We start from the raw sequence: 70073 nt of genomic DNA, 5'->3' as shown, positions 1-70073 counted from the left end.
AGTCTCTAAGCAAGAGTCATTGTGATCCTTGAGGAAACTAACATCGGGTCAAGCGAACCGTTCCTAAGTACCGTTGTACTCCCGGAACAAGTGCGTGTTGAGCCTTTTCTTGAAGGTGGAGAGACAGTCAGTGTCTCTGATGGAGGTGGGGAGTTGATTCCACCACTGGGGGGCCAGACAGGAGAAGAGCTTGTGTTGGGACCAGGCGGTCTTGAGCGGTGGGACCACCAGGCGGTTACACACCCCCGCGTGTCGTCCAGGGTCAACGTGAGCGCAACCCCCTTGGCCCAAGCCCCGCTCGGTGGAGCATGTGGGGCAGTATACATGCGAACAGGCTCTGCAGACAGCGGCTGGCGGCTGGCAGCGGCAGCGTTGTCATCGTCATCGTCAGCCTCTTCGGGTTGCCATTGAGGAGGCGGATCGCGACAGCTGGCCATCTGGAGACCTCTCACAACCGCCACCGCCGTGTGGGGGACACGTTGTCTTCTTTCGATCAACGGAGTCACGAGTGCCATGCCAAGCTGCTCGAGGAAAAACCTCCTCTTGTTGTGCTTGCGAGGCATCCAGTTGGGGTTGACCTCTCTCCATATCACAAAGGTGTTGTAGGTGGAGACGTCAATCATGTTGTCGAAGATGACGAGGGGCCAGCGGGCAGTCTTCCTTTTACAGCTGTAGTAAGTGACGACCTTATCTAGATTGTCCACACCTCCTTTATTGCAGTTGTAGTCTAGGACGATGGTCGGTTTCCCGTCGTCTCTGTCACTGATTTCGGCGTCTGTGTGGCGTGTGCTCGTAAGTAAAACTTTCTTGCTTTTCTTGGCGATGTAGGAAACTAGAGTGGTGGTGGGAGTGAAGGCGAACTGCGACGACAGCACCTGTCGCCTCCTTGTCGCTAGCAGCTCAGACGGGAGCTCGGACCTGTTCTTTCGGACCGTGCCAACCATGGTCATGTTTCTCGTCGTCATGAGGTTGCGTCCGAGTTCGTAAAAGGTGAATAAGTTGTCACACGTGACATTGTGATCCTTCAGGCCCTCTGTCATATCGAACACGATGCGCACCCCCTGGTTCTTCTCTGGGGCTCCGTCGATCGACTTCCCGGTGTACACTTGCATCTTCCAAGTGTAGCTTGATTTTGCATCGCACGTGACCCACGACTTGATCCCATACTTTGCCGGTTTGCTTGGCATGTACTGCTTGAAAGGACACCGTCCTCTGAACGTGACCAGTTGTTCATCCACGGTCACTTCACGCCCTGGGTCGTAGAGGCGAGGTAATCCCTCTACCCACATATCCCAGACCTCTCTTATCGCCGCCAACTTGTCCGTCGTGCGTCTCGCTGCTCGTGTCCCACGGTCGTCAAATCGTATCGTTGACGAGTAAGTGTAAAAGAGTTTGAGCTGCATCGTAGCGCGGAAAATCACTCTGACGCTTTGTACATCCGATAGACTAGTTGCTGCTTCGCCTCGGGACTTGTACACCCCTGCCAGGATTAGCAGCACTATGTAGGCACGTAGGTCAGTGGCATCCATGGCCTTCCACTTTTCTCTGCGTTTCAGATAGCCTTCCCGATTTGTCTCGTCCAAGATCACTCATTCGATTTGTGGCGTGACAAAGTTTAAAATAGTGGAAACCATGTCATGAGCATGGGTAACGGCATAAGCTGCGGGTCCAGGGGGCCTCTCTGTGTTTTTACGTTGCGGCGGCATCCTCTGAGTCCCATACGGTACCAAAGACCATTGGATTTTGCCGTTTTTCGACAAGAAAGTATCTGGGACTTGGTCCTCATGAGAATCATTGTTGGCTTTGTCTTCTTCGGGTACCGACAGGTCGCGGCGGTCTGCGTTGCGCTCTTCTCCGCCTTCCTCTTCTTCTGACACATTCTCTGCGTTGCGCTCTTCCTCGCCTTCTTCTTCTGACACATTCTCTGCATTGCGCTCTTCCCCGTCTTCTTCTTCTGACACATCCTCGGCCTCCTCTTCAGAGTCACCCTGCTCGACATTTGCAAACATCTGCTGTAGAACTTGCAGCGCAGTGAAATCCTCAGCCATAGCTGCGCGACTCTAGACAATGACTGCTGGCCTGACCCTAACCCACTGAATGCGCTCAGTGACCAAGCGCTCAGTATCCCACCTCCTCTGAAACGTCCAAGCCCTCAGTGTCCAAGCGCTCAGTATCCCACCTACTCTGAGACGTCCAAGCACTCGGTGTCCAAGTGCTCAGTATCCCACCTCCTCTGAAACGTCCAAGCGCTCAGTGTCCAAGTAGACAACGCAGATACAGCGAGAGACTGGCGTAATATACAACGCAGACAACATGGCGCTCATTTGTCCAACTTAGTTGCAGGGGGGATGGGCGCTCATTTCCTCCAACAGAGACGATGGGGGGAAGGGCGCTCATTTCGTCCAACCAAGTTGCAGGGGGGAAGGGCGCTCATTTCGTCCAACCTAGTTGCAGGGAGGGGGAAGGGCGCTCATTTCCTCTGACAGAGACGATGGGGGGGAAGGGCGCTCATTTCGTCCAACCTAGTTGCAGGGAGGGGAAGGGCGCTCATTTCCTCCGACAGAGACGATGGGGGGAAAGGTGCTCATTTGTCCAACTTAGTTACAGGGAGGGGGAAGGGCGCTCATTTCCTCCAACAGAGACGATGGGGGGAAGGGCGCTCATTTGTCCGACCGAGATGAGGAAGTCTATTCTTCCAACCGGGATGAGGAAGTGCATTTCCTCCAACAGAGACGACGGGGGGAAGGGCGCTTATTTGTCCGACCGAGATGAGGAAGTCTATTTTTCCAACCGGGATGAGGAAGTGCATTTCTCCAACAGAGACGATGGGGGGAAGGGCGCTCATTTGTCGGACCGAGATGAGGAAGTGTATTTCTCTAACCGAGACGAGGAAGTGTAGTCCTCCTACCAAGACTTGTATGGGCTCTAGGGGTGAATGAGAGAGATATTAAACTCCACTGAAGGGAGAAGTGTACTCAGCTCTGCTCAGCAGAGGAGACAGAGACCCAGGCTCCGCTCAATCATGTCCTACTATGAGGTATGCGGCAAGGTCTTATTCAGCTTTGTTGTTTTATTTACGTATCTATGACTTGTAGGTGTACATTGAAGGTCATTTTACAACTGCTCCCCAATGGAAGGTCCCACAGTCACAATGTGGCAGGTCTGTCTAGTTCTTTGGGGTCTTTGAAATCTATCTTTAGTTAAAGGATATTTATAGAAAGGATAAAGGATCATTATAGTCTGGAAATTTGGTCTCAGCAAATAGAAAGATGATTGTGCAACTTTAAAAATATATGTTTGGTCAAGAATCTTTTCAGTTTTGAACAGTCATCATGTCATCCTTTTTAACCAAGGCAAGTTATGGTCGCTTGTGAAACTGCTTATTCTCTCTCACTTCATCTACTAGTGTCTTTCTATGTATCTCATGACTTTTGCCATCTCTCTCACCATCCTATCTGTCTCTCTCTCTCTCTATGTCTCTCCCACCCTACAGCATATTGTGTTTGACTATGACATAAACTACACTGGTTCTGGCGACTTGGGGGTGGCCCTGGAGGATCCGTGTGACCTGGATCAAGTTATAACCCCTGACCTCCAGAGAGTGTTCCTCCCTGTGGTCTACGGCTTCATCTTTGTCCTGGGCATCACTGGGAACGGCCTGGTGGTGATGGTGCTTGGCTGACAGCTCAGGTGAGAATAAAGATGGATGATGAAGACGATGACAAAGATGATATTAGTTTAGTTCATTAGTAAGTTTAGTTAGTTACTTTGTACATTTTAATCTTTAAAAAAAAATTAAGATCCGTACATTCGTTTATTGTATGCACCTTCCTGTCACAGTAAATTCCTTGTTTGTGTGAACACATTACATGGCGGATAAAACACATTCTGATTCTGATGTAGAAGATGACACACAGAGGGTTTTATCTGATTGTCCCCAGGTCAAAATTGAGTCTGACAGACCGCTACCGGCTGCACCTCTCTGCTGCCGATCTTCTCTTCGTACTGATGCTCCTGTTCTGGGCAGCGGATGCCGCAATGACGGACTGGCGTTTCGGATTAGGCACCTGTGTGGCCGTGCACGTCATCTACACGGTGAACCTGTATGGGAGTGTGCTCATCCTGGCCTTCATCAGTCTGAACCGCTACCTAGCCGTGGTCAAAGCAACAGACACACACACCTCACGCACGAGACAGCTACTGGCATGGAGACTGGTGTTTGTAGGTGAGCTAGGCCTCTAGCCTCATCCCTTATCTCTCTCTCTCACGACGTGCCCATGCCTCAGATGTACAGAGGTACATCTTCACTTGTATTCTCCATCTCCTGATCTAACCACCAAATCTCCTCTTTGTCTCCCTCACCCCCTCTCCATTTACATGTATGCATTTAGCAGACGCTTTTATCCAAAGCGACTTCCAAGAGAGAGCTTTACAAAAGAGCATAGGTCACTGATCATAACAACGAGATAGCCCCAAATATTGCGAGCAGCCAAAACATGAAGCATACATTGTGTAAAACCAAATAAGTGCCAAAGGGAAAAACCATAAGAGCATGCAGTTAAACAAGTTACAATTGAACAACATGAAACTCCCCACAAGAGTGCAAGAGTGTACCTGTAGAAAAAACAATCAACAGTAAAATATTTCACAGGGAGTACTAGAATTTGAAACCGTTACAACTAACCAACAAGAGCAACAAGTCTCTCAATACGAGTCATTGTGACCCTGGAGGAAACTAACATCAGGTCCAGCCAAGCATTCCTAAGTGCCGTTGTACTCCCGGAACAATTGCGTCTTGAGCCTTTTCTTGAAGGTGGGGAGACAGTCACTGTCCCTGATGGAGGTGGGGAGTTGATTCTACCATTGGGGGGCCAGACAGGAGAAGAGCTTGTGTTGGGACCGGGCGCTCTTGAGTGGTGGGACCACCAGACGGTTGTCAAAAGAAGACTGGAGGTGGCAGGGGGGGGGGGGTTTAAGGCTGGAGGAGAGACTTGATGTAGTCGGGTGCAGTCCCGTTCACCGCTCGGAAAGGTCAGTACCAGAGTCTTGAATCTGATACGGGCCGTGATGGGAAGCCAGTGGAGGGAGATAAGGAGCAGGGTAACATGGGAGCGTCTGGGTAGATTGAAGACCAGACGGGCCGCCGCGTTCTGAATCCTCTGGAGAGGGCAGGTTGCGCATGCTGGGAGACCGGCGAGCAGCGAGTTGCAGTAGTCCAACTTTGAGAGGACAAGTGCTTGGACTAGCAGCTGGGTGGAATGCTCAGATAGGTATCTCCTGATCTTCCGGATGTTGTAGAGGGTGAATCTACACGACCGGGAGACCGCAGCAATGTGGGCTGTGAGGGAGAGCTTGTCATCCATGGTCACCCCGAGGTTCCTGGCAGAGGATGAATGGGTCACCGTCGCCGATCCCAGGGTGATTGAGAGATCGTGGGAGATGGAGGGTTTGGCCGGGATGATGAGGAGTTCTGTTTTGGCGAGATTCAGCTGGAGGTGGTGCTCGGTCATCCAGGCGGCAATGTCTGTGAGGCAGGCCTCGATCCTAGCTGAGATCCCCGGATCAGTCGGGGGGAACGACAGGTACAGCTGCATGTCGTCAGCGTAGCAGTGGTAGGAGAAGCCATGGGAGGTGATGATTGGTCCAAGTGAGGTGGTGTAGAGGGAGAAGAGGAGGGGTCCAAGGACGGATCCCTGTGGGACACCAGTGGAGAGCTGGCGGGGGCCTGACACTTTGCCTCCCCAGGAGACCTGGTCGGATCTTCCCGACAGGTAGGATGAGATCCACTGAAGTACAGTGCCAGTGATGCCCATCTCAGAAAGCCTGGCCAGCAGGATTTGATGGTTAACCGTATCAAACGCTTCAGAAAGGTCCAGCAGAATGATGACAGATGACCTCGAAGCCACTCTGGCAGACTGGAGGGTAGTGGTGACTGACAGGAGGGCATTTTCTGTGGAGTGGCCAGTCTTTGACAGTTGGTTAGATACAGCGCGTTCAATTGTTTTAGAAAAGAAGGGTAGTAGTGATACCGGTCTGTAGTTCTGGAGGACAGCTTTTCCAGGAGTCTGGTCGCCTGCGGCTCTCTTGGCAGTGTCAGACATAGTGTTTGCCAGAACTTGGGAAGCAGGAGATGGGGTGATTGTGTGCCAGCGCTTATACCCAGCTGACAACGCTCCTCTCTGGGTGTCAGTGTTCCACCTGCAGCTGGTGTTGGTGGGCTTGGTGGTACCGGGGCTAGTTTTGCTGGTGTGTTACTGTGTCATCGTGTCCAGGCTGACCCGCAGTGGGCCTCTGCAGGGGCAGAGACAGAAGCCCAGAGCTGTCAGGACCACTGTGCTATTGGTCCTCTGCTTCTTCCTGTTTTGGCTCCCGTATGATGCTGGCATCACTGTGGATGCCCTCATGTGCCTAGAGGTCCTTCCCAGGGGCTGCAGTCTGGAGGTGGTGCTGGGTGTGTGGCTGGCGGTGGCTGAACCAATGGCATTTGCCCACTGCTGTCTAAACCTGCTGCTGTATGCCTTCCTGGGGGCGGACTTCAAGAGGTCCGCCAGACGGGAAGACTCAACACGGTCGCGTCGTCTCCAGTCTGAAGATTCCACCTCCTAGATGCCCAGGAACCTCTACTACCACAGAGTCTGAGTCATTTAGTCTACACTCCAGCTAACAGAATATGGGTGTGGATGTAGGTGTGGGTTGGATGAGGATGCAAATGCTTTGTCCTATATATGAGAAGAAGGTAGTCTGCTGATCCATGACTTTGTCCCTTGTCTGAAAGATAAACTTTTCTGGAAATAGGGTTTGTGGGTCACTGATGTTGTTGTTTTTAAGCTTGTTTATATACAATAAAATTTCGAATTAAATGTTCTCACTTTTTGTGTTACTCTTCCTGTCTCTCAGAGTTGTCAGTGTGTGTGTGTTAGTTTCAATTATTTTGGAGGTGTTTAAGTTTTTCCCTTCTCGTGATATTTTCAGGCATTTAGCCTAATTTAGCCCCCTTTGAAGATTATTCTACGACGTTACCGGCAGTAGAAGATGGAATCGCGATTCAAACAGTACCATCTACTAACTGAAAATATGCCCCCAAAAACGTAAATAAGCTTGACATTTATTTAGTGGAAAATCGCTCATTCGTAAAAAAGCTCACTGGTAGCGATCATTGTCAGTAACAACGCAAAATGCAATATAGCCCTGTGTGGAGAAGCTGTCCCGGTAAATTGTACTACTACGGTACAGTACTAGACTACTGCTGTGTTCGTCTAATTGCCCATTATTTTAATAACCAAATAAGTCACTTATATTTGCTTTTGCTTGTGAAAGGCAACACATTACACTTTCTTTCATCGCAAGAAAGTTGGAATAGGAGCTTGTATTTGTGTGGTTGTATCAGTTATTCGCTAGCACACAGGTTTTCAGGGATACTTTATGGGAACACAGTGGAAGCTCCTGTGATTCTAGAGGTTACCCCTTACCTTGAATATGCGTGTCAAAATGAAAGCTGGTGGAAAGTTGGCGTCCGTCACAGGGTTCTCACAGGGACAAGTTATTCCTTAGGCTAGGCTACTTCTCAGCGTTAGAAATACAAGGTGTTGTGAAATGGACAAATTGTATATGGACAAAGCCAACTTCAATCCATAATTGCATTCACTCTTTATTTCCATAGCTATTGTGGTCTCAAACTAGCATAACTACATATTCTACACATACATATAGAATTATAAATCAATTGGAGCCCTGCCTTCAACAGAGAACTGTGAGATGTTGTGTTTAGAAATATATTAGGATCATTAGCTTCCCTGCATAAGAACAGGTACTGACAGGAGACGCGACGAGAACGCTGATCCATATGCCCCCCCAAAAAACTATTAACATTAAAGTTGATTTTAAAAGATTAAACTGATTAAAGATTAAACTGTTGAAATGCAGAACATATTTAACAAAAACATTAAACAGAACTGGGTAAAATAGCCAAAGATAGCAAACATATATACAAAGTGCTAGATCTCACTGAGGAAGCACTTGGGGCAGTACCAGTCCCCTGCTGGCACACTTACAATCCCCAAACAAGTGAGGTGGAACCAGAGCTCACAAAGTTCGCACTGAACCCACTCGTAGATGGCATCCTCCTCACCTGCCTCCTCACCTGAGGGAGGGGATAGGCTACGGCAGACAGCGCAGTGTCCGCCAAGCTCCTCCACTACTGCCATCTGCCTCTCCTTCTCTGCCCTCTTCCTCTCCTTTTCCTCCCTCTTCCTCTGGGCCTCCTCCCTCTTCCTCTGGGCCTCCTCCTTCTTCCTCTGCGCCATCTCCCTTTTCCTCAGCACTTCTGCCTGTCTCCCAAGCCAAGCTTCCTCCTTCTCCTCTTCCTCCTGTCAGACCAGCAGCTCATTGTACTCGTCACTGGTGACGACCCGAGCACCAAGTGGTGGCCTCCTCCTCACCACTGGTAGCCGCTGGTCTTGACGGTTGGCCATCACTGGGGGCATTAAAATGTCTCCCCACTTGGCTGAGACCAGACCTGCTCGCACCAAAGGATTGGATTGGGCAGGTCCATGGCAGGTGCAGGTTCGGCAGAAAGGGGTTGCTGCAGGGGGGGCAAGGCCGTTGGAGGGGGCTGGGCCGGGGGCTGGGCCGGTGGTGGTCGCTGTGGTGGGGGCTGGGCCAGGGGCTGGGCCGGTGGTGGTCGCCGTGGACGTGGCTGGGCCGGTGGTGGTCGCCGTGGAGGGGGCTGGGCCGGTGGTGGTCGCCGTGGAGGGGGCTGGGCCGGTGGTGGTCGCCGTGGAGGGGGCTGGGCCGGGGGCTGGGCCGGTGGTGGTCGCCGTGGAAGGGGCTGGGCCGGGGGCTGGGCCGGTGGTGGTCGCCGTGGACGGGGCTGGGCCGGTGGTGGTCACCTGCTGCCGGTAGATGTGCCTCTTGCCCTTAGGCGTCAGCACCCGCTCCCTGGACTTGGGTTTGTCCCCAAACCCCGTCTCATCGGCATTAAAAACCAAGTGCGGTTTCATATGGAAGCCGTGTTGGTGGAAGATTGGCTCGTAGATATCAAAAAAGCCATCGATGGCTTCTTCCGTGGCCGCAAATACCCTGGCCCTGTCGATGTGGCTGGGGATCCTGGTAGACAGCTCCGGGTGGCGAGCCCGGAACCGTGACCACCAGTTGTCACTCAGGCCCCGCTCCAGATTGACCAGAGATGCCCTCCCTGAGGCTTTCACCATCTCCAGCGCATACACCTTTATGGTGGCCCGGCTCAATGGCCACCCATGGTCTGCCTTCCACAGGGAGTATCTGATGAGCTCCTCTTCCTCATCCGGAGTGATGGCCAGGTTGGTGTGGGGCCCATGGGTGTACTTACCAGTCACCCAATCCTGGAGGGTTGTGGCAGGCATGCCACCTTCCTTGGCCACTTCCCTCACACTCCTCCCCCCCCTCACCTCTGCCACCCTTACCTCCATCTCCTGAGGGGTGTAGGTCCTCCTCCTCTTGGACTCTTTTGATGTCATAGCTGTAGAAATAGACAAAGAAAACGACAATCCTTTATTCAGGCCTATAACACATTGTGAACACACGTGTGGATGGTGGTGGAGAACACCAGGGGACCAGACCTAGTGCTTCACATGTCCTGACAAGGGACACAGACAGGAGAGCAATCTGAGAATGATAACTAAGCGTTATCGTTTGTGGCATAATAGATGAAGCTCGAGTTCTTCTAGATATTGTTTTTTCTGGTGCGCCACAGTTAGGCTACAATACAGTATATTGATGATCATATATATTGATCATGCTAAGTCTACTAATAAAGGCAAAAGACACCACAGGGATTTGAACCCGTCCTGACAAAGCAGGAGTGCCACCACTGGAGTCAAAGGGAGCGCCACACAGTATTAGACCCTACTGTACCTGTTTTCTATTTCATAATATATTAAATAAGGTTGACTACAGCATCAGTAATAACTGTTCAGTAATTGTATTTTAAGTAAGAGAAATATCACGTCCTAACAGTAGTGTTCAGTCTAATGATTTTAGGTTGCGGCTGCACAAGACGCAACATGACAGTTAAGGTTTCCTGAGGTAATAATAAAAAAAAAGGTCTTATTGGGTAGTTTTGATAATGATTGTAAAGGAATACATTGGCATTAAATAAAATAAGATCAGTTTGACGTAATTCAATACATAATAATACATTTATATTGGTTTCACTCAAAAAGACGCGTCATGACAGTCAATTTTCCTGCGGTGATTCTAGCATTAAACCATCGCGTAATCAAGACTGTAACAAGTCATTTTAAAACTACAAATTGTATGAAATGATACGTCAAAACATACTTTAAGATGTTTTTGTTTAATTTAGACATTTGTAAGTTGATAAAACAAGGCTTAGAGAGCAGTTTCCCTTACGGAGATATGGCTCCGCCTAGCTAGCTGCTATGCAAATTCCTCTCCCGGCACCATTTTTAAAGCCCATGATTCAACGGCAGGGGGAGCTTCGCTACTTACTGTGCTCTTGTTGACAGCAGAAGTCCAACTGATGTCAATTTGATTTGGCTGGAAGCGGGAGAAAATTAACTTTGTAACAGTATCGATTACATATTTTGCCAGGAAGTATTTTTTATTGGCTGGCGTGTTTTATGTGACGTGTACGGAACACCGTGAGTAAAAGTTGTGTACGGAATACCGTGAGTCTACAGTACTGCTGTGTTCGTCTTGGTAGCGATTGCATTGGTTGAATTCGATGTAACGTTTCGTTGTACGGTTTAGGCTTAAATTAATTATTTTCATGAACAGATTGACAAGTTTAGGCTGTGGCAATGAAGTTCAGGTTAGTAGTTAGATAGACTTGATTTAAGTAAGGGGAGTGCCGAACATGTTCTGTCGCCGTTTGACTTTCTAAACAGCTGTGTAGATGTTTTTGTAGTGTCTCGCGTAGGCTACAGCGTTGCAGTGAGCTACACTGGTTTGAAACCACAGATAATGATAATTTCACCCACAAATCGTTTACTTGTAATCTAATGTCATAATAAATCCTACAACGAAAATGTATTTGTGAGGAATGTTTATTTTAACGATTGAAAACAGATGCATCATAGACCACTGTAGTATGTGTTGCCCGGGCAACAGAGGCTAATGTTTCAGTGAAATAGTAGACTACCGTTTCCGAAAGTAGATGTGGGCCTACTTCCTTAATAATATCAGCTAATATTGTACATTACATTTCGCAATTGGGTTTCACATCACAAAGTAAAATGAGTAAATAGTTATCACCCTGGCCTCTTTGCTTGTGGCGTTTCTGCAGCTGCCTTGCAGTAAAGCTATAGTTAGCCTAGCTATCCATAGATATATATAAACACGATGTCTTACGGCGGAGTCTAGAACGTCCGCACGTGGCGGCCATCTTGCGACAGTCAACTCGCTCACCCATAACATTGTGTTGAATCTACATGTACTTTTTCAATGACCTTAACTTGCTCAATTTTCAACCGATTTTGAAACGGTTTGGTTTGTTATCAACGTCAGAGATGTCGTTATGCCACTGCATACTTCTATTATTATTATTTTTTATAACATAATTATTCATAAGTTAAAATGAAGGATTCAAATATTTGTGTCTATTCCAATAAGTAATGATGGTATTCTATGACACAAATCTGTGTTCTAGAAAGAGTGGTCTGGAGTCGCAGAGGTCCGATAATATCAGCTTTAATGCAGCAGTTGGAAATCAACAAGTACAGAGCTCTGGGGCTGTCTACGTTTCCCTACCCGCAACAGAGTTTGGGCTGGTTCACGAAGTCCAACTGGCTATCTTTCCCTCCCCAGCATATAATATACAGTGCAATTAAAACAGAAAGATGAAAAGAGGGTTGAGCTTGTTCTCTCGTGCATCAGGGAGTTGTTCTTGCCTCCTCGTCCCACCTGCTCGGGTGCCATCTCCACCCAGATTCAAGGTTGTTTCTGAAAATGAAAAGATAGAGACACAAAGAACAGCCTGCTTCCCACACTCAGTGTGAGACCCAATGTTTAAGCCTGAGCACACTTCTAAGTTTCATAACTTTAATAAGCACAATGCATAACTTTAATAAGCACAATACATAACTTTAAGACATGCCTCCTTCATAAATCCTGTTGTTATATTCACTCGTGCACAGTGCCCGTGATGCATTCAGTGATTAAAATGCCACACATATTAATAACTGGGATCATAGTTAGTGCCGTGCCTGATATGCAGCTGGTGATTACAGTTGTAGAATATGTGTTGTAATGTATTATACATTCTTTAATCCCTCTTTTGATCTCTGAAAACACCAGAGATCAATCAACATAGCCCGGACCAACCACCGCCTCCTCGTCCTGGTCAGCCAGCCCCAGCAACGGCATTTGGAACCCCTTCGTCGGGTTCTCCACAGCCGAGACAATGATCCTGTTACACAGGGACCTGATACATGGGATACAACAACACCCACACAGAGCAAACATGCACAACATACCAAATATGGAGAGAAAGACAGAGACAATCATAGTCTTCCAACAACCAAAAGTGTTATTTAGCCAATCGTTGAGGGGATTCTGAATTCCCGAATTGTCGTGCATTTCTTTAGATAATGTACGCAAGCCTTCTAAGGCCCTAGTCACCGATCCATCCGGGGCAGTATTATTGGGGATAAATGTACAACAGGCTTCACCAAACATCGCGCAGACCCCCCCTTTCTCAGCTAATAGCATGTCTAGTGCCAAACGGTTTTGAACAGCCATAAGTGAGGTGGCAGAGAGTTGCTCTGCCAGTCCTTCTACCGCATCCCTAGTCAGATTCGCCAGTCGCAAGACATTGTAGTTGACATAATTAATACGGTCTACATTTTTGTTTGGGGTGATGGGAAACAGAGCACTCAACAAAGGTATGTTTTCGAAACCTGCGGCGATTTGGTCAGCCAATTTAAATTCGTCGGGAACCCCCCGGGGAATTCCAATAGTCTATGTAGGTAAGGCCATGGTTAGATCGAAATTGGTGCTCCTGCGCTGCCTAGCGGACACTGTATTACTTTGTTTATGACCTAGGAAGAAAACCGGTGTTGCCAGGCGAACAAGTGCACATCGACCCCACCATCCTATTGGTAGCCTGGGCAACAGAGAACCTCCCCCACAGGACCAATATAAATCCGCGCGTGCCCAGGACAGGGTGTATTTAATGATGTTCACGGTATAAGTTTTGTTACAACTGTCTCTAGGGATTGTCCCCACCGCCCGAGTGGCACTAGCAGACCTGTTACGGGAGAAGCAAATCAGTAGGTGAGGCCCCGGCCTAAGTGGTGGAGGACGGGTGTAATTAGATATGGGTGGGAAGATCTTACTGAGCTGACTACAATTGTGAGACTATCCCGGACAGTAGTTCTATCATGCATCTAAACCCTGGTTTGTCTGTTTGTGGTAAGAGGGGTGCCGGTTCACTGTATAAGATGGGGCGCCCAACTGAACAAGCCACAGAGTCGGCCATGTGGTTTTCTTTTGCCGTTGCCGTCAACCACCCCAGCCACAGGTTCTGCCCCACTCCTCCGGTAGCCAACATGATAACGTCCGAGGTACTAAGTTGGGAGTAGTCGACAGAGTGGATACCAGTCATTTGATGTAAGATTGGTTTAGTAGTGGAGTTGTCCGGTCGAGTAACGGGATCAAGTATATTAATTTTAATCATGCCCATGGTGTCCCCCCCAGGTTGTTCTACCCCTAAGATCAAGTACACAGTGTCCTTCCCCTCACTCGTGCCCCCTAAGCCGTATGGGCCTTTAGGGAGATGTTTAAGAGTTAACTGCACTGGGTTGGACTCCGTCGTGCCCCCTCCCCCCAAACGACTGAATGTGACGTTTTCCCAATATTTGTCCGCATCCGGGGTCCAGTGGGGACCCGTATATTTAACCACAAAAGCCCACGCCGGGCACCACTGTTCATGGATGAGTCGCCCCTGGGCGCAACGGGTATGGACATATGGTTGTGAGCATAGGTAAAGGTCATACCCCCTCCATCAACTGTTCTGACCGTTACACTTGATGACGCGGCAGAGGTCAAAGGTGAATGCGGTGGCACTCCCCCTGGTGTAGTTCAATTCGATGCCCTGATAGGCGGTCATGCATACCTCTGGTGGATTGTTCTGTCTTGCCCGTCTCTCCAACTGTTGTGGTAAATACAAAAAATAATACACTTGCAAGCCTATGACTAAGCTAAGCAATCCCAGCCAGGCTAACCCTGTAACACACTTCATGTTGATATTGATAAAACACACTCTTAAGCAAAATAGCGAAAACTGTCTTAGTCCAGTACAACTCTAGTGTGATCAAGCAGTATTACTCTTGACCTCGTCGTAACCCTCTTTTCCGGACTCTCACATTCGTAGCAAATAGCAAACAGTTCACTGGCCCCCTTGGCCCTTCTCCACCAACTCCTGCAACGTACGACTGGGTTCTGGAGCAGCAGAACACATGCTCCAGTGGTACCACGTACTCCCTTTCCCCAGCACCCTTAGGGCGTGCGAGGTTCTCTCGATGACCTTGAACGGTCCTGTCCACCGAGGTTCTGTCCACTTTCTCTTAATGGCTTTCAACCACACCCAGTCAGCAGTGAAGGCCTTGACTGGGTCCTGTGCTGTCCCCCGTTTCTCCTGTACCTGTTTGGAGAAGGATGATACCAGAGCAGACAGCTGATCATAGTATGGTTGATGCGCCAACTCACCCTCCGCCTCCAGTAGGTCCATCCCAGCTCCCGGTCCCGGAAACTGTCGCCCCGTCAGAAGTTCATATGGGGTGAATCCTGTAGAGGTGTTCACTGAACTCCTGATGGCTACTAGGGCAATAGGGAGAGCATCTACCCAATTCATGTTAGTTGTTGCACAGATTTTGGCCAACTTGCATTTCAGATTTCGATTCATGCGTTCAACCTTTCCCTGTGACTGGGGGTGATACACTGCCCCAAACGCGTGCACCAACCCTAGACTTTGTTCTACCAATTGGAGATATTTGTTTTTGAAGTGTGACCCATTGTCTGACCTGATTCGTTTAGAAATTTACATACAGATTTTGCATCCTCATGTTTTGTGAGGACAGCCTCAGGCCATCCTGTGTACCCATCCACCGCTACGAGAAGGTAGCGATGACCACGTACTGAGTTTATCATGTCGGTGTAATCAATGACTATTTCCTGACCTGGGGTTTTTGGTAGTGGAAACATTCCTTGATGTGGTTTCAGAGTTGGTCTTACATTATACTCCTGACACACCCGACATTCAGCCACATAGTTAGCCACCATAGCTGGTAGATGAGGGTGCCACCAATGTGTAAGACGCACCATCATCTCTTTATATCCTGCGTGTTCTAATCCATGACTCTGTTTAAATATGCCCTGTCGCATACCTGCCGGCAGAGCTGGGCACCCGTCCGGGCCCCTCCATAGAAGGGTCTGACCTTCCACCGCCCCTGTCACCGGACAGGGGGCTTTTTGTGCTCCTCTTTGTCTCCACACCTCTTTTTCCTGTGGGGAGGCGGCCTCTTGAGCCTCGATTACCTGTGTCATCAAATCCGGTTTCATCTCCTGTGAAACCATTATATACATAGGGAGATAACCAGCAGCTTTCTTGGCCGCTTCGTCTGCTGCTTCATTCCCCAGGGCCACCTTAGTTTTAGACCCGTCATGTCCTTTACATTTCATTAAAGCGACTTGAGCTGGTTTTAGGGCGGCTTTGGCCAATTGTCTCATTTGTTTTCCATGTCTAATGGGTGTACCACATTGTCAAGAACCCCGCCCGCAGCCACTGACTCAGTTCCACATGGAGTGCGCCCACTACATATGCTGAGTCGGAGAAGATATTTACAGTTTTGCCCTCGGCTCCTTCGAGAGCCTTAATCATGGCTGTTAGTTCAGCCAGCTGTGCTGACTCCTTACCTACCACCCGTCCTGATTCGACTTCTTCAAACCCTTCTCCTGTCTGTCTGACTACTGCCCATGCAGCTTTTAACCCTTCCTCAGGATGTCTGTAACAACACAGATCTGTGAACAGTACCTCTTCTGCTTCTGCCAATGGTGTTGCACTTATATCCGGTCGGACCTTGACCTCTTTTTGCACCCTGTGTTCACATACATGACCGTCACCTTCTCCCCCTGTCAATCCCTCTGCCATATTGATCCCTTCATGTGTGTATGTTACATTTGGTGCCCCTAATACATTGTCGATCCTGATGCGCCTGTTTGTTGTTAATGTGAACATGTTTGAATTGATGTAGGCCATAACTCCGTGCGACGTCAGTACCGTGATTGGGTGGCCCATGACTATGTGAGCCGAAGTAGTTTTGCTACTCCTGCCGCATGTTTTGTGCATAATGGCTGTCGTTTCTCTGTGTTGTCGAACATTACGCTGAGGTATAGCAGTACTCTCCTGCCACCCTCTTTTTTCTGAAACAACACCCCATTCGCCGATAGGGTGGTTTCAGAAACATCCAAATAAAAAGGCAATGTAGTCCGGAAGCGCCAGTTCAGCCGCGCGGGCGAGATCCTGTTTCAATTTGATAAAAGCTTCCTCGGCCGGAATGTCCCATGTCAGGACATTGTTTAGGTTGCGCATGCCTTGTGCATTCAGGCAGCTGAGGGGCGTGGTGGCCGCCAATAATAAATCGTCCACATACTGAAGTAAAACCACCCCGTCCGGTAGTGGCACATCCTGCAAAAGTTTGCGTAGCTCCTGATTGAACACGCCCGGCGATAAAACGAAACTGGGGGAGAACAGTGTACTCGTATTTACGGCCTTGAAATGTAAATGAGAAAATGTGGCGAAGATGCTCCGCCAGGGGGAGACAGAAGAACGCATTGGCCAAATCAATACATAAAAACCACTGATGTTAAGGGCCTACCGCTGCCATACAGGTGTAGGGGTTTGGAACAGAGACTGTTGGGGTGGTAACAATTCGATTGATGCGTCGTAGGTCATGAGCCATCCTGTATTTGTCGGTGCCTGGTTTGGGTACGGGGAGAATGGGTGTATTCCACCGAGAGGCAGATGGAACCAAAACCCCCACTTTTAACAGACCGGATATTGTGTCAGCCACGCCTGCCTCTGCCTCTGGTTTGTGTCGGTATTGGTGATGGTCAATGTAGTATGGAAAGGGGCAGTCAAATGTGAATGTAATAGGTGTTACTGAGTGACAGTGACCAACGTCTGTGGCCCCTGTGGACCACAGGGCCGTTGGCAAGGTAGCTAACATGGCGGCAGTGTCCTCGTGATCTGTTTTTTCCCTACCGTGTGAGCGAGACAGCTGGCGGTGTTGCATGATAATATCATCTGAGGCTGCAATGGTGATTCTATACATACTACCGGTTTTAGACCACTGTACTGCCGGAATTTGGGTGTCCTGCCAATCCGGAAGAGACATGCCGTATTTAACCATTGGTCCTAATTCTTTAGCCTGATGGTTAGCTTGCAATGCCAATGAGAGATGTGGAACCGATTCATCAGACATTTTGTACCACGCGGCCGTTTCCGGTGGTAGAGTGACGTCCGCTGCCACTCCCTTGTTGCCTACATAGATATGTTGGAATGTGACTGCTGCGGTGGTGTCTAATAAGGAGTCGAAAAATGCTTGTTTGTATGTCTCATCCCCGACCCTATCATAGAACAGAGTGACATGCCAGGGGTCATTCAATGTATGATAAGCATCAATCAAATCAATCCAAGGGCACCACTCCCAGTAAGTGGATAGTAGGCCACCATGGTTAACCGTCTCCGCGGACAGAGCACCCCAGTAAATGTCAGCGGGCGTTTCCTCACGGTGGGAGGTAAGTAACATCTGAGAGGCCGACATCAACCCATCAACGGAGCAATTGACCGTGTGTCCATTCGGAAATGTCACTCTGACCCCATCCGCAGAACAGAGTATCGAAGCCCCCACCAAAGTCAGAATATCTCGACCCAGGAGATTGACTGGACATGCCGGTGACTGGACAAAAGAGTGCAACAATGATTGATTAGCCACCTTGATAGGTAGCGGCTTAGTGAGAGGCAGGCGTTGAGGAGTCCCAGAAAAACCCATAAGTTCCACTGTCGCGGTTGAGACCAAGTTCCTGGGCACTGGCTTGGACAATGTGGAGTATCGTGCGCCAGTGTCCACTAGAAATGACAGAGAGTCTCCACCCACAGTTACGGAGAGCAGGGGGTCTGCCAGCCCCTGCTCGTTAGGGCTCTTCGGGCCCCCTCATGCATCAGGATAGCCCTCACCCGGGATCCAGTGGTCATCTGGACACCTGACCGGGTACTGCCCCCGAGGTGGACCCCCTCTACCGCCTCTGAACCCTCCCTGTGGAGCGGCTCCGGCAAAGGGTGCTTGATGAAGACCTCGTTGCCCTCGCCCATATCCGGGAGGAGCCTGACCCCCCATTTGAGACTGTCCCTGACCACCGTTTGGACAGTCACGCAGCCAGTGGTCCATCTGTCCGCAGACAAAGCATCCCATGGATCTCCCCGGTCCACCCCTTCCCCTTGCTCTACCTCGACCCCTGTCCTGCCACTGTCCACTGGTAACTCGGGTGGGGCTGAGACATAGCACCTACCGCTGCTGAATATGTCTGTGGATGATCTAAAGGATATAAATGATCTGCCGGGAGCATGGGAGGACCTGTCACTACCGCCGGATGCTGCTGCACCATCTGATTACCATCTGAGCGTTTGTTTTTCGACGCCTGGCCCGCTGCTTTACGTGCCTCCTCTAGTTGGAGTTTGAGGAGCTGGACCTCTATGTCCTTACCCGCTCCCTTTTCTTTGTCCGCTATAGTTTTAGATTGTTTTAGGTGATGTACCAGGTGGTTTTCCCATATGGCCGGGCGGGCTCCTGCCATATCCGGGTTTTCAATCATACGCGCTTTAACCTTGTCTGGGCAACCTGTCAAAACCGCCGCTCGATAGACCTGTGTGTGTGAGGGGTCCCTATCTGGATGTACGCCAGTGGCTTGGGTCCACTCTTCCTTGCACTCGGACAGGAATTTAAACGGACTGATATCTGGGTCGAATTTGAATGAGATGGTGTGCAGTGCGGTGACTGGTTGGGGCCATTTGAAATCCATAGCATCTCCCACACAGGCTGACACCTGATTGAATGGGGTTTGGTCTGCGGTGTTAGTTATATCAGCGGCTCATTCAATCTGTTCCAAATCCCACCCCGTAGTCTGTCTGCCCATGAGCTGTCTCCAATCTCCCACCGCGAGCGTCATCCCTTGAGTTAATTGAGCTAGTTTGCGCATCCACTTCCGCCCCCCTTCCTCTGTTGGAGGCATTGCCTCAGCTATGTTTGATGTGTCCTGAAACGCCCATGGTTTGTAGCGCATGCCTCCGCCTGGTGCTGCCATTAAGGGAAATTGCCTCCCAGTATATTGTGCCCCCGATCTCGTATGCCTCGTCATGTCGCCGGGGGTGTGTTCGGCGAGTATGGGTTTGAGGTCAGCCAAGGTAATCGAACCTGACATTGTAGCGCCGTAAGTAGTCGGTTTCGTGCTCACATCCCCCTCCCTCGCCTGGTTCTCTCCTTCCATCCCCGCCCTCTCGAAAAACCTGTCTCGTGCCTTTCCCTCTGAATAAGTTTTTTCCATTGCCATCAGGTCCTCTCTAATTTGTATTTCCTCCCTACGTCTACGGGCACTTATCTCCGTTAATTCAGCTAAATTTGAAAACGAGCCGCCGATGTCGTGGTTTCTGCGAGCGCGTTTACAGAAGGCATCCTCCACAGGGCTGTGATGCGAGGGGCCGGCACGGTCCGGTGACCCTGTCCTACGGCCAGCGAGTGGTGAGTTGGAACGTACACTTGCTGCCCCCAAACTTTCGTTTCCCGCATCTGCCACTTCCTCCATATCTAACTGACCGCTGTGGACTCTATACACCGGCATTTGATGCGAGTACGGAGGTGGGGCGGTGGCTTTTTTTGGAAGTGAAGGGTATAGTCTAGGGGCGGACGGAGCCGGTGGTAATTCTATGGGGACTGTTTCAACCTCATCTTCGCGACGTTTGTTTCCCTCGTAATTATAATTTACGGAAGATATGGCTACACCCGAATTGGGACACAGTCGCCTGCCATTCTCCCATTCATCACATTCTTTTTTCCATTTTCCTTTTTTGAAAATACCACTCGGGCATGTTCCGAGTGCTTTCTTTGCTTTTATGGCCGCTGTCTCACTTTCAATCATTATCCGTTTTAAGCACATACGGTCCCCTTCATCCCAGTTATTTAGTATCAAATGTCGTTTCCAGAACTCGTCATACTCGGCACGTACTTGTTTACGTTTATCCTTCTCCGTGACACTTATTATTTGAGCGACCGCTATGTCATATTGGAAACAAAGGGTTTGACGTTTATCTGACATTTCCTCTAATTTCTGTATACCCTTGGTCAAAGAAGAAAGCACGAGATTGATAAAAGTGAGTGATTTCACAATTTGACAACTTGTTAGATTTTGCACTGAAGGCAATTATGGTCCTTGGAGGACACCTAGTGGATCTTTTATTTTTTATTTTATTTTTTAAAGAACGACAGATCTGTTTAAAATACCGTTAAACTCAACCCGACTCCACACAAATATTACTTTTTCACATCAATTCAATTCTGTAACCCTCTTGTACCGGAGAGGACAAAGAAAAGACACACCACACTCCTCTCTATTTTTATTAAACTCAATCTGACTCCACACAAATAGACAGTATTCAGGGATTCTAACCCTTGGAGAGGACTCTAACCTCCCCTTGGACAAGACAACGAGTTTAGGGACTCTAACCCCTGGAGAGGACTCTAACCTCCCCTTGGACAAGACAACGAGTTTAGGGACTCTAACCCTTGGAGAGGACTCTAACCTCCCCTTGGACAAGACAACGAGTTTAGGGACTCTAACCCCTGGAGAGGACTCTAACCTCCCCTTGGACAAGACAACGAATTTAGGGACTCTAACCCCTGGAGAGGACTCTAACCTCCCCTTGGACAAGACAACGAGTTTAGGGACTCTAACCCCTGGAGAGGACTCTAACCTCCCCTTGGACAAGGACAACGAGTTTAGGGACTCTAACCCCTGGATAGGACTCTAACCTCCCCTTGGACAAGGACAACGAGTTTAGGGACTCTAACCCCTGGAGAGGACTCTAACCTCCCCTTGGACAAGGACAACGAGTTTAGGGACTCTAACCCCTGGAGAGGACTCTAACCTCCCCTTGGACAAGGACAACGAGTAAACACGGTTGATTTCCCACCACTGTTGGTCTGATTAGGTACGATGAAACATAGTAATCGTCTAAATTTGGTTCTCAGTTCCGAATAGCAGTACTTTGAATTAACAGGTGTCTGCTTACCTTTTTTTATGTTGAGGCCTCTGACGATTACGTCTGTCTCCTCGCACCGGTGTATGGGTCTCTCCCCCGATCCGTCAGTCGGGCCGGAACCCTCTGGACTTTTCAGCGTCGGGGTCACCAGTTGAAGGATTCAAATATTTGTGTCTATTCCAATAAGTAATGATGGTATTCTATGACACAAATCTGTGTTCTAGAAAGAGTGGTCTGGAGTCGCAGAGGTCCGATAATATCAGCTTTAATGCAGCAGTTGGAAATCAACAAGTACAGAGCTCTGGGGCTGTCTACGTTTCCCTACCCGCAACAGAGTTTGGGCTGGTTCACGAAGTCCAACTGGCTATCTTTCCCTCCCCAGCATATAATATACAGTGCAATTAAAACAGAAAGATGAAAAGAGGGTTGAGCTTGTTCTCTCGTGCATCAGGGAGTTGTTCTTGCCTCCGCGTCCCACCTGCTCGGGTGCCATCTCCACCCAGATTCAAGGTTGTTTCTGAAAATGAAAAGATAGAGACACAAAGAACAGCCTGCTTCCCACACTCAGTGTGAGACCCAATGTTTAAGCCTGAGCACACTTCTAAGTTTCATAACTTTAATAAGCACAATGCATAACTTTAATAAGCACAATACATAACTTTAAGACATGCCTCCTTCATAAATCCTGTTGTTATATTCACTCGTGCACAGTGCCCGTGATGCATTCAGTGATTAAAATGCCACACATATTAATAACTGGGATCATAGTTAGTGCCGTGCCTGATATGCAGCTGGTGATTACAGTTCTAGAATATGTGTTGTAATGTATTATACATTCTTTAAAAACTATACGTCCAATCCAAAAAATGAGGATATTTTCCGAGACCCAAGACTCTGCCGAAACCAGAGATGTCCTTTATATTTCTGTGCGATCAGAAATATGACTCTACCGGCAATTTCAAAATCTTGTTCTTTTTGCTTTCTCTGACGATTTTGTCACCAGATTTGCATTGGTCTCTATGGGACGAGAGTTGGACTTTGTCTCGCTTTCGTGGGGCTCTGAACAAATGTGTACGTCTGTTGGATTCAACAGACAACTGTCTACGACCAGCACAAAATTAGCTATCTATTGATCCAAAAACGGAGCATGAAGAGCGAAAATGTTGGCAATGCTGTCAAACTAGAAATATTTTTTCAACGACAACCGAAGCTCCCCTCCACTCTAAGCGTTTCAGTCTGCACTCTAGGGTTTCACGTAAACACCCATGTAAATCTCAGAAACGGTTTGAAAAGGTCATGAAACATAATCAGTGATATTGAAAAAAGTTGAATAGATATCAAAAAGCTGAATTATTAAAAAATAATTTAGGGTTTTGTCAACATTTTAAAGTTTAAATGGTGGCTCTAGCTGAAAGATTGAGGAAGAAGAAGGATTTGGAAGTTGAAGAAGTTTTAAGAAGTTTGAGAGGATTTGAAAAAAAAACTCCATTAGAAAACCATGTAAAAAATATTATGAATATTGATTTATATTAATTCAAACATAAGAGGTAGAAAGCTGAAAAGTCATAGCAGTCATAGCCCTAAACTGCTGAATTTTTTGATAGCTGAACGGTTTTAATAGCTGAACATTTGAAGGCGCTGAAAGGTGTCAAGGAAGACACCTGGACACCTGGAGTCAGGTGGCTGAGCGGTTAGGGAATCGGGCTAGTAATGTTAATGTAAGGCTGTGACGTTGTGTCCTTGGGCAAGGCACTTCACCCTACTTGCCTCGGGGGGGAATGTCCCTGTACCTACTGTAAGTCGCTCTGGATAAGAGCGTCTGCTAAATGACTAAATGTAAATGTAAATAGAAGAAGAATATGAAGAAGTTGAATAAAGATTCAAAGAACAATACTTGGAATGCTGAAGCAGCATTCCAACAATAATAATAATAAAATTAACAATAACAATAGGTTTCCTCCTTACGGAGGAAGAAAATATTTTGTTTACAGTGACTGACATTTTTTCAAATGTGGAGTGGATATTTCTCAAATAGTGAAGTGAGATTTGTTCACATTGAAGGACAAAACAACCTAGACCTTTATTTACCTCAGAATTAGCTGTTAGCAGAATTCTACTGTTCCGTTTCAATTCACTGGATAAAGTGTACCAAGGAGTAAAATATTTCACACTAACATTTCAGCAACAAAGCAGACCTATCTGTCTTTTTTTTGTTTGTGAGGTTGTCAGATCTCCAGAGGCTGCAGGCTAGTAGGTGTCTTAGGCAGTCCTTAAATAGCTTTCTGACTGCTGGAGTTGCTAAGATGACCTGAGAAGGAATATTACTAATACCAACAATGCTAAAATGGACCATGATGAATGCTATTAAGATGTAGTGAATGTGAATGTCACAATGAATGCTACCATGCCAGGGCTAGTTTAACTTTATTTTGAGATAAGACTCCTCATTCTTTCTCATCTCATTGAGCTACGGAGGAACAAGCGCTAATCTCTCTTATCTTACACAAAGCTGCTTAAGGGTTAAGGGGTGAGTGATAAAGTGATAGTTTAGGGCACTGAATAAAACATAACAGGAAACATACCATTTACAGAAGGTGTAAAGAAACCTATTATTATTGGATGGGGTGCCAACATTCAATCTGTGAATTTGCTGAAAAGGAGACATTCTAACAGGTCAATTTAGACAAGTTTTATTGTGCAATGTTTTTATTGTGCTAATGCTTTACTCTGTTCAGATACACCTCTCTACACACATCTCTCTTTAAATGTGTAGGTCAACACATTAAAAGCCCCGTCTTGACTGGAATCGAGTAATTAAATTCTCCATTGCTCAGGAGAGTGAAAGCTATGTAGTGTTAAAAGTTGAATGTAATGAAAGTAGATGTTACATCTGTTACACACCAGCTGGTGGAGCTTTGTCCATAATATTGAAACGAAACAGTGATATACAGTAGGACAACTGAGTTTTTTCTCCCTGTATTTTACAAAAATCATGAAATGTATTTAAGAACATTTCATACAAGAATTGCAGCTCAAGGTGCTTTACATAAAATCAATAAAAACAATAATACAAGTAATAAAAGTAATAAACCCTTCTGAGGCCGCAGTTTTTGCGGTATCTCAAGCCACAGTCTTTGCGGTTTCCCAATATAAATAAAATGTAACTCAACAAAACACAAGCCACAGTTTTTGCGGGAATCCCCAAAAATCTATCAAAAACATAATACAAGTAATAAAAGTCATAAAACCCTTCTGAGACTAAATTTGTAAAATGCTTTGGTAAAAAGATAGGTTTTAAGCTGCCTTTGGAAATGTGCAGCGTGTTTGCTTCCCTAATATTATGGGTAATGTGTTCTATAGTTTTGGGGCATAGTTGACAAAGGCTGCATCACCAATCTTCTTATGACTGCTTCTAGTGACCTCTAATAGTCCTGCATCTGATGATCGTGGTGTTCTAGCTGGTGTCTAGTTAGTAAGAAAGGTAGCAATGTAGCTAGGTCCTTGTCCATTTAGAGCTTTGTGTGTGAGGAGAAGGATCTTAAAGTCAACTAGAGAGGATACAATTTCTGGGGAAATTGTAGGGTGTGCTTGCTTGCTTGCGTCGGTTGCACAGGGGTCTGTATATTTTATATAAAAATGCATCGGGCCTACTTATTATTTATAAAGATTACATAGATTTAAAAGCATCTTTTTTTTGCTGCTCATTTACAACTCAAAATACGAGTGAAGTGTAGAATGAAATATGATGTCTTCTCATTTCCCCTGCAAGAGGCAGCTGACAGGCTGAATCAAAACGAATACATTTGGCAGACCGGTGTACAAATGGACCTAATCTCTATGATTTAAATGTCCTTTTAAGTTGTCCCTTCTCGTGATATTTTCAGGCATTTAGCCTACTCATATTGCATTCATTCATTAATAAAGAACCCCCTTTGAAGATTATTCTACGACTTTACCGGCAGAAGATAGAATCGCGATTCAAACAGTACCATCTGCTAACTGAAAATATGCCCCCAAAAACGTAAATAAGCTTGACATTTATTTAGTGGAAAATAGCTCATTCATAAAAAGCTCACTGGTAGCGATCATTGTCAGTAACAACTCAAAATGCGATATAGCCCTGTGTGGAGAAGCTGCCCCGGTAAATTCTACTACTACAGTACAGTACTAGACTACTGCTGTGTTCGTCTTGATAGCGATTGCGTTGGTTGAATTCGATTAAACGTTCCGTTGTACGGTTTAGGCTGAAATTAATTATTACAAAGTTTAGGCTGTGGCAATGAAGTTCAGGTTAGTAGTCAGATAGTTTCCCTACTGAAAGACTTTTGAGTAAGGGGAGTGCCGAACATGTTCTGTTGCCGTTTGACTTAAACAGCTGAGGAGTTGTTGTTAGCTACTCACACTAGTGTCTCGGGTACAGTAGGCTACAGCGTTGCAGTGAGCTACACTGGTTTGAAACCACAGGTAATGGTAATTTCACCAACAAATCGTTTACTAATGTCAGAATAAATCCTACAACGAAAATGTATATGTGAGGAATGTTTATTTTAACGATTGAAAACAGATACATCATAGACCACTGTAGTATGTGTTGCCCGGGCAACACAGGCTAATGTCATGATGCTAATATGTCAGTGAAATAGTAGACTACTGTTTCCGAAAGTAGATGTACTTCCTTAATAATATCAGCTTATATTGTACATTACACATCACAATTGTGTGTCATATCACAAAGTAAAATGAGTAAATATTTATCACCCTGGCCTCTTTGTTTGTGGCGTTTCTGCAGCTGCCTTGCAGTAAAGCTATAGTTAGCCTAGCTATCCCCCAAGTTAACAGATGCGAAACGAATGTTCTGCCAAAGGTAGTCACGCGTGTTTTCGTGACATTATTGCAGACCGGTGTAAAAATTGACCTAATCTCTATGATTTAAACGTCATTTTAAGTTTTTCTCTTCTCATGATATTTTCAGGCATTTAGCCTACTCATATTGCATTCATTCATGAATAAACAACCCCTTTGAAGATTATTCTACGACGTTACCCGGCAGTACAGTAGAAGATGGAATCGCAATTCAAACGGTACCATCTGCTAACTGAAAATATGCCCCCCAAAACGTAAATAAGCTTGACATTTATTTAGTGGAAAATTGCTCATTCATAAAAAGCTCACTGGTAGCGATCATTGTCAGTAACAACGCAAAATGCGATATAGCCCTGTGTTGAGAAGCTGCCCCGGTAAATTGTACTACTACGGTACAGTACTAGGCTACTGCTGTGTTCGTCTTGGTAGCGATTGCGTTGGTTGAATTGGATTTAACGTTCCGTTGTACAGTTTAGGCTGAAATTAATTATTTTCATGAACAGATTGACAACGTTTAGGCTGTGGCAATGAAGTTCAGGTTAGTAGTTAGATAGACTTTTGATTTAAGTAAGGGTAGTGCCGAACATTTTCTGTCGCCATTTGACTTCCTAAACAGCTGTGTACTGTAGCTAGATGTTTTTGTAGTGTGTCTCGTGTAAGCTACAGCGTTGCAGTGAGCTACACTGGTTTGAAACCACAGGTAATGGTAATTTCACCAACAAATCGTTTTCTAATGTCAGAATAAATCCTACAACGAAAATGTATATGTGAGGAATGTTTATTTTAACGATTGAAAACAGATAACGCTACATCATAGACCACTGTAGTATGTGTTGCCCGGGAAACACAGGCTAATGTCATGATGCTAATACTTCAGTGAAATAGTAGACTACTGTTTCCGAAAGTAGATGTACTTCCTTAATAATATCAGCTTATATTGTACATTACACATCACAATTGTGTGTCATATCACAAAGTAAAATGAGTAAATAGTTATCACCCTGGCCTCTTTTCTTGTGGCGTTTCTGCAGCTGCCTTGCAGTAAAGCTATAGTTAGCCTAGCTATCCCCCAAGTTAACAGATGCTAAACGAATGTTCTGGCAAAGGTAGTCACGCGTGTTTTCGTGACGTTAGTGACGCAGTGACGTTAGTAACGTCAGTGACTGTGGCTAGCAAATTAGCCACCGTTAGCTTCACTTTTCGCCACAAAAACTTAATTTAAGCTTAAACCATGCAACGGAACGTAAATTCCAATAGAAGCAACTCAATCGCTACCAAGACGAAACTTTTGACACCTACGTTGTCTATGTAGGCCAAGTATTTACTGAGTTTTAGGGGGGCAAAAAATAAAAATAAAAATAAAAATAATAATAATATATATGTGAGAGAACAAAGGTTGTGCTCTCGCCGAAGGCTTGAGCACACCCAATTATGAAGGTAACAGAATTAGCTAGGGAAGAGCTAGGACGGGACTAATGTGTTCTCTCCTTTTGGTTTTGGTTAATAATCTAGCTGCAGAGTTTTGAATAAACTATAGTCTTTCAGTGGTTTTCTTGGGAAGACCAGCGAAAAGTGCGTTACAGTAGTCCAGCCAGCTTCTTTGCATCATTTTGGTTTATGAATGGTCGTACCTTCGCTATATTCCTGAGGTGAAAGAAAGCTGTTTTGGTCACTTTATTATTGTGAGAGTTGAAATTCAAATTTGAGTCCAGGATTACACCGAGACTTGTCACCTCTGGTTTAAAACAGGGGGTAATACAATTGTCTACTGTTTAATATTGTATGAGGGACAGTAGTCAAATTAAGGAACCTGGGTTGAGATTGTAAAACCTTGCTGAAAACTATAAATACAAATCAAATCATTTTTTGATTTCATTTTTCCTTATATATGCATTTACATTTTAGAGCATGAATAAGGTCATATTGAACATTACAATTTTGTCACTAACAGTCTTTTGGTATTGTGATTTTGTATCACTGATGTGCATTTGTGGAGAAACAATAGCATGTAACTTATATGTTTAATTTAATCAAGAATATTAGGTTCTTGGGAGGATTTTTTTGGGGGGGCCTTTATTGGAAACAAGTCTTCACATAAACTGTTTGCAGTTGATGTTGAATGCAAAAGTGAGGTTGTTATACCCTATGTGGTGTCAATAATTAATTGCAGTAATATCTACTGGACAATGAGAGATGGTGTGCAAGTTAATACACCAATTTATAGAAAATACAATAAACTAAAATTGTATAAACAAAAGAAAAACAATATATGTATATAATATATTCACATTTTATTGAAAATAGATTATTGAGATGCTATTCCAGGGATTATTATCTACCTTGTCAAAATGTTGAAGAGTACGATTATAACAGTACAGGGATAGAAATGACCAGATACAGACAATTAATGGTATTAGTTGTAAAAAAAAAGAAGAATAAAACTACAAAAAAAACTTAGTTAAGCAAAAAGATAATGGCACTGTTGAACAAATTGTCTTATTTGTCGGATAACACAACAACTAACACAGGCCTATCTTAGAATTTACTTATTAATATATTCTCTTGAGAAAGGTTAAGAGTGTACCTATTGTAACATACATATTGTCTGCAATTTAAAAAGGTGGATCCTGTCCAATGTCATAGAAAACATTGCACATTTAAAGCGAGGAACAACAAATTTACGAAATTTAATCTCACCATGTTGATCAATTCTTGGGGGACCGCCTTTTTCTGAATGTCACAGTTAACCCCTGACTGGAAAAATGCTTACAAGGAGTACCTACACTTTACTCTGCAGTAAAAAACAACAAACAACCATTCATATCCATGGTCTATGTATAGACACCCGAAACAACTTTCCTATTCTTTCTCATGTTCCTATATATTAAAATCAGCCTCTAGCACCTAACTATGGACATTTCTAAATCTGAAAAAAAAACTACCTCATCATTGACAGTCCCCAGACCCTAGAGTTTATTTTTTCAGATCAGAGGGTCTAAGGTGTTAGATTCTGGGTTTAGACCAGGTCATTGACTTTTACAGCCTTGTATGACAGGGACATGGTTAAAGGGCAGTGTCCTCTGATCCAAACAGCTTGGTAGCAATGGCCTTGCAGTCAGACACAGGGGCTTTGCCATCGAAGTCTGATGGCAGGATGTCTGCATCAAATTCCTTGAGGTAGCCGTCAAGCTCCTCGCCATGGACAAACACCTGCCAGGAGGAGGCCCAAGAACAAAGATCAGAAGAGGCTCTCTACTCATACACTTTACTCTACGAGAAACTCCTGGAACGTGCATTTATTTACCCACCAGACATTGCAGAAACACATTCGTTAATAAGATAGTTGAATAAGAGAGAGATAGAAAGAGAGAGACACATCCATGCACTCATCTCAGCAGATCTCATGTTCTCCACTCCAACTGTACACCTCACACCCTCAGTCCTCCTCCCCTCCTCACCCTCTCCAGCAGCTTGCTCTTCATGAAGGGTTTGACCACGTTGTAGGTGGTGGTGAAGTACCAAGGCTGATGAGTCACATGGACTGCCTTGAAACGAGCGGGGAAGGAATCCTGCATTCAAGCAACACCAAAACATCCTTTGTCAGTCTGAGGAAGCACTGGTGGGTCTAGGATTAGCACTAGCAGATGTTTAGTAATTATATATATTTATATCTAAAGTTGGTGGAGCATAGACCCATGGCTTTGATCCCATAGATACATTTACATTTTACATTTAGTCATTTAGCAGTCGCTCTTATCCAGAGCGACTTACAGTACAGGGACATTCCCCAGAGGTAAGTAGGGTGAAGTGCCTTGCCCAAGGACACAACGTAATTTTGCACAGCTGGAATCGAACCGTCAACCTTCTGATTAATAGCCCGATTCCCTAACCGCTCAGCCATCTGACTAGATAAGTGTGTATGGATATCTGTATGGATCTACCCACAGGTAGATGGACTAGTTGAAGCTGCTCTGACCTGAAGCATGTCCACCATCTTCTTGAGCTCAGTGGGTTTGATCCCAGAGGCGTGCTGCATGGTGAAGCCCTTGAAGTTCTCTATCAGGACAAAACCATTGATCTGGGTCTCCTCATTTTCCAAGAGCTTCTCCAGAATCACACAATAAGCCCTCAGGGTCTGCAATACACACACACAGATACAGAGGTCATAATGTGGTGTGCTGAGACCAGTGTGACACAGTTACTATGCACAGAATGTGCTTCTTTGGTCTTGCCTAGAACAATGGAACCAATGGGTTGGTCAGCAAAAAATCTAACCCCAACCCCTTAACACTTGAGACAGTCCAATAGAAGCTTAATTAATGTAGACATTCCTAACCTCATCAAAGGTGACCTCCTCCAGGTCCCAGTTCTCAATGTTGAAGAGCAAGACCACATGGCCGTACTTGTCTCTGCTGGGCAGTACCATGGGGTAGCCCGCCTCGATGGTACTGCGCACTGCCTCCGGGGTGAGGCTCTCAAAGAGTTCCGGATACTCTTTTCTGAAACGCACATAACCTGCATACATGCAACAGATAAGGAGAACATTAAAGAAAGCTTACAAGTCACAAGTGAGATATAGTTCATCAGTATAATTTGAGGAATATGATGAGGATCTAAAGCACACATTTAATTGTGTGTGAAAATTGAGTAGGCCATCTGACACAATCTCCAGTATTTAGGATGGGTTGTTGTAGTAGCCTTGATCCAGAGCTGCTTTCACATGATGACTGAACATCTGTAAAACCTTGTCTCAACAGCATAACTATGCATGTTTGTGTGTCATAGCTTCTTATCTTGATTCGCTAGACAAACCCCTTCTTTCCAGGCCACCAATTAACCTCAGGGAGCAAGTGCACATTTCTGTCTCACAACTCTGGGTGCCCCAGTATTCACCCCCTTTAAAGGGTTGTGTTATTGTACAATGTTACTTTTCAGCCAGTTACATTTGATATGTATTAGGGACACATTCAATGGATGTGTATGTGTGTGCATGTGCGTGTGTGTGGTTCAGGCATGTGTCGTAGATCCAGAGACTGCATGAGTGTATGAGAAAGAGTGGAATGGGCTTTGTTATCATGGCCCCCATTGTTTTTGCACAAACACACTGTCTCGGTGCAGGCACTGGACAGTTCCCAGCAGAAAACGGTGGGTGCACAGGCCAACCAAACCTCTTGCCCTATTTAAACACAAAGGACCTCTTTGTCAGGGGAACTTTGAAAGGCTGTGCCAGCCTCCAATTATCGGAGAGCATTCTGAGTGATGAGAAAACAAATATAAAAAACACAGAAAAATAGTTTGGCCCTCAACTACCCAATCACATCCAGTGTCCTCGACAGTCCATGTCCACAGTACTGTATGTATGCAAAGTATGCATGTGTGTAGGTATGTACGTATTATTATAGTACGTATGGATGGATGTACGGATGCATCGATGGACCCATGAAAAAAGGATGGATGGATAGATGTACAGACAGACAAACAGCCAGATGAATTGGGAATGTAATCGTAGCATTCACAAAGGAGTAATCCTCTATGAATTGACTTTTCCTCCTCACCCTTCATGAGCTCGTGGGACCTGGCCACGTCAAACTTGCGAGCTCTGATGAAACGTAGCAGCAGAGAGTCTGGCTTGTCTCGAAAGCGCTCCAGCACTGCCTTAGCTAGGTCATCCCCCTCTCCTGCCTTTTTCTTCATCATGGCTCGCAGCTCCTTCAGAGATGACATTCTGGTCTGCTCTGTCTCATTCAATTCATCCTTTGCCTTGGAAATGAAAAGTAATATCAGAGGACCATGTATGGTGGTGGTACACAAAGTACTGCTGTTTTTTTATATATAGTTTAGTGTGATCCTCTCCTGGGATCTGGATGGTGTGTGTTTCTGTACCTTTTGTATGGTGTGAGCAGGCAGTTTGAGGCAGGGGCCAAACACCGGCCCGTGGTCCTTCACAGTCAGGTGTTCCAGCTTGGACCTCAGAGCCTGCTCTTCCTCTGAAACCATGCGGAACGTTCCAGTCTGTACATGCACGCAGGCAAAAATGCATGCACACACACACAAACACAAAGAGAGAGAGAGGGGGAGAGAGAAAGAGAGAGCATGTCTGAATACTTAGTTGTGGTTGACTTATTGCCTTTCTGTGGGTCTATGTAAAATACACACACACACTATAATCCCCTGCCAGTGACCCACCCTAGGACAGACCACAAATGATGCAGAGTAGGCTGCTAATCTGTCTCACATGATTACAGAGACGTTTGCTAAACCTACCTCTCAAAAACACTAAGGATTCTACCAAAGCCTTCATCTTCTACAAAACAGGTATAACCAGCAACAGGCTCTGATATTCTAAAGACCCTCAAACAGGTTGCCAGCCTGCCCCAGCATTCAAAAGTGGCTGAAGCTGAGAACAGATCGGCATCCAGCTGTTAACCTTCCTATTAGTTGCTGAGAATACTTACAGCAGCCATGGTCATAGGATCTCGCAGGAGTCACCAACACTGTGAACAGAGACGAGCACATAGGGGCTCAAATTCTTACTTTTCAGATCATTTTTATGACTAATGACTATGTTCATCATGGATCAATTTACTGCCTTCCCATACGGTCTAGATTCCATTACAACTCAGGGGTTGTGTCAATTTAAAAGGTCACAGAATAAGCTTGGTATTATTTCAGTTTCCTGCATTTACTTAGGATAAAGATGTTGGCATTCATTCAGTTCCTGAATTTCTCAGTTCTTAGAATCAATTCTTTATGTCTAGCATTTGAATTCTGTGGATATGCATTTTCTAAAGTGGCAGATTGTGTTTGATTGTACAGTGTCTCTTTTCAGTTCTATAAAAGAGACCTCCTTTCAACTCTCTAGAACAGAGTCCATGCACACAGAACAACTAGTCCACAATCTTAGTTGTAAATCTCTCATCCTGTACAGTCCATCAAAGCCACACAATCACAATATATGTATTTATTTTTTATAAAATAAAGATTTACTTGATAGCATTTATCTTTTAAAGCCAATTAAATGACCATCTATCAAATATCAAGTTAGGTAATGCCACTTGTTTAATTTCATAAAACAATCTCTCATCACAACCCAGAATTGCTTGAATCACTGGATAAAATCAGACCTTGGAATTTGTCTGAACTAATTGTAACTCTAACATTTTATTGTACGATAACATATGAATACCCCAGCCTATCTCAGGTCTGCTTAACCTTACCTTAGTCCTTGACCACAGGGAGCTGGACTGACAGGGATGGAAAGAGTGAGAGAACCTGTGAGAGAGCTCTTGAGAGTGACAGCAGAGTGGATGAGAGAGAGAGAGAGAGAGAGAGAGAGAGAGAGAGAGAGAGAGAGAGAGAGAGAGAGAGAGAGAGAGAGAGAGAGAGAGAGAGAGAGAGAGAGAGAGAGAGAGAGAGAGAGAGAGAGAGAGAGAGAGAGAGAGAGAGAGAGAGAGAGAGAGAGAGAGAGAGAGAGAGAGAGAGAGAGAGAGAGAGAGAGAGAGAGAGAGAGAGAGAGAGAGAGAGAGAGAGAGAGAGAATGGGGGTCTTGAGGGAGGAGGGAGTGTCACTCACAGAGAGATTAGCACGTCACCCTGAATTACTAGGAGGTTCTAATTTACATCATATGAACCACAGAGTGAGAGAGGGGAGAAAGAGAGACAAAATGAAGAACTACAGCAGATATGGATGTGACCAATAACTCAGAATCTGAGCTATTGGGAAATTAAGCATCCCAGTAACCCTCTGGGTGAATAAAGCAATGTCTCCAGAAGCTGACTGGTCAATACTTGGTATAAGTAGAGTTCCACTATAAGAATAAGCACAGTGATTACACTATTTACATTTTCGCAGGGTGCATGGGTGTGCCATGAAGCTTGCCGTTCCTGTCATCTGTGTGACACTAGCTATGCTGACATGCTCCTCCATGCTGCAGACCTAATTATATGTTCTGAACATCACACAAATCATGCAACCATAGATTTAGCTCAGAAGGAAGTGAGTATTGATGAAAACATAGGATCCCTGGTAACAGCCAATTATACCCATTCAAAATGAATCTCCCAGCACTCCACAAACGTCTTCAGAGGGCCCTGTTTTGGACCAAGATTAGGGATTATATTTTTATCCATGATTACGTAACATCAAACCATTCTAACTATGTCAACGAGTCAGGAGGCAGTTAGTGTGAGTAATACCGAGAGCCCACTCTGCAAACCTCATTTTGTAATGAGGCAGGGTTGGAGCTTAAACAACCTTGCACAACAAAGTCAGATACAGAGGAATGGACATCCCCATCGATCCATGCTGAGTGAATCAGATAAACCCACTAGATGTAAAGATGATGCAGGATCTAGTTGACCTACTTCAGTGGCTACAGCTTTGTTCATCACTTGTCTGATTGACACTTTATTTAAAAGCACTAAAATCAATCAACATTTCCTGGAAAGGTAGCTAATGTTGATGACATGCTTGTCAGCTTAATTGAGAAACTGTGAAAATACCATGCCCTCATTTCAGATGGTCCACATGGATCTCATTAGTGAAATCCAGAGAAAACTTTAGTGTGAAGCATACTGTAGCAAGCAAAAGAGAGCAAGTAGGTTGACTTCATTATTCAGTTGTGCATGTAGTCCTCTTTCTAGACTCCCCCATTGTTCCTCTTTGAGCAACCGGGTTCTCATTAGTGGGTCCTTATAAATTACCAGCTTCTACTCTCCCAAACCAAATGGAGGTCCAACTATGTTGTCTATAATAACTGGCACGGTAATGGACAATTGTAATTTCTGGTATGGAGAGAAAACTCTTTGATGGTTCAAGAATGTCCATCAGTTGATGTCACTGTGTGTGTCCCAAAGCCCTCCATTACATAGGACGTTCTTGTTCACCCCGATATCTTTCTCAGAACCTGGAATGGATTTTTGTCACTCTAGGGTCTATGGTCATCATCTCTGTAGTTTATCCTGCTGTTTTATTGACAGGACCTCCTGGATATTGATACACAGAAATATGTGAGGGTGTGACATTCACCACCAGGGTACAACATGGCCACATATGTATTGGCGGCGGAGCGGAGGGGGGGGGGGGGGGGGGGGGGGGGGGCGCAAAACGTTTTTCCTCCAATGTGTTATGCAGAGGGGAGACTGGCGTTGGTCATGGTTTGGAATGGAAAGGAGTAAAACAGGACAACGGCGGATATCGCTATTTAAAATGCTATTTTGACGATGTAGTTAAGGCGGCAGGCGTGTGTTGCTTAGGCGGCCGCCTTAACTGAAAAGTGCTGCGGGAAACCCTGAGCTTCCATATCTGTACTTCTCCCCTGTCTGAGGCAGAGATCTCTGACCTTCTTCTCTCTCATCGCCCCACCTCCTGCCCCCTTGATCCTATCCCATCCCCTCTTTTTCAAACCATCTCCCCCTCCATCATAACTTTTCTTCTCCATGTCCTAAACTCCTCTCTTATCTCCGGCACCTTCCCCTCTGCCTTCAAACAGGCTAGAGTTACCCCTCTACTCAAAAAACCCTCCCTTAACCCTGCCGTCCTCCATAACTACAGACCGGTATCACTGTTACCCTTCTTTTCAAAAACAATTGAACGTGCTGTATCTAACCAACTGTCAAACTTTCTCTCTCAGAACAACCTGCTTGACCCCAACCAATCGGGCTTCAAGACTGGCCACTCCACAGAGACTGCCCTCCTGTCAGTCACCCCTGCCCTCCAGTCTGCCAGAGCGGCTTCCAGGTCATCCGTCATCATTCTGCTGGACCTTTCTGCAGCGTTTGATATGGTTAACCACCAGATCCTGCTCTCCAGACTTTCTGAGATGCATGTGCAACCCGCCCTCTTCAGAGGATTCAGAACGCAGCGGCCCGCCTGGTCTACAATCTACCCAGACGCTCCCATGTTACCCCGCTCCTCATCTCTCTCCACTGGCTACCTATCATGGCCCGTATCAGATTCGAGACCCTGGTACTGACCTTCCGAGCAGTGAACGGGACTGCACCCGTCTACATCAAGTCTCTCCTGCAGCCTTACACCCCCACCCGTCACCTACGGTCTTCTTCAGACAACCGCCTGGTGGTCCCACCGCTCAAGACCGCCCGGTCCCAACACAAGCTCTTCTCCTGTCTGGCCCCCCAGTGGTGGAATCAACTCCCCACCTCCATCAGAGACACTGACTATCTCTCCACCTTCAAGAAAAGGCTCAAGACGCACTTGTTCCGGGAGTACAACGGTACTTAGGAATGGTTCGCTTGACCCGATGTTAGTTTCCTCAAGTATCACAATGACTCTTGCTTAGAGACTTGTTGCTCTTGTGGTTAGTGGTAACTGATTTAAATTTTTGTACTCGCTGTGATATATTGTTTTTATTATTGTTGCTTGCTTTTTCCACAGGTACACTTGCACTTATAGCGGTTCATGTTGTTTAATTGTAACGTGTTTAACTACATGCTCTTATGGTTCTTCCCTTTGGCACTTACTTTGGTTGTTCACAATGTGTGCTTCATGTTTTGGCTACTCGCAATGTTTTTGTGGCTATCTTGTTGTTATGATCAGTGACCTATGCACTTTGTAAAGCTCTCTCTTGGAAGTCGCTTTGGATAAAAGCGTCTGCTAAATGAATAAATGTAAATGTACTTGTGTAGTCGAAAGTTTCACTTCAATATACATCAGGAAATTTGAGCTTGAGAGATGAAGCTTGTTGAACAGGCTGGCTAAAACTACTTTACCTGTCCACTACCATTAACCATGAATTCAGTACTGTTAGTTCGGGGGTCAATACTCCCACCTAGAGGCAGAGATAACAAACCACACTAAAACGAGTACACCATGAACCACATGACATTAACCCATAGATGAGGACACGAGTAACAAGATCAACAAAGCTCCAATAATAACACTGTTGACCATAGCCATGAGCATTGGCCACATTTCAAAACAGGCCATGGACAAAAATAAAATTCAGCACTTCACACACCATAATCAAAAGCTCTATCTTCTCTTTCGACAGGGTTACCAGAAAAGAGACTGCAGAAATAAGGGAGTGTTGAACTTCAGTGTATCCCCTACCATTATATTAGGGGGGCGCCCCGCCCCCCCCCCAACGGCACCCCTGGAAAGTCAAGTTAATAAAATAAAAATATAGCGCCCGATCACTAAATAAGTCATTTAAGGTTACCTTTCCTATAAAACAAGTATATAGCTTGCTCTTTTATTAAACAAACTAAATGGCCTTATGTTATTTATCTTGTTTACACGATGGCATGTCATTTCTGTCTCTGCATGGTCGCCGCCTCCCCCCCCCCCCCCCTTGCAACTTTCCTCTGCCTTCCTTAGAGAACCACTGATCTAACATGACTGGTGTGAGATGTGTAATAAAGCTGAAGAAGTGCATGATCTGACCTTCCCAATTCGATAAGCTTTGACTGCAAGTAAAGAAGGAAGAAATGGCAGAGAAATTAATTATAAAATAACTACAAAGTTATCACAAGGCCCTGACTCATGGATAGTGTTGGTCAAATTTCCTAAGTTGACAGTCAATCTCCCACTATCATAGGGAGTCAGGTAGCCGAGCGGTTAGGGAATCGGGCTAGTAATCAGAAGGTTGCTGGGTCGATTCCCGGCCGTGTCAAATGACGTTGTGTCCTTGGGCAAGGCACTTTACCCTACTTGCCTCGGGGGGAATGTCCCTGTACTTACTGTAAGTCGCTCTGGATAAGAGCGCCCGCTAAATGACTAAAATGTAAATTATAAGGCTGATTTTTACAATAAGGAGCAGAACTAAGCTCTTAAAAGGAAAAAATCTTAAGTCTGCAAACAAACTATCCCAACACAGCCCTGATCACAACAGTTTATCACATCCGAGCATGTGGAGGGAACATGGAAAACAATTGACATTGTCCAAGCTGGTGACATACTTAAGACATACTGAAATTAGGGAGTAATGTAGTACAGTACATCTAATTGATCTAATCTGTAAGGCACATAATACTGAGGTATTATGATACAGACACAAATGTGTCATGTTCCAAACATTAGTAGCATGTGTGCAATGTGCTAGAATCACAAATTGTGGTTTTCTCCAACTGTTTTATACAGAAAATACTTGGTAAAAATGTGTTTCTATGAAATAGGATACACACTGACAGGGCTGGAACATTTTCAATATAAGGTGCTCCACAGTGGGTCTTCAGTTTGGTTAAAGATCAGCCACTTAACAGTATAATACTGTAACTCACCAAATTCTGCAGTCTTAAAATAGAGCTCAGTTGAACAAAGTGTAAACATAGGATAGCACAGATAAATAGATACTGATACAGTTTATGAATCTAGTACCATTAGATCACATTATTTTAGTTTTAACAGCCCTTTGTCTCAACTGGTTTCTTCTAAATATTTGCCACCAGACATTGGAAATCAAACACTTGATGTCAGTTCTATGAACCTTTGAGTTGAACAATTATAATAAAGTTTTTAAAAAAAGAAAAAAACACCCACTTCTGAAAATTTTCAATAAAAACATTGGGATAGAAACACTGAAACATCCACAATAGTTCAAAAGAAATAGTTCAACCTGCTTCAAGCATGGGGCCTGTACTCCCATCAAGGCCCTTGGGTTTTACATGGGTAGATCCAACCCATGGTGCTCTCTCAGCCAATGAAGGTCAGGCCCGCCATGACACTGAAGCCAAGCAGGATGAAGAGGACCTTGAGCAGTTGGTTCTCTGCAGAGTTGAGTTCATGGGGCAAGATCTCCAGAAAGGTAATGTAAACAAATGTCCCCGCCGCCAACCCCTCCAGGATGGCCTGGATCAAAGAGCCAGCTGCCAGCTTTGCCTCAATCACTCCGATGCCCAAAGCTATACCCAGCGGTGACATCATTGCGAAGACACCAATGTAAGCTACCACCCACATGGGCCGCAATGCACTCTGGACCAGTTTCACTGATAGGCTGAAAACGATTATGCTTTTGTGAACCAGAATGGCAATACAGATCTCCAATACCTGGAAGTGAAAGAGAAAACAGCGTTTACTATAACAAGTGCATGTAAAATTTAATGTATTGTATTTTTTCTTTTGAGATCATTTTTTTTTCATCTTTATACTCAAGAAACCAACTATTCTCTGGGTAAATGCAACCCAATCCTAAACCTACAACAGTTTATTTTGGGTGAATAGTTTTCATTATCAACCCATGGCATCAGCTGATAGTACATGAGTAGCAGCCTGAGGATGTGAAAGAAAGCATTTCCTATGAAAGTGACCTGCTTCCTGTTTTAGAACACATATCCTCATTGAGCCTTAACCATTCTTTCTACAAATGTTCTCCCTGGTAAAGTTCTCCTTTACACATGTTACATAAACCAAAGTCACATGCTACAACTCATTCAGCTAAGAACAGCAATTTCTGTAGTTGGCAGTCTTATTAGTATGGTACATGAAGGTTAGTGAGTTCACTGTAGACAGGACTTGCAGTCTTCTGTACATCTTTGAACTTATTGAATTGTGCAGTACACCAGGTGACGGATCTAATGTGACATACATGGCAAACATAAATAGTACAACATACACAGCAAACATGTTGTGTTTACTTCAAAAGGTTGTCGACAAAGCTCATACCTTTGCATCTGTGGTCTGCAAGCCTATGGCTAGGCCCTCAAACACAGAGTGAAGGGATAGAGAGAGGAAGAGCATGAAAGAACGGAAGGAAGAGTGGGCCTGGTGGTCAACATGAATGTGATGGCCGCTGCCCTCCAAACTGCTGGATGTGGTTCGTCCATGCCCGTGCCCATGGCCGTGTCCATGACCATGACCACTGGAGTTTATCAAGGGGGACCTCTCCTCAACGGACGCTTCTTCCTTACGGCAGCTGAGGACAATTCTCTCAAGAATGAGGACAGTGAAGAAGCCGGCAGCCATGATGAACTCAGGGATTGGGAAGCTGGTCTATTTAAGACAGATGTACATGGACTTTAATTCAGTTAAAGCTTCCCTCTTTAATACTTTATCATTTACCAACCACACAAAGGGTTATGGTTAGTGGTATACTATAAATACACATGGCCAAGGGATCCAAATTAACTGCAAAAATGACAGCTCGCTGTCTAAGCCAAAACTTTGAGGTTGCGCCTCATGTTGTTTAATTGATGGGAGTGGGGCCAAACTCACCTCCACCTTCCGTGATTGTAGCTCAGCACTGATGTCTGAGAGATAGTCTGGGATGATGTCGAGCAGACAGGCAGACAGGAAGACGCCTCCAGCAAAACAGCTGATGAAACTCAACACAATTCGATGGGTCTCTGCATCACAAACATGCAAAGCCATCTTATTGTTTGATTTAATTTTTACAGTTTCAGGGTGAACAAGTGTATCTCATATCTTAAATATAAAGGAAACCCTTACAGACTGTTGCTGTTATTCTGTTAACATCTAGCATATACTCCCGAAATTGTGTCTGTGCGACATTAAAATATATTTGGGAGCATTTGTGCGAGCGCAAATAATCGTTATGGTGCGACCTGTTTTCATTTCTTTACAAAACTCTCGCTAATTAGCCTACTACACAGTATGTGTATACAGTGACCGTTCCATCCAACGTTACATAACCAATTAAACTTAATCTACGTTCTCAATTTTAGATTTTCAGTCACTCCTTGTCACTGCGATCTGTTGTCACGTGACAAGGAGATAACTAGAGCGCAAAATAAATCTACAAATTTATAGTTGTGGTGCTACCTAATATTTGCTAGGTGCTCCAAATTTTTTGCTCCTAAATTGTGCCACTAAATCAAAAAGTTAATTTAAAGCCCTGCTGGACAGTTAGCCTACCTATTGATTATTCAAATCTAATCATTTAGGCTTTTAGCCCTGTAGACCCGTTTAAAATTACAACATCACTTTTAGCTCTCCAAAAAAACACATTTGCAAATCCTATATATTTTTTGAAAGAACACATTACATACCCAATGGGTCCTATTGTCTTGCCTTGCAATGCCATTGGATACATGTGGTCATTTTTAAATGAGATGGCAATATGAAAAATATCACTTTTAAGTGATATTAGGCCCATTGCTACTTAATCTTTCTTAAGGTTATCAAGGAATGGGCAACACAATGCTTCGGCAGACTTGAATAAAGCTACCAAAGCATCTAACTACTGCAGTCACTTCTTTTAACACAAATGAAAGTGGAAATAACTTGTCAGAATCCATTTTGGCAGGACAGCGGCTTTGGCAAAAAACAACAATCACAATAAAATGTTATTGTAATTGTAATGTTCTCTCTTGGAAGTCGCTTTGGATAAAAGCGTCTACTACTAAATGGATAAATTAAGAGCACTCTTGTTAAATCTAGGCACACCACAGCAGCTTTGGTCACTGGCCTGAATGTTCGTCCTTAACTTTGGAGAAGATGTTATCTATAGCCTATACCAAATATGACTAGAGGTGAAAAAAACGGCACTATCAAATTAGTAATGTGATTTTCTCAAGGACCACAGAGGAAAGAAGTTTACATTATTTTGAGTGTACAAACATCCCCTTATCCTCCTATAACCATAGGAGACTTCCTCTCAGGTAATATTTGACTAACGTGATCAAATGAGGATCTTCGCAGTGTCAGTCAGGTGACTTGACTTTGTTCTCACTATGCCTCAATAATGAAACTCAGATGTAGTCTCCGCATGAACTATCACTAACTGAATGAACAAAACTTTGTCCACATGTTGCGAGAACTATAGTTTAAAAGAACCACTTTTGGGTAAGCTACTCAACTGTAAATGACTGTAGTCAATATCAATAGGAGCAAATAGACACTTGACTGCATGTCAAATTGTAGAACGCTACACACCATAAGCTACAATAATTTGCCTATATGCCTACAATCTCAAACCCATCCATGCAATTCATTCAAAGTGTAAAATGTGAAATAAATACATCAAAATGCATGTTTTGCTACCTGTTCTGCTGGTTTCTCTGAAACATCTCATCCAAGCAGGGATAAATCCGAAAAGTAGCGTTAAAAACAATAAACCCACGAGGGCGCCTATTTTAACCTGTAAGAGGTAGTCCATTTTGATCTGGGCTACTGTTTGTCAAACTCGGAATAATCGTTTGAATTGTACCCGTTCGGTACAATAGTGAGAGTAAATATATAATTAGCCTCACTTCAAACAGGAAGTTTGGGACACAATTGTTACAGCCTACTGTGTGCGCTGCATAACACAACAGATCCGCTATAAACAGATCTTTGAGATCTTAGTCTTCTAAAGTAAAAGTGTTCACTGTAATCGAAACTATCTTATTGTTATAAATCTGGCCTGCCCATAGTGCCCAAGAGCTAGCTAGAAATGTTTACATCTCGCCAGATTTTGGACACAGTACTTTCTAGTGCTAGCTCCACCCACTCTATGCTGCACTATTAAAAGAGCCTAGTTTGCTTGTTTGTTAATTAGGCTGAAGTTGTTCGATTACATCAACATTCACATCGTATGTCTTTCAACGTTGATGGCCGTTAAAATTATTTACTTTCTATAGTTTAGAAGCGTTACTTTTGACCAGAAAATGATTCCATTCAAAATCCGAACACTTTTATTAGCCTACCCACTGATATTTCCACATTGGATTATCTGAGCTTGATTTGGAAGGTTGGACTCTTGACTGTTTTTGCACGAGACATAAGATACAAGTTAATTTGTTAATTAAAACTGTTGCTGGTCAATAAACCAGGCGCCACAACAATCTCTATCGATTTTCACCAACTGTTAAACTGTTAAAAAAACTAACAAAAAAGTATCGTTTTACGCCTATCACATGTCCTCTTGACATTAACATTAATGAACGAATAGGCTACAAAGAAACATGGAAACAAGCAGCGTTTGACAACCAAACTCCTTCATTGGATTAATGTTCATGACGAAAGACCCCTGCGCCGGAAATGTATTTCAACGCTGATGTGTTACTTGGGCACTTTAGACATATAACATAGCGAGTTGTTATTCTTACAGCACTTTAATATATCTATATAGCCTATGAGCGTGCTGTAACCAGAAATTGAAACAGTGCGGAGGTCGATGTCAGAAAGGGTCCTCAACGTGAAGGGAAAAGCAGAACAGTGTTACAGTCCCAATGGCGGTATGGAGTTTTCATATTTGCAATTAGCTAGATATTTTCATAGATACTCTCTTGACCTAATATTAACATTTTGTTCCAATGTTGAGTTGAACATTTTTTTTTGTTATTGACGAAGCTAACCCATGTTTCAATGCACACAGCCCAAAGGTAAGGTAGGCACTAAAGGTAAGAAGCAAATATATGAGGAGAACGAGGCGACGCTCAAGTTCTACACAAGAGTCATCTTGGGAGCGAATGTAAGATGGCTAAAACACGACTGGTGTGGCACACATTTTTAAACTATTGATAGAAATAGACTATTTGCCACTAATATGCAGCCTAGTAATGGTATTAACACTTTAACTTTCATTTAGGCGATATACACTGCCATAAACCTCTTGGTCTTCAACGGCTCATCCACTTTTTGGACATGGGTGAGAATATTCTACACTATGCAGAGATCCTTTACTTCAACAGTAAATAAATGGGATGATTATAACGAAGTACACATACTATGTGCTGCCACTTATCTGTCCTGATTGCGTGCTATCACTCATTTCCCCTTGTCTCCTTTTCTTCTCTCTCAAACCCTTCTTGTCTTTCAATACACATTTCCTTCTCTAGTTGTTCCTGGTGTTTGCACTGGCTGTGTATGTTGGCAGTTACCGTTCTATGTCCACCATGGCTAAACCAGTATTGGCGGAGGATGGGAGCCTGCTGGATGGAGGCATAGACCTGAACATGGAACAAGGCATGGCAGAGTGAGTGTTCGGAATCAGAAAGGGAGACGATGGGGATGGGTTGGTGTGTTTGATGGGTTTAATCATCCAAAATGATCAAAGGGGTTATCTTTACCTCAAGTTAGTCAAGAACATTAACTTAACAAGGAAATTAAGTTGAGAATCTAATATCTCAGTCTGTTAACTGTTTTAGGCACCTGAAGGATGTAATTCTTCTTACTGCAATCGTTCAAGTGCTAAGCATCATCTCCTCCTACTTCTGGTACCTCTGGCTACTGGTAAGTATTTTTATATGGCATTTCTATGGTGTTTCCATACCCCTTTAACCTGTCATTGATGTATTGATGTTATTGCAACAGCCTATTGTAGCATGTGGCACATTTGTTTTAATGTTTATCTCTGTCCTACCCTTCACCATGTCTCTTTGTCAGGCTCCTGCCCGTGCACTGCACCTGCTGTGGGTCAACTTCCTGGGTCCCTGGTTTTCAGCAGAGAGCCCTACAGCTCCAGAGGAGGTCAATGAAAAGAAACAGAGACGGCAGGAGCGCAGACAGATGAAGAGATTCTGACTATGCTGTGCAGACTGCTTTATTTTTTATACACAGAACCTAATATACAGTTGTCCATGAACTCGAGTTAAGTTATTCAGGAGGAACAGGCATGGACAACGAACCAGACCCTGTGGTACAACTGTCTTACCTCTTCTTTTCTCTCTCCATCCCAACTGCTATACTTTTCTTAATCTCACTTTTACATTTGAAGAGTTAATCATGAAATAGTCTCTTTTTTTATAATAATTTGGACCAGGGATTCATTACCAACATGTGTGAGGGATATCTCAGTACACAAGGCTTTTACTATCCCCTTTACCGAGGAATACTCTCCTTCGATAGTCATAGACTTCTGGTTATATAATACATAATATGTGTATATGTAAGTACCTGCTAAGTGTCCATCATACAGCTGTCATAAATTCAGTGTCATGGCCTTGAAGGGAAAAGGTGAAAGAATGGAATGATAACACAACTTTGTGATGTTCTGTTGGTCTTTGTCCATATTTACACAAATGTTTTACATATTGTTCTTCAGGTCTCTTTTTATGTGAGACCATCTTGCCTGGATCCAATCCAAAACAATGTCTCTAAACATGAACATATTACCAATCCAGATTTTCAATAAAAATAATGAAGACATTTATAGATTTTCAACTTTCCAAGTAAATTTCTTTGAACAGATTAGCAATATGATGTTCACTATTTTTGCATTGGCATGCAGGGTTGTTCTAAAAAGCAATGGCTTCTTTTTATCAGTTAATATCTGTGTGACTAGATTTTGTTCTGTCAAAGTCTTAATGTACAGATACATAAAACAATTGAATAAAAAGACAAGATCAAAATATTTCTAGTTTAGATGTTTGTTGCATGAACAATTTCAACAGTGGTAATAGCCTACTATTTAAAGATGAAACACTAGTTGAATGATTTCTGTTGTTGAAATGATGGGGAATATTTTATCTGTCCACTTTGGTGTATAGCCTATATGGATGTGGATCAAAGATTGTGGTTTATTTCCCTCCTCCGGACCATCTAGGTTGATATTCGATTCAACCTAACCGGAAGTGGCCTTGTTGCTAAGCTGCAAGTCAGTTGTCTAGACTAGACTCCTCAAGTCTCGAGTTGCAGCGGCATAAACATAAGTTGCTTGCAAGCAAATTGATATTAGTTCTAGCTAGCTAGCTATTGAAATCTGGGGATTTTCGTGTAACATCTCCCAAGGGGAAGGTTAATGAGTTACACTTTCAGGTAGGTTTGCAATATGAAGTCATGTACGTTTTGATTTGGCACCTGCTTTTTAGAGCTGTCTGACACAGTAGTTTATGTAACTAGTAGCTAGCTACTGTAGCTAGAGCTAGCTACCTCAGTTAGCTACAGTAGTCCTTAACGTCAGTGACTTTGTTAAATAAATGTTTTTTTTAAACGGGTCTGTGTGAACAAAACCTAAACTAATTAGCTTCTATTACTTGATAAAATTCCGTCTCATGCTACGCTCACTTTTGGGTAGCAAGAAGCCAATTCACTATCCATCCGGCAACTTTCGAGCTACTGTAGAGTAGCGTTAGCTATCTAGCTTGTCTAATAAACTAGCAAGTCCAGCTAGCTGGCATTAAGTTGCATAACCTAGCTAACAGCTAACTAGAAAAGTATAACGCGGCAAGGGTGGGGCCATAGTATTTCAAATGTATGCTCTACCGGCGCAGGGTGTATGCTCTAGTGCGATAGGTAGCTATCAATAAGCTACTGTGTTGTAAACAAAAAAATGTTCGCATTTTACTTACAGTAGCTCTATAAACCTGTCCGACAAACTATTTGTTAAACTGAGTACGAAGCTGATGTAAGCCAATTCTAGCTTGATAAAATAATAACACATTTTATTTGTTTGTCATTGGCAGTTTTAGGAAAAGCTACCAGAAGATGTGATGAGAAGCTGACCTCTACAAAGTTAACATTAGCTCATTAATTTATAACACCTGTCATTGACTGGGTCATCTCTCTTGAAATTAAGTATTATCTTTACAACCAAAGTTAGCATTTGGCAGCATTACGTTATTATTTGTTGCTCTTATACACCATTATGGCGGTGGCCAATACAACTAAGACATCATGGAGATTACGTGAGTATTTGTCTCTCTAGTCATCTTTCCCCATCGTCCTGATCAAATCTTTTTGTGGTTGCATGAAGACCAAATTACGATAAAGTAAAGCGTGTGTGATCTGTAGATTCCCTGGCCTTTGCTGTGTAGATCAGTGAAACACTGCCTGATATTGCTGTGTTTCAGAGGAAATTGTGGCCCACTCTAGTAATGTGTCGTCGGTGGCTCTGGGGAAGAGCTCGGGTCGTCTCCTGGCCACCGGAGGGGAAGACTGCAGAGTCAACATCTGGGCCATCAGCAAACCCAACTGCATCATGGTAAATTACTGCTATAATGTGTGTCTGTAATGTTGTTTTATCTGTTTAAGGTTCCAATGTATTAATCTTAAAATAAAAATACATACAAATTTACAGAAATGACACCATAACATAATTCTCTCTGTCCTCTATTTTTGTCTGTTTCTATATTGCTTACTCTCTGAAGAGTCTGACTGGTCATAACAACCCAGTCGAGTGTGTGCAGTTTAACAGCTCTGAGGAGCAGGTGGTGGCAGGCTCCCAGTCTGGATCACTGCGTGTCTGGGACCTGGAAGCAGCCAAGAGTAAGTTTGCACTTTCCATTTAGAGTCAGTAGTTTGTGTGTGCATGTATACATCAGGTGAGTGTTATTGCCTCACTGTATATCTATTTAACTATTTATCTGTTTATCTAGTTTTAAGGACCCTGATAGGACACAAGGCCAATATATGTAGCCTGGACTTCCATCCATATGGAGAATACCTGGCATCTGGCTCAATGGACACCAACATCAAGGTGTGTGTGTGTATTTGTTTGTGTGTGTTGGGGCACTGTCCATAGGTGTGCAGCTTATTTATTAGAGATAAATGCCACTATTTGCTGGTAATAGCATGGAAGAATGTAATTGCCTTTAGGACAGCTGTTTTTAATAGTGGTTTTTTTTCTTCTTTTCTTTATGCACAACAGTGTTGTGTAAATATGTCTATCTTGTCTTTTTCAAGTTTGTGTTCATGTAAAATTGTATTATACAGAACATTGTTCCACTTGCTGAGGTTGAACTGGTATCTTGAATAAGAGATTTAAATCTCAATAAGAATAGCCTGTGTAAGTAAAGGTAAAAAGTTTAAAAATCTTTTTTGTTTGGCCAGCTCTGGGACATTCGGAGAAAGGGATGTGTCTTCAGGTACAAGGTAAGATGTGTGTCTGTGTGGTTGTGTTTGTAAACAGTGCCATAGAAGAGAGCCATTGATTCCTCAGAATATTTTAAAGGATCCAACAAAGTGTGCCAAGGTTGTATAGTTAAGAAGAGCCCTTGATCAGGTAGAAAAATCTGGCCTTTTAAGCAAAGGGAACAGGATAGGAACGTGTTGATCAGTGGCTTGTTATCCTGTTAGCTTTGGCCATGGGAATGGGTCTGTTAATCAGGGCTAATGCTGTGTGTCTGGCTGCAGGATTTAGCCGAGGGATTACTTTTTACAGCGAATATCTATTGTCTTCCTCTTTGGTATAGGGGGATGGGCTTATGTATATCTATGCACCCTTTATGTCAGTTTGTATATGTTAGTGTTTGTGTACATGTTTTGTGTGATAATTTTTTTTTTTTTACAGGCCATTCACATCTAATACATCCATTATGTCTGTCTATAGGGCCACACTCAGGCAGTGAGGTGTTTGGCTTTCAGTCCAGATGGGAAGTGGCTGGCCTCTGCTGGAGATGACTGCACTATCAAGGTACAGCCTTCTCTGTTCACTCTGATATTTCAAGAATCTTCCAGCGTTTTCTTCATCTCCTTTGAAATGAACACAGGGCAGCAAGCTGGCAGGAGCACACATTCACATGTCCAGTAGATTAGTGCTGATGAAGGGATGGAGAGAAGACTTTTGAAATGCAGCCCTTCATGCTTATCAGTAACTAAGTTTGCCATCTGTCAGTTAGTCAGCAGCTTCTCCTCTCTGCCTTGTGTCCTAGCTCTGGGACTTGACTGCAGGCAAGATGATCACTGAATTCATGGCCCACACCGGAGCGGTCAACATTGTCCAGTTCCACCCGAACGAGTACATGTTGGCGTCTGGCAGCTCAGACAGGTTCCTCCCACTTCACTCTCCTCCCCTCTTCACTCCACCCTACTTCACAGCACAGCAATAGGTTACTGAGCTTGGCTCTTCTATCTGTGTGTGTTTGTCTTCTCTAGGACTGTCAAATTATGGGACCTGGAGAAGTTTAAGATGATTGGTTCTTCAGAAGGAGAGACAGGAGCAGTCAGGTAGGCCTCTGTGATTCATGCACTGTTAATACATGATTCAATGGCCAGCATTGGTCTCAGTATTTTACAGGTAATTCCTCTCTCTCTCCCTCTTGGATTTGTCCTGTAGGTGTATCTCGTTCGACCCGGACGGCTGCTGCCTGTACAGTGGGGCGATGGATTCTCTGCGTGTGTATGGCTGGGAGCCAGACCGCTGTTTTGACTTGGTGCCAGTGGGCTGGGGCCGTGTGGCAGACCTTGCAATATGCAACCACCAGTTGGTAGGTGGGGACACTGTTACTCTCACTTTGAGTGGTTTGCTTTGTTTGTCCTAGCTTTGACCTATTTTCTGTCTCCCGTGTCTTCATCTCCCTGCATGTCCCTCCCTCTCTCCCCCCAGACAGGGCTTAAAGTATTCCGGCGTGCAGCCATGAGAATGTTTGTTGGGAACTTACATGCGGTTTAATATTTTTTAATCAATTGATTTCACCTACCAATCATATGAGAGGAACGCAGCTATAACTAACGTTACAAGCCTATCAGAAGCAGAGCTGGGCAGATCCTGGCAACACAGTGTGAATGAGATCCATACATCACGTTAGCGTTGTCGGTGACAACGCTAACGCGCGCAAATTCATGAAGCCTGGGGATGATGTCCAACCCATAAGGACTACAAAATAAATGGCGCTGGTCGTGGATAGAAGGTATAGACGGCAAGCCTTTTGGCAGTTGGTGCAAGAAACTGAGAGCCTGGTGCTTGTTTCTGCACGTTTTGCTCAAGGAAGCTACTATATGCCAGCAGCGGTAAGAAAGTGCTTGCTCGAGTTAGACCCCGGTCATAGAGCCGCTGCCCGTGCACTCAAACTTACCATGACGTTGCCGGGAGAAACTGTTACAGCTGACACACCGTGTCTATGAATGACCGTGTGTGCGACTTAGAAATACGTTTGTGCACATTTATTGCGGAACATGACTTGTCATTCACAATTTCTTAGCCAATGGTCACCCTGTGTAGAAAACTAGCAGAAGACAAAAAAGTGTTTCTCTCCTCGAAAAAAGTTCCGGCTCAGGATTTTTTTTCACTTTAAACCCCGCCCAGATTGGCGTGTCCTTCCACATGACAAATGTGTCCTCCTACGTGGTTGACTTAACCCGGGTAAAGAAGTCCGGCTCTGTGATCCAAGGTGTGATCCAGGATAATCAGCCACTCACAGAGCCCTCGCCCAAAGGATCCACTCTGCGCCGCAACTATGAGAGACCTATGACGACATGTAACACACAGAGGTCAGCAGTTCTATTTACACCTCTCCAGCACAATGGCCATTTGCGCACTGGAGACGAACATTCTATAGTAGGGGTGGAATGGTACACTGAAGTCACGGTTCGGTTCATACCGCGGTTCAGACATCACGGTTCGGTACGAGTTTGGTAATGGAGGGAAAAGCGAAACAAACCAGGTTCCTCTACGAGTGAATACGGGCGCATTGAAGATGACATGTAAATTCCGATTGCGTCAGTGTGTTTTTTGGCCCTATTTGTATGTGTATCTAAAGGCTGGTTAAGCACTGTAGGGAGAAGTTGGACAGTTTTCTTTTGTCTCGTTCAAGGGTGCACCTGGGTGATGGCGTCGGATATTTTTAGTCATTTAGCACACGCCGACACACAGTGCTTGTCTTATCCACCACTCTCTCGCCTGTACTACTGTAATTGAATGGTAAACCAAAGTTTTCCCAAACTTGCGATCTTAAAGAGGCCGGCAGGTCCTCTATCTCTCGTGGGTCGCCACCACTCGCCATACTGTCCTTAGTGCTGCTAGCTATCTCTGACTCACGGCGGCACCAGAGCTTCAGAGCTAAAGCAGGGCAACAGATTAGGTGTCCCTAAAGAACACGAGTATCTAACAGTAGTTACGCATTACATTAATTAATTTGCACGCAAGTTTTATTTATTTTTATACTGTGTATTCTCCGTGTAATTTCATGCAGCGAACCGTGACGCCCGTACCGTTTCGGTTCAATACGAATACATGTACCGTTCCACCCCTATTCTATAGTGAGTGAGAGAGAGAAAGAGAGTGACTGTAAACAGTGTGCCGTGTGTCGGGGTTCCAAGGGTGAAGCAGCAGAGCTCTGAGGCCCAGCGCCGCAGCCCTGAGGGCGAGAGACAGAGTCCCAGCAGTGAGGATGAAAGGGAGGAGAAGGAGTCCTCTGCCGAGATCCGTAATGCTGATGACTACAAGGAGATCTTCCAACCAAAAAGTGCCATCTGTAGGCTTACTCAAGTTTTTTTTCACTGTACATACTGAGCACTGTTGGCTAATTTAAGGGTCTGCAACTAGGGTCTTCAGTGTTTAGGTAAACTGGTTTATCTCTATTCTCAATAAATGCCTCTGCCCCCCCATCCCCCTTCCCGTCCTGTCCTGGCCAGCCCGCACCCCCCCTATGAGGAGCGAGCCCTTTCCTGCTCCTTTTGAGGATGGTGAGTAGAACACCCCCTTGATACTGTTGCCACTCAGGAGGGAGGCTGTACTGATCTGTTGTCTGTAGTTGATGGGACAGTAATAAGTGTGTGTGTGTGTCTACAATGCTTTGCCACCTCTCAGAGATCTTTGTGGTTAGGCCCAACGTGACCCTGGACACGGTGACCCCCACCGTTGACATACAGCAGGTCTGTGCTTCATCATCTGAATGTCCTTGATCAATGGCAACTAGTTTTACTGCGTGTGTTAAATGTGTGCTGAACAGCATCTCTTTTTTCAGTCTGGCCAGTCGAAGCCCATAGCATCCTCGACTCCTGTCTTGAGGGTGGAGCCTACTGTTGTTTCCTCTGCTCCTCGGCCCATACCGATCCAGACGGCAATGTCCTCCGTGACACGGCCCACCTCTTCCAACCCCCCCGCACCCCGCCCAGCCCCACCAGCAGCTGTCACCTTGGCTAAAGCCAAACCGCAGCCTAGTGTCATCTTATCGACCAGGAATGAGCCAATAGGTCTCAACGTGGGAGATTTTCTTCCTGTGTGTAGTATACTTTACAGTGGCTGCATTCACACGCATTTAATCACACTCAATCTTACCCACAGCGATGAAGTAGTGTTTTCGAATTGGAGGTGTAAAGTGTTCTTCTCTACCCAGCATGCTCGTAATAACCGGCCCAGCGTGCTGGGGGATGATGAGGCGTTGTCCCAGATCAGGAAGGGCCATGACACCATGTGTGTGATGCTGACCAGTCGGCGCAAAAACCTGGACACAGTCAGGGCTGTGTGGGGCAGCGGCGACGTCAAGGTACACAGGCCCCCCTAATGTTCAGACAACATTCACACAACATCACCGTAAAAGAAAAGACAATAGCAGGTCCCTGAGGAAAGCTGAGGGATAATTGTTGTGCTTTCTTTCTCTAGACGTCTCTGGACTCGGCCATGTCTATGAACGATCTCTCCATCGTGGTGGACATCCTTAACATAGTCAACCTCAAACCGTGAGTGGTCCTCTGCTCACACAGTTACTTTGAGTGGACATCTGACATGGGTTCCTGTGTCAGCGCTATCTGACCAACATCTGGCCTGGTCACTTTGTTGATGTAGGTCGCTATGGAAACTGGACCTGTGTATGTCCATCCTGCCCCAGATTGAGGAGCTGTTACAGAGCAAGTATGAAAGGTAAGGGATACTGGTGCTATGACTGAAGTGTAGAGACTGAACTCTTATGTTTCTGACAAAGTTATTGTCATTTTGAGTATTATAGTAAAGTAGTGAAATTAAATAATGAATATGAGCTCGAAGTGCAGACTTTCAGCTTTAATATGAGTCCTCACCTCAACTCAGGACCAAAAGCCTATGGCCAAGTTTGTCACCAGTAAGCAATCTTTGATTTTGATTGGTCTACATTACTAAATTAAAGTTTGAAATTTGCAATTGGCATCTGTTGCTGTTAACTCTCAATCTGAAGTCTAAAGAGCTGTCACTATCAGTGAAGCAAGCTATCATTAGGCAGAAAAATACTGTAAAGCAAATTCCATGATTTGCTTCTCAGTACATTATATATGTGTGAAATTAGTTGCTGAAAGCATGTGCAAAGCTCTAAAACTTTGTCACACTGAAATGTGGAGTTAGACCGTTGAACAGTTTCTCACCCGTTTTCAGCTCAGGTTTTGTATAGGCGGGGCAAAACCCAACCTATCTACGTCACAGCCACCTATCTACGTCAGATCACAGACGGTTGCATTCTGTTACTCAGCTGGTACGATGCAAAGACAAAGTAATTAACACATAAAACACTCAGACTGCAGGTAGGTCTGTTCTGATATCTGCAATTGATTTAGCTAGTGTTGCTGTTGTTGCTAAATTCAATAAATTCGAAGGGGCGGAGCTTAAGCTCCTTCAGGCGACACGCCCCCCCAGTCTCAAGCAGAGAAGACTGCTGATTTTCTCACGATTTCAAAGCCTAATTTAACATTGTCTGTTTTTTTTTCATTCTAATTTGGATGGGTAGTTAACAACACATTGTTCTGTGGTGTGATGAACTTAAAACTCATTTTCAACTCCACCTTATGTATAACAGTTTAAGCCTAGTGATTGCCTTGATTGTTTCATTTCTAATCTATCGTGATGGCGTACAGAGCCAAAATGAAATGAAAATGTTGCTGTCCAAATACCCAAAGACCTGGCTGTATATAGTGAACCTATCTCCTATGTTGTGTGTGTGTGTGTGTGTGTGTATCATATAAACAGGACTGTATATAATATAGAAGCGTGTCTCTTATCTGTGTGGTCAGTTACGTGCAGACGGGCTGTATGTCTCTGAAGCTGATCCTGAAGCGTTTCTGGCCCCTCATCTCAGACACTCTCACAGCGCCCCCTTCTGTCGGAGTGGACATCACACGAGAGGAACGGTCAGTCTGATTTTGGAACTCCAAGCTATTAAATATCTCTATTTAAATATTCATAATAGCCATCCCAGATCATCAGTCCAGTGTGTTCTTGTTTCCAGACATCAGAAGTGCAAGGCATGTTACAATCAGCTGAAGAATCTTAGCAACATGGTCAAAAACAAGGCTGACCAGGTGGGCCGCCACGGCAGCTCCTTCAAAGAGCTACAGTTGCTCATGGCCCCTTTGGACTATTGACAGACTGTGTGCAACTTAAAACACGTGTAGATCCAAGATGCCTGGTGACTGATTCCAAATGGCGGAGCATTGTGATGACTGCTGAAGCCAGGCTGGCCTGACTGAGTATGTCTGCTTCCTCTGCGAAGTCAGTCACAGACTGTGACTGCAGCAGTGAACTGTGAAACAGGGCTGAGTGGGAGATGAATCTTATGCATATGGCACCCAGATGCTGCTGAAGGGTTTTTATGTTAGCTCTGTAGCCAGCGTCAGTGTCACAACGACCCAGGACTCAACTCTAAACCCTAGGCACATTACATGCACTGTACAGTATGTGCTTGTGTGAGGACAACAGCCTTCACAGGTCTGTTTATGTTGTTTTGAGTGTGTGTACCTTTATATCTTTTTTAGTTGGTGTGTGAGATGTGATTCATTCTCTTACCGTCACCTGCCCTTCACATGTGTGAGTTTGCACACACACACACAACCCCTGGACCATTGGGCATGAGTGCTATAGGGTGTCCAAGCAACACGGGCAGTCATTTTACTGATTTCTATTTAAATGCTTTTTCTACAGTCTGTAATTTATGTCAACATAGATGCACTGTAAGTAATAACACTAAATCATGTTTTGCTAATAAAAGGAACAAAAAACGTGGTGTAACTGGATTGGAAGATGAATAATTGTAATATCCATCCTCCAGCAGCAGGGGGCAGCAAGCAGACAAGACACATGAATGGTAGTCTCAGTTCAGTGCTGGAGAGTACTTAGTTTAAAAAAAGTGGCCAGCCAGAATTTTATAAAGCTCTGCTGATGGTGACACTTTTTCTGAAATCACTTGTTAATCATTAAGGGGCAATATATGTTTATTAATCCAGAGATGTAAGCATAGTAGCAAAATAAATGGATGTGAAGGCAGCTGAGATGTATTCCCATATGTCTAAACATATCAAGTTTGAAGAGAATATACAGAATATGTATAGTTCAATATGATATCTGGAACTACACTTGGTATAGCAAATAACATGTCTGCTGTATCTTCTGCCAGTTGGAGCAATGACAAAACATTCAGTTTTTTTCCTGGGTTTAAGAAGACCACATCCATCCACACATTTCAGTTTCATTTGATTTCATGTTTATTAAAAAGGGTGTACAAAAACAAAACTGTTTAGAAACCTACTATACAACGACACAAGCAAGCAGCAATACCAGCAGCAACCAACACAACACGTCTCAATGTTCCTCCCACGTTAACATTTTAGAACATCTGGAAGGAAAATTGAGTTAACATAAAGAAACCATCAGCTGTTGATCAAACTTGAAGCATTCCTACGGCATAAATGCATTTACAACACAGATGCCAGAGTCTCATCACTCCCTCCACAGTCCAGCAGCGGTTTCCATGGCTACATGTTAGTGTTTGTTCTGTGAGGTCTGAAGTCACTTGCTGGTTGTGGTCAGATAGGGCAGTGAAGACAAGTTGTACCCAGACACTGGCCTGAGGTCAGATCTTAACTACAGGTGAGGTTTAGAATGTAGTCAGGATAAAAGCACAGACAGTGCTGTTAAGAGTCAACTTCTACCATGAGCATTTCCTGTCTGACATGGTTTTGAATCTATCAAGCTCTATTAGCTCTGTGCAAGACATAAAACAAGATACAAAGGAATGTGAGTGCTTCCATGCAGTGCTAAGGCAGTTAGATGCAGGTCTATATTGCCAATTTTTGCTATTCTAAAACACACATGCACACAGGAAGAACCTCTCCCTTTGCACATCTATCTTATTGCTCATGTCCTATTGGACAGAATATGCCCAGCTCACTTCATGTAGAGTACCCTGATTGATTAAGGGAAATGAGTGAGGAGACCAAGATGTTCCTCATTAGAAAACAAAACTGCAAAAAACTTCATAAAACAGTTCAACGCAGATATACTGTGTATATATATATATATATATATATAAATAATGCATTAATGAAATCATTAATGATTAAAAACATCAATAAGGTAACAGCCTTGTTTAAAGTGCATTTTTACCCAATTTTAAATACTGTGATTACAATGTACACTGTTGGATGATCATTTAGTCATTTTTTTTTTTTTTTTTTTTTTTTTTTTTTTGATAAGGATGATAAGGATGATTTAGCACTGTCTCTGATAAAGGGGGAGAGGTGAGTTGTCTTTTGGCCAACAGAAGAGCAAATCTCAGTCCAGGCTGAGAGGTAAGTGAGCCATTCTGGGTAATGAAGGGTTGACTGCAGCAACGTTGTTGGTCAGTGGAGCCTCTTCAGGTGTCCGTAGTGAGTGCTGGAAGACATGGTGCTCAACAACAACCCTAGCAATGTGGGAAAAACGCAAGATCCTCTTTCCTCAGAGTCCATGAAGGAGATACAGTCTTTGTTTTAAATATTAGGAGGTCAAATGTCATACATGTGGAAAGATCTGATAAACCGCTAGCTCTCACTAGGTCACGTAGCTCAAAATAGTCACAACATGATCCATTGTTTGATTCAGTCACTCCTTTCAAGCATAGGATGAGAAATGCACAAGGTCAGAGGATGTAGCTGATTTGGTGTTCCGACTGGTTGTCAATTCAGTGGTGCTGGTTCACACCCCTCCAGGCCAGGTGTTCTCATTCTTTGTGGACGGGCCCAGCAGGGATCTCAGGCGACCAGCTTTAATCGTCCTGCAGGACAAACCAGAGGAGAGCAGGAGTGTGGGAGGAGGAGAGAAGTGGGGTGGTCGGGGTCTCCTACATCCAAATCTAATCACCACAACTCAATCCAGCCCAGGCAGAGAGCAGCAAAGATGAGTGAGCGGACAACGTGAAACATTCAGTAACACACTCTCGGTCTGTCTCACACACGTTGTATCTCTGTCTCCCAATAAAGATAAAATATAGACACACTAACACACAATTTTTTATTTACTAAATAATGACATGGGTTTGTAGACTCACTCAAGCTTGTGGACTTACATTGTTGTATCCCCCACACACACACACACTAGCACTGTCTGAGTTAGAGGCAGGGAGTGTTAGGTGGGCCTTGACCAGGTGACACAGGTGGGCATTGGGCACCATGCCATGCTGAGCGTTACCATGCCAAGCTACCAACCATTCAGCATTAAGCCCACCTACCTGCCCACCATCCCCGAGCAATGGGCTGGCTGTGTCTACCTGCCTGTCTGTAAACCAACCAATCACAGGATCAGGACAACACCTTTCCAGGGTCAAGGGGTTTGAAAGTTGACTGCGTCAGTATGTGGTGTGTGCTGGGAGAACAATTTTTTTCTTCAGTGTGTTTTTACCTGTTGAGAGCTGAGACTGGGACCTCCTGCGTGTGGTGGGGGTCTTGGATGTGGAGGAGAGGGTAGAGCCAGCACTGCTGGCCCGGGAGATGGGAAGGGGCACCGGAGTCACTGGTGGAGAGTCCAGCTGCAGAAGGCAAACATTCCTATGATGGGCTATAATGAAGCTGGATCTGTCCTAGTTTACAGGAGGGATAAGGGAGGTATTTGAGGGAGCCCAGATAAGTGCTGTGTTAAAAGTTGCAGGGGCCAGAGTGAGTTTTACCTCAATGCTGTCGTGGGTGGGGGAGGAAGAGGTGGAGGAGTTTTCTGTCTGTCTTCTTGAGGAGACGGAGCCTAGCTCAATGGTCCGTACACGCTGGGCAAACTTCAGCGAGCACACCGACTCGCTCATGTTGCTGACTAGAGGAGACACCTGGACCATCATCAGCGTCTTGCTGTCCCCACTCAGTGAGTCCTGGAGGAGGTAGGTAAGCCGCGAGTTCCTGAATGGCACATGGGAGTGTCGGCTCCGCAGCGCGTTTATGACGTCGCCCAGGGCCGACAGTGACTTGTTGATGCACTGGGCCTCTCTGAGGCGGCTACCCTCAGCCCCAGACTTTCCGATCCGCTCAGAGCCCGCCAAGTCCACCAGGTTCAACTTACCTTTGGGAATAGGACACATATGAATGACTGCCATGTGTTTGTATCCTTCTGTGTGTGTGTGTGTGTGTGCGCGCACGCGCATTTTAGGGAATGTACAAAAGACAGGGAGTGAGAAAGAATACCATGAGTGCGATGTCCAGTGGAGCAGTTGAATCCTGCCACAGTGATGATGAGGAGTGCATGGGAGCGCGAGCTATGTTCATTCAGGTTTGTACAGGCGGTGGCTCTATTCATATGACCCAGCTCAAAAACCTGCATTCAAATGAGACGTGTAAACAGCAGACCCTATCTGTACAATTACAAGACACACACACGCAAACACGATCTCTTTATCTAACATATGTAGCTCTAATCTGGGGGTTGGAGGAGCCAAATCCCTGCTCCGGCACATTCCTTCAGCCCAGGGAGTCCTGGCAGCTATTTAACCATCTACGCTCAGGATAAGAACCTACTGCGACCTACCTACCTGATGGAGCCAATTTAAAATCAGGTAGATTAGGAACACAGTTAGTATCCAGCTCCCCTACTACCATTTCATACTGAGCAGACAAACATTATACTCTGGTAGACTGACAAAGTACTTCCTGGATCTTTGGTTGCCTCTCAATGGAACTCGTTGGTCTTTGAGCATCCAACCCATGGTCGATGATGGACTGACCTTATTGATGTCCTCGGGACTCTGGACGATGAACTCTGTGAGACCGGGCACATACAGCTGACCGCTACCATCTGGGTTCATTTTAATGTCCAGCTTCTCACTGGGGTTCTCTCCCAAGAGGTTCCTGGTGGAAAGTCAAACAGTCAGATGGTTCCTGGCCAGGGAGCATCCCATCATCACACTCTGGCACTAAAGCTTGAACAGATGTTCAGAGGTTACATAATGGTGAGGGGGAAAAAAAAGGAAGGGAGAAAAGATAGAATAGTAGAATACTTTGTGCTGCACAGATGACCAAGGACATTGAATATAATCCACTTTTACATAATCACGGACCAGTTCACTCAAATTTCCTAAGCACACATACCAGCCAGCACATGGTGCTACAGAGGGCTTAGGAAGGACTTACATAAAGGAAATGCAATAATGTCTACTTATGGTGCAAACCCCTGCTCTCTGAGGTGGTAACAAAGTGACCACTTGTTCACACAGTGTAACCCACCCAATCACTAAAGTCCATTTTCTAAGCTTAGTTTAATAAATTGTGTGTAGGTGTGTGTGTATGCTTACCGAAGGGTCTCATTGTAGATCTCCACCATGCTGACTGTGATTTTGTAGTCCCAGTCGGGAGCTTTCTCAGTCACCTCAGAGAAGAGCAGCCTTAAAGCTCTCTGGTTTATGCCAGGGTCCTGGACCACACCCTGAGGACATTGCACAATCTATTGGTCAGCAACCACCACCACCTGCCAATCACTGGTTAAAATCTACACCACATTCAGGCTGGGGAGAGTCATTGGGTAAATGCTTAAAGGACAGACAGGGGAGGTTTTTTACTTCAGAAACGAAGGACATGTAGCAGGATCCCTCAGCTCAACCTACCTCCATGGTGTAGGTCTTTCCTGAGCCTGTCTGTCCATAGGCGAAGATACACACATTAAAGCCATCGATACAGGAAGTCACCAAGGACTGGACCTCCTGGAACACCTGTTTGTCCAATCAGAGAGGGTGTAAGAGTAGCAGCTCTTAAGACAAAAGAAAAATACTATGCAGGTGCCTGGTGGGCACTTGGTGACCAACCTTTTCCTGAGAGGCATGAGGTGGGAACACCTTGTCCAGTTCAAAGGTCATCAGTTTTCCTTTGTTGGAGAGGTAGAGGACTGAGTCATCATCAGAGTCAATGGTCACCATGTTTTTGGCCTCTGCTGAATCTGATTCCCCATGGCACACAGGCCGCACGCGACAGAAAACCCTGATGTTGCCTGGGAAATGTAGGCAGAAACCATTATATTAGGAGCTGGGGATGGCAGTGGGAACTACATATTCCAGAATGCTGAGGTGAGGGATGAAGGTGGTACCTTTGAGGCGCACCAGCTCGTTATGACACTTCTTTCTCAAGTTCATCTCCCTTTTGTATTTACGCAGCAGCTCCTGGTTGGCACTGCTGACCTCACTGATCACTTGGCAGATCTTTAGGCATGACAAGTTGGCACACAGAGTTAGCATCATGATGCTAGCAAAAACATATATATTTAGTGTTTGTAATGGCAAATGGTGAACAAATCAATTCACACACACATCCCTAAACACACACACGACATATGACCTCTTGCTTAGCCTCTGTGATGGCTTTGTCCAGCATGAAGGGAAAGTCTTGAACCTGTCTCTTCAGACAGTTGTAGTCACAGGTAAGGGTTCGCAGTGCAGGTTGCAGGGTCAGCAAGTTCATACGAACACCTGGACAGACACACAGATAAGAGTTAGACAACATCATGGGAATACAGAGGTAGGCGCTGACTGCATGAAATACACACACACTCACCAGCTAGGTTTTCATGTACAGCTTTCATCTCACTTTCAGCTCTAATGAAGGCCTCCTCAATCACTCTGTTCTTCTCTTCCTCCAGGTTCTGCATCTCAGCCTCAAGCTGGCCCTGGGTCCTTTCCATCTCCCCCTCGTACACCAGGATCTACACACCAGGACAGAGGCCAAGAGAGGGGTTAGAGAGGGGCCAGGGGAATACCAACACCCACCTTGGGACCTTGGTGAGGAGAGATTCTGTAGCCCTTGGAGGTTCTGGAACTAAGAGCTGAGCCAGAAGTGAAAGGCTACAGCATTAGGTGCAAACATGGAGGCAGAAATACAAAGAGCCACTTCAGAGGTTCCTCTCACCTTCAGTTACACAAGAAAACAGAGTTTGGAGTTTCAATTGGTAAGACTTTAAATATAGAGAAGGGCTAAAGGGTGAACTAAAGCCCCTTGCCAGATTCAACTGATGAAGCTACATGACTACAGACTGGTCCATCAGGATGCATGCTAATCTTTGTAGAGTACAACAGGGAGTCACTATAGAGCACACACAGGTTGGTCTGGTTGGTCACACACTAATGGGTGGGGTTTGGGGAGCTGAAACACAGGGGTGTTGAGACACACACAAAATACAGCATGACAGATCTACTAACTGTTAGTTGAACTCACATAAAACCCTCCTGTGATAAATTCTTCACAAAATAGTACAGGTTCCAAAGTTCTAAAGCAGCTTCCAGGTGGATCAAGCAAAATTGGGCCTTAAATTAAGGTCAGATTAACGACCATGTGGCTACTCTACATACATAGCAATACCTTTGGGAACAAGCATTGTACTGTAGTTACATTAGAACTGCAATGTAATTGGTGGTACCAGTTAACCAAAACTTGGTTGGGCTTTCCAGGGGTACGTTGATGTTAAAATTGATCTTATTTTGGTAACAACTTTCAACTGCCCCATACAGGTCCCCAACCACACCTGCTCCATACTATACCTGCTGTAATGTTGTTAATAATCTACACCGCAAACACTCAATACGATTACATAGCAATTCCTATGTATGTAGTACCTGCAATGTTTTACAATTGGTTTTGCTATGTACATGGTAGTTACACACTGTTTTTTTTAACTGTATAGATTATGCCCAAAATTGCATATGAAAACCACACTTCTGAACTCATTTTCTACATATTGTATTTGAGATCCTGTCACACTGTCTCGGAATAGAATTGGAATTGTTTAAGATGTTGCACTTATGATATGATTCAGATTTTGTCGTACTGCACTACATAATCTTGTAGTTGACGTGTTATTGTTTTACCAGCCAAAGTGCAACTACAGACCTTTCCTTGACTATAAGCATTGGTAGAATTATGCTCTTTTGATCTTTGATTATCTGCTGTACTTCAAAATGCACTATTTCTATGTCACTTTGAAAAAGCGAAAGGAATAAAATGTAAGACTTTAGTTGAGTGATTATGGGGTATATTAAGTCTGACTTAAGAATGGGTTCCAGAGTGACCTGCTTCTATCTACAGCACTAGCTGCAGTGTTGACTTCTGAACTATAGGGGGTATCGAAGAGGGGGGTGGGGGGCCAACCTTGGACAACCTGCGAATGACCTCGCCGTTGCCCTTGCCGATAGCCTTGGAGAGCAGGGCGCACAAGCGGCCACGGTCCATATGCAGCTGGAACCAAACGCAAGCGGAGATAAAGGAATTAACATGAAGGGTAAAACCAATAAGTCTCTAGGTGGAGAGGGAGACTCTATCAGCCTGTAAACAAGGTAACAGGAGGGGGGGTGGGGTTCAAAAGAACAGACTTACTAAAGGGAGAGTTGAACAGACCGGGGAGAGGCACAGAAAAGTCCAACAGCCGAGGCCATTCCTGTGTAAGGCGTGTGTTGGTGTGTATCCAGCGTGTGTACCTGTGCTCGTAGCTGGGTGCAGGTCCTCTGGGACTCATGGAGCTGCTGCTCCAGCTCTCTAAGCAGCTGTCTCTGCACAGCCAGCTTCTCCTGCAGGGCAGCGCTTTTGGCTGCTACAGCCAGCTCCTTCTGAGACTCCACCGCCTGAGTCACATAATGGTGGGGAGGGGGAAAAATGAGAGTATTGTCATTCCAGTACGATAGGAAGTCATTGTTCCAGGTTGGGCGTGTCTCCTAACCTTGACCTGCGGCAGCATCGCGGACTCTCGAGCCAGCTCCTCCTCACAGTCCTTGAGCCGGAGCTCCAGCCGCTGCTCCACCTCTCCCCGCTGACGCTTGGACTCTCCCAGTTGCCTCTGGGTCTCCCCCAGCTGGCGGTTGGACTCTTCCAGGTGTCTATGGAGGGTCTCCACCCTGTAGGTCTTCTCTAGGAGATCCTTCTCCAGCTCAGCCAGCCTCATCTCCCTCTGCCTGGCCTGGCTCTCCCACTGAGACACCTCTCCTCGCATGACCTCTGCATCCTGCACACACATGACCACACACAGTTAGAACATAACAGAATGAAAACAAATACAGACCATATTAATTGGTGACACACATACACACACCTGGCAGCTGGGGCAGGCAGAGCATGTGGAGTCGGCTGGCCTATCCTGGGTGTGGAGCAGAGAAGTCTTGCATGACTTCAACTCCTGCTTTAGCCGCTCATTCTCACACACAAGCAGCTCCAAGTGCTTCTCCAGATCTGTCGCACCCTGGATGCCCGAGGACCATATACAGACACACATGCAACCAGGGAGAGATATGTCAACATAACGCTACAATAATAAAAATGCGTTCCTTCCAAGGGTGGATGTACAGTATCAGGGCTCGACATTAACTTTTTGAGACACTTGTCCTTTGGACAAGTACATTAACGTTTCACTTGTCCATGCACAAAAGTCACTTGTCTGGGTAAAGATTTATAATTTTATAAAAAATAAATTGTGTTGACGTTAGCTAGCTAGCGTCGGTTGGTACACGGCTGTGTACCTAGCAAGCATTAGTAGCATTTGTATCGGTTAAACGTAGTTAAATATCAGCTAATATTCAACTGTAAAAGTATACACCTTTTAAAGGATCCCTTGATAAATCAGCCTCTGCCGGGTAGAAAGGTAAATTGTAGAACAAATAAAAAGTTAACACCAACATTTAGTGGCAAAATCCATTGTTGTGTCTACAAAATTACAGGGCTGCCAACTTTTCAAAGTGAGATTTGGTCGGGGCAACCAAAATCTCATCTGGTGTGCCGTGAGAAATGGTTGAAATGCGTGTCTTAATAGATGTAATGAGTGGCACATAACGTGACGTAATATGTCGAGCCCTGCAGTATTGTGCTTCCAAAACCCAGGATTCAACATGTATTTTCTCTCTCCCTTCTATTGCCCAACCCCAACCGAACACAGGTTGCTTGACAGCAAAAAATGTGTCGCGAGTTGAGCTAATTCAAACGCTCCTCCGTCTATCCCAGGAATTTAGACTAGTTCTGCGATATCCTGTGTACATCTCCATCTCTCTCTCACACTTCTACCCTCCATCTCTCCCATCTTGTCTCGTTTACCAGCTCAGAGCGCAGTCTCTCCACATCCTGGCTCTGGTCCAACAGCTTCTCCTCCAGCTCCTCCACCTGTAGATCATCGTGAGAGACCAGAGACTTTACAACTGTACTAGTCCTCCACTAACAAAGTTCACCTCATCCTGTATCAGCTGCTGCTATCAGGCCTAGGCTCTTCCAATCAACTCCGAAGCCCACCCGATGGACTGTACCTGTGTGCGCAGCTGAGCAATGAGCTGCTCTCCCTCCTGACTGGTGAGACGCTCTTTGGAACGCTCTCTGGGAGGCTGCTGCTCCTTTGGCTCAGCCAGTTTTTGCAATGGTCTCACGCCTGCACACACACAAACACACGACTCAAATGTATGGGCAGTTAAAGCATGCAGGGCTGAGTAATGCAAACGGACAGACAGTTGATATACACCTGTCCTGTAGTGTGTGTGCGTACACCCACTATCAGAACAACACGCACACCCTACCCATAGCAATATTTATGGAACACTCAAACAGGCATACCATGAAAACCCAGCCTGACTATGGACTGACTCATGAATTTCACACACATCAGAGAGATGTGAGTGACCCCAGATGTCACCTGCAATTCACTCATCTGTTCTACTGAAACTACCACAATCGTCTCTACTCCTCTATTCGATCTTCTCTCTCTCTTTCCCTCACCTCACCTCTGGGCTGGACTGAGTGCAGCTCCTCCTGCAGTGTGTGGATGACGTTGGTCTTTTCCTGGAGACTCTGTTCGTGACTGTGCTGTAACCGCTGCAGCTGCAGGCGGCGAGAGCCCTCCTCACTACGCAGACGCGCCTGGAACTCACACACCTTGTCTTGCAGCGTCTACACACATACACTTAGTGGTTAGGTGTCAAACAAGTTCATAGGGATACGTGGAATCTAATAGAATGGTGTACTTCTCCTCTGAGGTCAAATTATGTCTACGTTACAGACAGCTATAGAACAAGGTTACAACAGGGTTCTACCAGTCTGCTGCTACCACTGACTACAGACAACACAGCTGTTCAGAAAAGCTCTAACAAGTATGAGAAGGAGAAGAGGTCACAGGGACACATCTAGTGAGCGAGTAGGTAAATGAGAATGTTACATAGGCAGGTGTCCAGGAATAAGACCAGGTGACCTTCTGTTGATGAGAAGAGAACAGGGAGAGATGATTGAAAGAACAAATAAGAAGATGTTGTGAAAAAGGAGAGGGATGAAGCACATAGGGCTAGTAATATCAGGAGAGAAAAGAAGATAGAGATATTGTATAAGCATGATGCGGCATTGTTGAAAAACAAAGGATTTAGGTGGTAGACTGCAGAGATTTGGCTGTGTCATTCTGCTCAAAGCCACGATGCGCATTCAGCAGAGGGGGAGACAGTGCCTGTGTGTCTGTTCAAACTACACACGTGTGAGGAGCTGTTAAAACAAACGTGTCTGAGAAAATGTACTGCACTGTCATGTTTAGTGGGCTAGCCCAGGCTGAAGAGGCCATGAGGTGCTCCTGTTAGCTAATATCATTGTATGAATTGCTGATGTAAGCATCTGAGTCAGTACTGAGACCGTCACTGGAGCATCACGCCAGCTTGTTCACACGCACAACCTTACAAATGAGTCACACAAAAAAAAGCGTCTGCATCTTCTGAAGGAGTGTCTCCCCATGGATCTGTCAGTGTGTATATGTGTGTATGGTCTTTGTAACCCACCTGTATGAGTAATTGCTGGTTGTGGGGACTAGTTTCTGTAAGGTCAGCAGTCAGCGAGGGACACTGTGCGAAGGTGGTACCAGGCAGAGACAGGAAGGAGCTGTCCTCCTCACCATCACTCATCAGAAAGTCCCCTGAGCTCGCTACAGGTAACCAAGAGGGACAAACAGTGACACACGGATCTGTGGGTGGATACAGTGCTGATCTCCTGTTCACCTTTTCCGCACATTCTGTCTGTCCTTTTTTAGTCAGGGTTCATTATCCAAGGCTCTCCACCCCTCTAACCATTTTACAAATTCTCTTTTCAAATCTGTTTTTTCAGTCAGTCCAATCTCCTCTTCCTATGCCCCTATTTTCTCTCCTACCAAGGTTCGTAGAGCACCATGGAAACCAACAAAGGCTAGATAAGCGGAGTGATAAGACTCCATCAGGTGAAACATTAACCCTGTGGATGTCTGTTTGTGTGAGTGTGCTCACCTTAGTCAACTCTACTGGGGCCCAGACTCAACTTTAGAACAATCACAGCACTGTACTACAGGATCCAATCACTGTAATACTGTACGTCAAGTCACTAATACTGTACGCCTAAACAATCATTAATGTCTTAAGCTGACCTAATCCATGTGTACTCTAAGAACTACTCAGCTAATCAAACACATGCACAAACAGCAACCCCTTACAGGCTATAAAGAAGTTCCCAAAACCTAAAACCATATGCAAATACCAGATACACAGACAGATTGAATAAAGCCTTGGAAATCAAGTATGTGAATTGCATTTGGTTAGTTGTTGACAGCATAACCAAGTCTCACAGAGTGCACACACACACACACACATATACTCATTAGAACACTGACCTGTCACCAGTGTGGCCTGGGGCCATACAAAAGCCTCTGGACATGAACGCTACCTTTCAAATTTTCCTTTGTCAGCTCCCTGACCCTCTCATAGTTTTGTCTGTGTCTATCCTCAGTAGGAACAATTCAACTTCTCCATAGTCACCATGAACAGCACTGCAAGCGCATTATCACAGGGACACAACAAACTAGTTCACAATGCGCATCCACACACGCAAACAAACAGTGTTAGCACTCCTGCCCCCTGGAATGTGGCTTTAAGGGGATCAGCCTTAGAGCCACATCTAGACACACAGGGACACCCATATCTTTAACGCATATTTTTTAGACAACAGTAATGTGTAAATGCTAAGGTGTGCCAGCTTTTTCTTCAAGGATCCAGTCTCCCTCAGCTGAATGTAAAACAAACTCACAGGAACGAGTCGCACAGTCCTCTTCTCTTCCCGACTCTCTCAGTGAGTGCCGTCACGTCTCCCTCCTTCTCTCCTCCGTAGACCCAAAAATGCAGACACACTGGTTCAGCCCTGCCCCGCCCCCACATTTAAGACTTGCTCACCGTCCAATGAGACGTCTTTCTTCCAGAGGTCCTGAAGGCAGGGGGCGTGGCCAAGATCCCAGGTCTTTCGTGTTCCGAACATGACCGCGGGGCTGAGCAGAACACTGGACTGCTGGACCGGCTGCCCCGAGAGACACAGAGACAGAGAGAGCGAGGGGGGGAGCGAGGGGGGGACAGAGGGAGAGAGCGTAAGGGAGAGAGAGAGATGCAGATGATCCAACTGACAAACCCAAACAGGAGGGAGGGTAAAAGATGACAAACACGTGAAATGAGAAAGAAGACGAGGAAGAAATTTGAGAAGAGCTTACAGCCTATGAGTAATGAGTAAAAGGTGGATAACATTTCTGCATCAGCTGACAGTCGACCGATACTGCAGGACGCCTTTGCCACAGCTGCAACATCTGTAACTTATTATTAATGATCATCATAGATTCTGAATAAAACATTGGCTTTTACTGATGAAAATACCCAGGTTGTTCTCTGCCTTGTATCAGTCATCTCCCAGGGCAATAGTCTCCGGTAGAATCAGCCACAGTGTGTTTTTCAGTACTGTACAATCAGTCTTTCCTCCCGAGAGGACAACTGGTGATAGAAATGTAGAATGTGATGTCACTCCCCAAACAAGTGGGCGATTCTCAACAGAGAACCTGAACATCCACTCTGGATAAGAGCGTCTGCTAAATGACTAAATGTAACATCCGCAACATGCCTAGAGGCACTGTTAGTAGGGTAATGACTGACGGGACCTGACTGGTAGCTAAGACCTTACCCTCACCCCACTTGTCTTAAATGTGAGCACTGTTCCACATAGGTCAACTTGATCAAGCCAATCAGATTACATGCCACTGACTCATACTAAATACATTAGCAATCAGATTACAGGACTAGCCCCTTCGCAGAACAGCTAAAACAAATGCACATGGATGTGAAGTTCAGAACAATCCCCCCTAAACAATTATTTTAACCACCCCCATACCCTTACCCCAAGAATAAACCCTCTCCAGGGAACCTACATCACTCGGAGCCGCTGTACTCATCGCCAGGTGATCATGTGTGAATAACAATGGCAATGTTGCGCAAACCAGATGAATTGAACTTTTGAGGCGACGAGCAAGAAGAGAATTGCCTGTGTGCAAGCGGAAAACAGCTTTAACTCATGCGTCCGTTTTTTTGTTTTTTCGAATATATCCTAATTATTGATCATTCTTTTAGGGGGCCCACACTAGCAGTACTCTCCATCACTATACCCAGTCCACACTATGCAGGTCATCAGTATATAAATGCAATTTTCTATGACAACCTCTAATATCCACACACACACCCTACCCTTCCATTTCCTGTTGCCTTGCGTTCTGCGTGGTGACTGTAGTGGTCTCGGTCCAGCCAGCGTTTGTTGATGAGAATTCCAACCAAACCTAACATGCTGTCTGTCACAGAGCCATGGCCATGCTTAATGTATAATCCAGACCATGTACCACTCACATCCAGTCATACACTGACCCTCTGTTACAGGTAAACTCCTCACCCCCACATCAACCCCCATTATTCTCTCAAATACATGCACACCCTACTGAATAACAACACTATCCAAAGTAAATGTATTAAATCTGATTACTGAGAGGGCTGGGTTAGGCTCCTCCCAAACAGACCCTCCTTAAAACAGATCTGGGAACAGGAGTATTCAGGCCCCTCACCTGGACCAGCAGGAGGATACCACATGACCTGATCCCAGACCAGCTCTAAATTCACCACTCACAAAACACTACCAATAATCTTTTAAGCCTGTGACCAGATGGCCTCCTGCTTCCCCTTCACTCTAGGTAGAGCTACACACAGCTCTCAGGGAGCTGATCTCAGCTCCAACAGTTCCCAGGACAGGATGTAGAGGAACAGCTGATCCAGGTCAACTACCTCTCCTTTCTTCCCAACCCCATACTGCCCATAAGGAGAGAACATAGATGCCGTCTACTCCAGTTTCTGTTGTAATTATGAATAGGATCCTGTCGCAAGCACCTTGAGCAACGGTATTAATATAGTGCATCCGCAAAGTATTCACAGCGCTTCACTTCATCCACATTCTGTTATATTACAGCCTTATTCCAAAATGGATTAAACTTTTTTTATTCTACACACAATACCCCATAATGACGAAGTGAAAAAGGTTTGTTTCATATTTTTTAAAGATTGGCAACATGTACATAAGTATTCACAGCCTTTGCTCAATACTTTGATGAAGCACCTTTGTCAGCAATTACAGCCTCAAGTCTTTTTGAGTATGATGCTCCAAGAATTTTGAGGGGGAAAAATGAATATAATCCATTTTGGAATATGGCTGTAACATAACATGTGAAAAAAGTGAAGCGCTCTGGATACTTTCCGGATGCACTGTACTATTCTTCTTACAGAGAGCAAGTCAGAGACCTCCTTTGGTGGCTGAAAATAAAAGGAACATTCAACCAGTCAAGTTGTTTGTTGCATTGGAACATTACAGACGAAGACTCCTATGTTTGGAGGTTTCCTAGGTGACACTCTCCTGGTGGTTCTTGGTGCACTAGAGGTGGGTTGAGGTTTCAAAAGTTTGTCAACAACCCAACTGGCCTTGCCTTAGCACTCTGGCCCCCTGCTGTGAAGAAAAGGCACCCGTAAGGCAAATTAAGGCGGATAAGACTTTAATAATCCCCCCCAGGAATCTGTGTGTGTGCCACCAATTTCATCACGGGCACTATGCACTATCTATAGTTCAAGTAATCTGTATTTGTGTGTTTTACTGACAACAGTAGGGCTGCTGAAGTGTGCAATAAATGTGTTAATTCTGCACCAGTCTAAAATATACCTCTCTCCTGCCTGACCCAACAACCTAAACTATCCAGTCCCTGTACAGAGACACCAAACACAGGTAGCGGCCCTGCCACCACCTGCCACCACCCCAACACTCACAGCCATTCCTTTGATAGTCTAGCACAGATTAGATTAGACTAAAT

General features: G+C 44.9%; 5 protein-coding genes and 2 pseudogenes across 9 annotated transcripts; 3 read left to right on the top strand and 4 right to left on the bottom strand.

Annotated features, from left to right (window-relative positions):
- The window catches only part of LOC136955663 (piggyBac transposable element-derived protein 4-like), a 3063-nt pseudogene extending 1015 nt beyond the window's left edge, over nt 1-2048 (bottom strand).
- Nucleotides 2049-2947: 899 nt separating this feature from the next.
- On the top strand, nt 2948-6664 carry LOC136955338 (C-X-C chemokine receptor type 4-like; annotated as a pseudogene).
- A 21830-nt stretch (nt 6665-28494) lies between these two features.
- On the bottom strand, nt 28495-32938 carry rlbp1a (retinaldehyde binding protein 1a). 2 transcript variants are annotated; one of them, XM_067249274.1, is made up of 7 exons: nt 32629-32938; nt 32057-32185; nt 31729-31933; nt 30510-30688; nt 30150-30308; nt 29632-29742; nt 28495-29383 (listed from the first exon to the last, which is right to left on the bottom strand). In XM_067249274.1, the coding sequence occupies exons 1-7, from the start codon at nt 32641-32643 to the stop codon at nt 29237-29239; spliced, it is 945 nt and encodes a 314-aa protein (XP_067105375.1). In that variant the 5' UTR covers nt 32644-32938; the 3' UTR covers nt 28495-29236. The 2 variants fall into 2 exon arrangements, with proteins under 2 accessions (XP_067105375.1, XP_067105376.1); XM_067249275.1 differs by lacking the exon at nt 30150-30308 and having other exon boundaries at nt 29034-29383.
- A 5073-nt stretch (nt 32939-38011) lies between these two features.
- Nucleotides 38012-42497, bottom strand: LOC136955389 (zinc transporter ZIP1-like). The gene is made up of 4 exons (XM_067249084.1): nt 42128-42497; nt 40340-40470; nt 39791-40117; nt 38012-39175 (listed from the first exon to the last, which is right to left on the bottom strand). Exons 1-4 carry the CDS (start codon nt 42240-42242, stop codon nt 38822-38824), a joined length of 927 nt encoding a protein of 308 aa, XP_067105185.1. The 5' UTR covers nt 42243-42497; the 3' UTR covers nt 38012-38821.
- Nucleotides 42498-43109: 612 nt separating this feature from the next.
- Nucleotides 43110-45229, top strand: LOC136955480 (transmembrane protein 208). Its single transcript, XM_067249191.1, has 6 exons — nt 43110-43302; nt 43443-43538; nt 43656-43715; nt 43906-44042; nt 44215-44299; nt 44453-45229. The coding sequence occupies exons 1-6, from the start codon at nt 43297-43299 to the stop codon at nt 44588-44590; spliced, it is 522 nt and encodes a 173-aa protein (XP_067105292.1). The 5' UTR covers nt 43110-43296; the 3' UTR covers nt 44591-45229.
- A 482-nt stretch (nt 45230-45711) lies between these two features.
- Nucleotides 45712-54881, top strand: LOC136955316 (katanin p80 WD40 repeat-containing subunit B1-like). Of its 4 annotated transcripts, XM_067249002.1 has the most exons (20): nt 45712-45823; nt 46471-46692; nt 46858-46988; nt 47155-47272; nt 47383-47483; nt 47837-47878; nt 48336-48419; nt 48658-48773; nt 48881-48952; nt 49062-49212; nt 50031-50215; nt 51044-51198; nt 51359-51409; nt 51534-51598; nt 51691-51945; nt 52063-52212; nt 52329-52405; nt 52512-52586; nt 53702-53818; nt 53917-54881. In XM_067249002.1, the coding sequence occupies exons 2-20, from the start codon at nt 46653-46655 to the stop codon at nt 54050-54052; spliced, it is 2121 nt and encodes a 706-aa protein (XP_067105103.1). In that variant the 5' UTR covers nt 45712-45823; nt 46471-46652; the 3' UTR covers nt 54053-54881. The 4 variants fall into 4 exon arrangements, 3 of the variants coding, with proteins under 3 accessions (XP_067105103.1, XP_067105102.1, XP_067105101.1); XR_010878153.1 differs by lacking the exon at nt 53917-54881 and adding an exon at nt 53070-53215 and having other exon boundaries at nt 51691-52212; nt 53702-53747; XM_067249001.1 differs by having other exon boundaries at nt 51044-51189; nt 51691-52212.
- Nucleotides 54882-56164: 1283 nt separating this feature from the next.
- LOC136955777 (kinesin-like protein KIFC3) lies at nt 56165-67077 on the bottom strand. The gene is given in 21 exon segments (XM_067249501.1): nt 56165-56718; nt 57172-57218; nt 57342-57468; nt 57607-57986; nt 58109-58238; nt 58645-58768; nt 59212-59342; nt 59521-59625; nt 59719-59900; nt 59997-60108; nt 60245-60375; nt 60461-60608; nt 62374-62517; nt 62613-62894; nt 62982-63128; nt 63974-64039; nt 64180-64298; nt 64648-64813; nt 65680-65822; nt 66950-66996; nt 66998-67077. Coding segments are annotated over 21 exon segments (2820 nt in total). The 3' UTR covers nt 56165-56709.
- Between the last annotated feature and the right edge of the window lie 2996 nt (nt 67078-70073).

The sequence above is a fragment of the Osmerus mordax genome, chromosome 13 (assembly GCF_038355195.1).
Source record: "Osmerus mordax isolate fOsmMor3 chromosome 13, fOsmMor3.pri, whole genome shotgun sequence".
Lineage (NCBI taxonomy): Eukaryota > Metazoa > Chordata > Actinopteri > Osmeriformes > Osmeridae > Osmerus > Osmerus mordax.
This window is presented reverse-complemented; position numbering and strand designations above follow the sequence as displayed.

What these genes read in the sequence shown, in the direction of transcription:
- LOC136955389 (XM_067249084.1), bottom strand. Translation starts at nt 42,242, where the DNA reads ATGGACTACCTCTTACAGGTTAAAATAGGCGCCCTCGTGGGTTTATTG. An exon ending in CAGAGAAACCAGCAGAACAG is followed by an intron (nt 40,471 to 42,127) that starts GTAGCAAAACAT and finishes TTTGTGATGCAG; the next exon opens with AGACCCATCGAATTGTGTTG. An exon ending in TGCAGACCACAGATGCAAAG is followed by an intron (nt 39,176 to 39,790) that starts GTATGAGCTTTG and finishes TTTCACTTCCAG; the next exon opens with GTATTGGAGATCTGTATTGC.
- LOC136955316 (XM_067249000.1), top strand. Translation starts at nt 46,653, where the DNA reads ATGGCGGTGGCCAATACAACTAAGACATCATGGAGATTAC. An exon ending in GAGATGACTGCACTATCAAG is followed by an intron (nt 48,420 to 48,657) that starts GTACAGCCTTCT and finishes CTTGTGTCCTAG; the next exon opens with CTCTGGGACTTGACTGCAGG. An exon ending in CCAACCAAAAAGTGCCATCT is followed by an intron (nt 51,199 to 51,358) that starts GTAGGCTTACTC and finishes TGTCCTGGCCAG; the next exon opens with CCCGCACCCCCCCTATGAGG.
- LOC136955480 (XM_067249191.1), top strand. An exon ending in GAGTCATCTTGGGAGCGAAT is followed by an intron (nt 43,539 to 43,655) that starts GTAAGATGGCTA and finishes ACTTTCATTTAG; the next exon opens with GCGATATACACTGCCATAAA. An exon ending in CATCCACTTTTTGGACATGG is followed by an intron (nt 43,716 to 43,905) that starts GTGAGAATATTC and finishes TTCCTTCTCTAG; the next exon opens with TTGTTCCTGGTGTTTGCACT.
- rlbp1a (XM_067249274.1), bottom strand. An exon ending in AGGAGGTCACCTTTGATGAG is followed by an intron (nt 30,309 to 30,509) that starts GTTAGGAATGTC and finishes TGTGTATTGCAG; the next exon opens with ACCCTGAGGGCTTATTGTGT. An exon ending in AGAGCAAGCTGCTGGAGAGG is followed by an intron (nt 29,384 to 29,631) that starts GTGAGGAGGGGA and finishes TCCTCCTGGCAG; the next exon opens with GTGTTTGTCCATGGCGAGGA.